We start from the raw sequence: 72089 nt of genomic DNA on the forward strand, positions 1-72089 counted from the left end.
ATAAAGTTCGATTTGGGACCCACACTTGACCTGAGCCCCAATTGAAGTTACTAATTGGGCAGTTTGTGTCTCTGCCCACATGCAGCCAGCCATAAACAGATCACTCCTGGGGGTGGGTGGGGTTTTTCCAATTTTTTATTTTGATGCACACTAATCTGATTATGCTTTTGTTTCCCTCAGTGCGAGATGTTCAAACACTGCAAGCAGCTCGCACTGAGATGAGCATCAAGCTCACCCAAGCACAGCAATGCTTGCGTGAGTGGTGTTTATGTAAAGCACCCGAATTCCGAATCTGAACTGGGTTTTTTTAGAATCTGTGTTGGGTACAAACACCAAAAACCGAACCTTGAGTTTGCTCATCTCTGGCCACTGTATGTGGGTTTAGGAGTGGGATACTGTTTATTCAGACTGATTGCAATTTTGCCTAACTTTTTTGTTTTAGAGATATTGGAATGCCAATAAACCATACTTGCAAAGGTGTACAAATCCTTTAGCTCCTTAAGAATGTGGCCAACTTTGTGCCTTAAAAAGGAACTTTCACCAAATTTTGCAAGGAAAACCTATTCTGTACCACTCAAAAGCTTGGACTCACCAGTTCATGCAGTAGTCCTCCTTGTTTTTATTGGAATGTGCACATTGTAGATTAAAGCAGGCTTTACACGCTGCGATGTAGCTAGCGAGATCGCAAGAGATCGTACCCGCCCCCGTCGGTTGTGCGACACGGGCAAATTGCTGCCCGTCGCGCACAACCTAGCTTACCCCCGTTACACGCACTTACCTGTCCTGCGACGTCGCTCTGGCCAGCGATCCGCCTCTTTTACAAGGGGGCGGGTCGTGTGGCGTCACAGCGACATCACACAGCAGTCGTCCAATAGAAGTGGAGGGGCAGAGATGAGCGGGACGTAAACATCCCGCCCACCTCCTTCCTTCTGCATTGCTGGTGGAGGCAGGTAAGGAGATGTTCCTTGCTCCTGCGGTGTGACACATAGCGATGTGTGCTGCCGCAGGAACGAGGAACAACATCACTAATTAGAAGAAAATGATTTTTTGTTTTAGGATGACCTCTCCACAGCAAACGATTTTTGCCACTTTTGCGATCGCTTAAGGTCGCACATAAATGTCACACACTGTGATATCGTTAATGACGCCGGATGTGCGTCACAAACAACGTGACCCCGACGATAATTCATTAACGATATCGTAGTGTATAAAGCCCGCTTAAGTGTGAAGGCAGCAAAACCAAAACATATGAAAACAAGGAGTAAAGAAATGCATGTAAAACAAATCAAAATATGTGTTAGATGTTAGATTCATGAAAGTACCACCCTTTTACACTAATGACAGCTTTACATCCATTTGGCATTCTCTCATGGTACTTCATCAGGTCTAAATGTGAATCACTTTCCAACAGTCTTGAAGACGTTCCCAGAGGTGCTGAGATCCTGTTGTCTTCTTTTCCTTCCTTCTGTGGTCCAGCTCATCCCAAACCAACTCAGTTGGGTTCAGGTCAGGTGATTGAGGTTTGTTGCAGATGTTTGTTCCCTTATGTAACATCTCCGATGGATTTGGCTGGAATTGAACCCTTTCCATCATGTCTAAATGAAGTTACTAATCCAAGATGAGAATGTTGATGGATTTTTCTATAGTGTATTTGAACGGAAGAGAAACTTTTGTATTACTTATATGGGGATATGAAAACTATGACTCAGCAATTCTGCTATATTTTTCTACAGCGCTTCCCATGTAAACCCCTTCACGATCATGGACGGATATATCCGTCATGGAGTGTGTCCCGTTAAGCCCTGCCCCCTGCCGCAGGCAGGCAGCGTTGATCGGCACACATATCAGCTGTTTTCAACAGCTGATATGTGTGCCTGCATGTTACGAGTGGAATCGCATTCCACCCGTAACATTAACCCCTTACATCTCGCTGCCAAAGTCTGGCAGTGTGATGTATATACGTGCGGTGAAGATTTTCATTTACCGCCGCCCCCACCGGAAGTCACGTGAGTGATCACGTGACATTCGGTGGTTGCCATGGTAGCACAGGGTCATGTGATGATGCCTGCAGCTATGAGGTTTCACTTTCGTTTTCACCCGGCCCGGAGGCCAGGGAAGCAGGAAGGGACTGTATCTGCTATTTACAGCTGTATAGCTGTGATCAGCAGATAGTGCAGAGCGATCAGATTGCTGATTGCTATAGCCCCCTAGGGGGACTAGTAAAATAAAAAAAGAAAGTAAAAAAAAGTTTTAAAAAATAAAAAAAACAACTAAAAGTTGAAATCACCCCCCTTTCCCCCCATTGAAAATTAAAGGGTTTAAAAATAAATAAATATACACATATTTGATATCGCCGCGTTTAGAAATGCCCAATCTATCAAAATATAAAATAAATTAACCTGATTGGTAATCGGCGTAGTGGCAAAAAAATTCCAAACGCCAAAATTATGTTTTTTGGTCGCCGCAAGTTTTACGCAAAATGCAAAAATAGGCGATCAAAACGTAGCATCTGCGCAAAAATGGTACCATTAGAAACATCAGCTCGAAACAAAAAATAAGCCATCACTGAGCCATAGATCCCAAAAAATGAGAACTCTACGGGTTTCGGAAAATGGCGCAAAACGTACGCCACTTTTATTGGACAAGCTTGTGAATTTTTTTTAACCCCTTAGATACAAGTAAACCTATACATGTTTGGTGTCTACAAACTCGCACCTCAGGCATCATACCCACACATCAGTTTTACCATATAGTGAACACCATGAATAAAACATCCCAAAAACTATTGTGCCATCACACTTTTTTTGCAGTTTTTCCACACTTGGAATTTCTTTGCTGTTTTCCAGTACACTATAAGGTAAAACTTATGGTTTCATTTAAAATTACAACTTGTCCCGCAAAAAACAAGCCCTCATATGGCAAGATTGACGAAAGATAAAAAAGTTATGGCTCTCGGAAGAAGGGGAGCAAAAAACAAAAACGCAAAAACGGAAAGTGCCCCAGGGCTGAAGGGGTTAAAGTGGAGTTCAAATATTCTCTTTTCAGTCTTTTTTATTGATATTTTTTACATGGTTTTCTATAGTCCCCATTCTCACGTTGTGACTGCAGATTTCTTGCCTGGTCATGGGAAGACTCCCGATTAGTGACGCAACACAGCGGGAACACTAGGGTAGTGTCATGTTTGGGGTTGGGGTGGGGAGGATCCCCAGCAAGCAATGGTACAACGTTGAGCCCTCACGCTACTGAGGGGGGAGTGGGTCACCTCCTAGCACTCACCTGCGGTTGAACCCTGCAATCCCTAATATTCCGAGATGGATCCTTCCCCCCATGCGCCAATTATGTGTTTAGGTCCTCACTGACCCTAAACTCACCCTGGCGAAGGCCAGTGATACGCTTGTCTCACCACTACAAGAAGACAACACAAGGTACCTTTCAAATGCTGGGAATGGATGAGAAAGACCCAACAACAAGCAAACTTAGGTTTCTACAGTAAGGAATTTCACAGCTGGAAAAGAAATGACATAACAGCTATACAGATACAATCTCCTTCAACAAAGCCAGCACAGGTATTTGATCTAAACCGGCATAGGAAGGAGTGAGGAGTGGATATTTATAGCCGAAGGGAGTGTCTGCAGCGGATACTACTATCTGTTAGAACAATGCAGGATAATAATGAACCTTAACTCCTTTAGTGCTGGATGGAATTAAGAATGCTCAAACTGAGGGTAAGGCCAGCTTCACATTTGCATCGTTTTGACGGAAACAGAATCCAGCACAGATGCAGTACAGTTACATTCATTTACAGTGGAAGCGCGACACTATGCGGTTGTGTGCTTCATACACAACCGCATGTGTCCACATGGTGTCACGCTTCCACTGTAAATAAATGAACTGTACTGCATCTGTGCTGGATTCCGTTTCCGTCAAAGCTACGCAAATGGGCAACCGGCCTAAATGGCAAGCGGGCACTAACCCGCGTCTGTGACCTTCTGATCCCAGAACACCGAGATCACATCAGGCCATGCCACACTCGTGACACCTGTTTAGATAAATAAGAAAGTCCCTTCTGATGTGCATATATCGTAAAAACACTAAAGTCTTGATCTGTGTTGTTAGACAGATACACATATAATCTAGAGAGAGTGGAAGGAGTGTAAAAGTGCAAGTATATTTAGAATGTTTCCATTTAGAGTTCTTATTTAAAATCCCTTCAGATATGTAACTTCTACTTCCATGCTGTATCAATGACATCTATGACTTTCTCACCTGGAATATCGCCTACCACAAATATCATCAAAGGTTTTGTTCACATTTCCGGTAGGTAGTTCTTTACTGTCAGATTTTCAGAGTTTATAGAAAGTAAAACAAAGTGTACTGTGCTAAACTATACAGGAAAAAACGGTCTGACCCATGGTAAGAAAATTACCAACAAAAAATATAAGAACCGTTCATGTATAATCAAAACTGATTTGTCAAATAAATATTTGATCAGGGCAACTTATGACACATTCTTATTAGACATGTGGACAAAAAGAAAAAAGTTATGCTTCCTTGGGTACGTGCACAGAATGTGATTCTGCCTGGAACCCCCCTAAGAAGACACAAAATAATTCCCTTAAGCTGCTTTCACACTTTAATTTGTTTATAGTTATTTTCAAGCCAAAGCAAGAAATGGATAATGAATGTGAGGCATGTATATTTTTATTTTTTAATCCATTGGATGTAAAAACTGCACCTAAAAACCTTACTATGTATCCATGGGCGTAACTATTGTAGTTGCATGGGATATGACCAAGACCGAGTATGGAGAGGAGGGAGGTGGGCCAGTATACAGCACTTAGGTAAAAAAAATTGCTGAAAATAACTGCAGATGCCTGCTCCACAATAAGGCTATGTCCGCATATTGCTTTTTACCTGCTTTTTACCTGCTTTTTTGCTGCTTTTTCAACTGCAGCGTTTAATGCCAAAATGGTTGTGTTCTGCTTTTCAAGCAAAGTCTATGGGAATTTGGGTTTCTTGTCCGCACTATGCTGATCAAACTGCAGCCTTTTTGTTGCAGAACTTTGGTCAAAAACTCAGCTTTGCAGTGCAAAACCCAAATGGCAAAAACAATTCACATGTCAATTGTTTTTGCCATTTGGGTTTTGCACTGCAAAGCACGCCGTTGTTTAATTACGTATTTATTTTTTTACTGTACGATATAGACCCGCCCACCAGCGGCTGTGATTAGTTGCAGTCAGACAGCTGTCACTCGGCTTGGGGGAGGGTCTGACTGCAACCAATCACAGGGAGAAGCAGTGAATATGTGATGAGACTAAAGGGTACTTTACACGCTGCGATATCGCTATCGATATCAGTAGCGAGCATACCCGCCCCCATCGGTTGTGCGTCACCGGCAAATCAGTGCCAGTGTCGCAAAACGCCGCTAACACCCGTCACACATACTTACCTGCCTAGCGACGTCGCTGTGACCGGCAAACCGCCTCCTTTCTAAGGGGGCGGTTTGTTCGGCGTTACAGGGACGTCACTATGCGGCCGTCCAATAGAAGCGGAGGGGCGGATATGAGCGGAACTAAATTTTCGCTTACCTCCTTCCTTCCTCACTACCGGTGGCCGCAGGTGCGATGTTGTTCCTCGTTCCTGCGGTGTCACACATAGCGATGTGTGCTGCCGCAGGAACGACAAACAACATCGCTACTGACCAGACAACAATTTTTGGTAAGTGAATGACCTCTCCAATACCAATGATTTTTGTCTCTTTTGCAATCATTTAAGGTCGCTCATAGGTCTCACATGATGCGATGTCGCTAACGACGCCGGATGTGCGTCACATACACCGTGAGCCCGACGATATATCGTTAGCGATGTCGCAGCGTGTAAATGGCCCTTAATGAGCGGGTAGGGAAGAAGAATGAGAGGCTATAGAAGCAGTGTGACAGCCCCGCTGCGCCTTGATCGGTGAGTATGAAGCGGACAGAGAGAGAGAGAGAATAAATGGAGTAATACTGTGATATCCTCATTCCCAGAAACCATATATAAGTCAGAAATGCATGCAGGCATGCATTCTCCACTCTCCTCAATCACTTGCATAACTTTCCCATCCATTTCAGCCTTTTCCTCAGGCCCCGAGACCTCTCTGTTGAGTCCAGCATAAAATTACTCACATTGCCCATTGACTTGGATTGTACTCGCTATTCAGAATGAATACACGAGTATTACAAAGTGCTTGTTACGAGTATAGCGATTACGAATATTATGGTACTCGTTCATCTCTACTTATGACTAGAGATGAGCGAACCGGTCGCGGTTCGGCTCGAGCTCGGTTCACCGAACCGAGGTCTGGTTCGAGTTCGGTTCTGCAAACCGGTTCGGCGAACCACTTTATGTGTTTGTGGCAATCACAAACACATAAAAACGCATTATAAATGTACACATACAGTTAATAAACATTGCCAGGACCTATCGTGACGTCAAAATAGTCATGTGACCAGTCACGTGTGTATTATCTCATTGGCTACAGACTGGTCACATGACTATGACGCCTCATGCTAGGACCTGTCATTGCATCTCTCTGTTACACGGTGTACGTTTGTGTATCGCCGTGTACCGGCGACATGCACACGGTCGACTCCCCGTTCCCTTAAGGTACCGCCCCACTAAGCGACGCTCCAGCGATCCCACCAGCAACCTGACCTGGCAGGGATCACTGGAGCGTCGCTACACAGGTTGCTGGTGAGCTGTCACACAGGCAGATCTCACCAGCAACCAGTGACCAGCCCTCAGCAGCACGCGTGGAAGCGATGCTGCGCCTGGTAACGAAGGTAAATATCGGGTAACCAACCCGATATTTACCTTGGTTACCAGCGCACACCGCTTAGCGCTGGCTCCCTGCACTCCTAGCCAGAGTACACATCGGGTTAATTTAACCCGATGTGTAGTCTGGCTATGTGTGCAGGGAGCCGGCACTGACAGCGTGAGAGAGGCGGACGCTGGTAACGAAGGTAAACATCGGGTAACCAAGGAAAGGGCTTCTTGGTTACCCGATGTTTACCATAGTTACCAGCATCCGCAGAAGCCGGCTCCTGACCGGCTGACACAGCCGGTCAATCACGGAGATCACCGTTGCCATAGCAACGCGCTTGGTAGCGGTGACGGGGACGTCCCGCTACCAGCACGCAGCTGCACCGGAATCAAGTAATCGGAGCAGCGTTGCTATGGCAACCCGTGCCACCGCTTACAGCCGGGAGCCTGTGGTCACTCTCACAGAGTGATTTCTGCACGGAGCACAGCATCTTCCCCCATGCAGCTCTGCTGTCTGATGGAGCAGACAGAGCTGCATGTGTTGAAGGGGAAAGAAGACAGAAGACCATGGATCGTGGAGGGCTGAGAGGGGTTAATAAAGATGGAGTCTCTAATGTGTCTGTGTATTTATTTCTATTAGAGTATTTTTTTTCTGTGTGGTGTTTTTTTAACCCTTTATTGGAGATTTTTAATGGTCGGGTCAAACGTGCCTGACATTTAGAATCTCTGACTTGATACTAGCTAGTAAAACAAAGCCAGTATTAACTCATGATTACCCAACAAGCCACCCGGCTTCAGGGCTGCTGGAAGAGTTGGATACAGCGCCAGATGATGGCGCTTCTATGAGAGCGCCATTTTCTGGGGCGGCTGCGGACTGTAATTCGCAGCAGAGGGGCCCAGAAACCTCGGACTAACTTGTGCTGTGGATTTCATTCCCCAGCTGCCTAGTTGTACCTGGCTGGACACAAAAATGGGGCGAAGCCTACATCGTTTTGTTTTTTTTAATTATTTCATAAAATTCATGAATTAAATAAATAAAGGGCTTCCCTATATTTGTAGTTCCCAGCCGAGTACAAATAGGCAGCTGGGGATTGGGGGGCAGCCGTAGCTGCCTGCTGTACCTGACTAGCATACAAAAATATGGTGAAGCGCACGTCATTTTTTTTGTAGGTTTTTGGCAAAAAAAATAAAAAATGCTTCCCTGGATTTTCCATTGCCAGTGAAGATAACACCAAGCAGGGGGGTTAGCAGCCAGTAGCTGCTTGGATTACCCTTAGCTAGCAATAAAAAAAATGCAGCGGGAGCCCATATATATTTTTTTTAATTATTTATTTAAATAACTAAAAACAAAAAGGGCTTCCCTGTATTTTGATTGCCTGACATGACAGTGCTGTAAAAATAAATCTTTAAAAAAAATGATGTAGCGCTCCGCGGTATTTTTGATTCTCAGTGAAGATAAAGCAGACAGCTATGGGTTGCCAACCCCATCTGCCTGGCATTACCTTGGCTGGCAATCAAAATACAGGGAAGTCCATTAATTTTCTCTATTTAAAAAATAGTTTAAAAAAATGACGTTGGGTCCCCCCATTTTTGATAGCCAGCTAGGGTAAAGCAGACGGCTGTAGCCTGAAAACCACAGCTGGCAGCTTTACCGTGGTTGGGGATCCAATGTGGAGGTCAACCCAGGCTCTTTTTTTTATAATAATTTTATAAATATTAATAATTACAAAAAAAAGTAGGGTCCCCCCCAAATTGGATCACCAGCCAAGGTAAAGCAAACAGCTGTGGTCTGGTATTCTCAGGGTGGGAAGGTCCATAGTTATTGGGCCTTCACAGCCTAAAAATAGCAGGCCGCAGGCACCCCAGACGTGGCGCATCCACTAGATGCGCCAATCCTGGCGCTTCACCCCAGCTCATCCCGTGCCCTGGTGCAGTGGCAAACGGGGTAATAAATGGGGTTGATACTAGCTGTAAAGTCACCTGACATCAAGCCCAGCAGTTTGTGATGTCATGGCGTCTATCAGATACCCGACATCATAAACTGTCAGTACTAACAAAAAAAAATCGACAAAAAAAATTTATTTGAAATAACACTCCCCAAAACATTCCCTCTTTCACCAATTTATTGTAAGAAAAAAAATAAGGGGGTCCCACGATGATTCTGGACCATCTAGAATATGGGGGGAGACACTCAGGGAACGTATCCCCTATTTTCTATCAGTGCAGACCCTCCATGTGAGGAGTGTGGGTGCAATGAATCCACCCACTCTCCCCAGGTCCACAGCAGCAGAGTCCATGTCATAACGGTTGCTACCAAAGCTGCAATGCCCTGCTCATGAGGTAAGGGAATGCCTAATCAGGAGAACTATTCTACATTTCCAAATATTGGTATTTGCTGATATTATTGCTATTCCACCTACTATTTATTGGGGATAGGATCTTGGAGATGGAATACCCCTTTAAGTCCAGTTATCCAGCTGAATGAATACTAAACAACAGAGCTCGCTATTTAGATGTGTTTTCTTGTGGCGTATAATGGACTCTCATATTTGGTAGTCGTTCAGCAGGGCAACTATAAAATCAAATACCTCCATTTGGAAATGCAGTATATAGCTCTCCTGATCAACTATGTTCCTTACCTCATGAGCAGTGCATTGCAGTAATAATAATAATTTATTCATTTATATAGCGCTATTAATTCCATAGCACTTTGCATACATTGGGAACACTGTCCCCATTGGGGCTCACAATCTAAATTCCCTATCTGTATGTTTTTGGAGTGTGGGAGGAAACCAGACTACACGGAGGAAACCCATGCAAACACGTGGAGAACATACAAACTCCTTGCAGATGGTGTCCTGGGTGAGAATTGAGCCCAGGACATCAGCGCTGCAAGACTGCAGTGCTAACCACTGAGCCACCGTGCCGCCCATTTAGCTTACAGATGCATACCCACCACTCACTGTGTCTGAACACAGGATGCTGAGCTGACAGCCGCTCTGTGCATGCGGCAGCGTCTATTGGGAAGGAGAGGGCCGCGGCCATCTTGGATTTCCGGGATGGGGTCGGGGGGGGCACTTTGGCGACACCGGGGGACCGGAGGGGACCGGGGAGGAGAATAATCATGTTTGTTCATGGCAGATGGGAGATAAGTAATTTCTTACCGACGCTGTCATTTACTGTAACGTGATCATCGGTGTACGGTGTATACCGGTGATCACGTGAGCGAGGACCGGAAAAAACGGCCTAAATCATGATCTCCAGGGTCTCAGCTACCCCCTGAAACCCAGGAGATTTTCTGACGCTGGGGGGCGCTATTCACTTATTTCTGCCTGTTGTTTATAAACGGCAGATCAGAATAAGGCTACATTCATACGACCGATCCGTTTTTGCGGTCCGCAAAAAAACGGTTCATTTTTTTTACGGGTGCATCCGTGTGGCATCCGTTTCTGTTCCATATACGGTCCGTATGTCATCCATTTGTCATCCGTGTGCCTTCCGTTTGTTTGCGTACTGCAAAAAAACTGAAGGAGGGAAAATACATAAATTTACCCAGGATCTGTGATGCCCTGGACCCCCAGGGGTCACAGGTTACAACACACAACACCACACACACCCCCACCCCAGTGAGGCACCAGCAGACAACAAGTCTTGACCGCCTCCCTCAGGTCTAGCAAGGCACACCAGGTGGGCGGAGCCAGGCGGACAGGCACGCCCTCCGAGGAGTCTGCTGGCCTGAGGCAGGGAAAGGACAAGTGAGTCGAGTGGGGAGAGGAGTAGTGAGAGGAGTAAAAGTGGCGAGCTGAGAGTCAGGGGCCTAGGACGGAGCCTAGGACCCCTTGGAACGGTTAGGCAGGCAGACGGTGGTGGCCATCTGCAGGAGTCCGGTCAGGGACTGAACTGCGGAACCCAAGGGATCGAGAAGAGGGTGGTGACCCTTCGGACCCGAACCGGGGAGCTAACAAGTCAACCGGAGCACCAGGCAGGGTACTCAGACCCTGTTCTAGCCCAGAAGCAACCGGGCTCAGACAAATCTACTGATTGCGGTCTGGACCTCAGGGGTTCATTCCCACCCAAAGTCCCGATAGACGGCAACAGCCCACCGATTCCAGATAAGAGCCACCGCCAAGGGCCAGAGATCCAAAGGGCCAGTGCCTGCAGGCAAAAGGCTCCTCCGGTTCCCAAAAGTCGGGGAGCGGACTACCATTGCTGAAGCATAGGAGTCACTAAAGCAAATTTAAAGGTGCAGGAGAAAGGCGACATCACCAACCTCACTGGGGACACACGCAGCCAGCTGCGGGCACCGATCTACACCGAACTTGGTTTACCATTGACTCTGTGTGGTTTAATCATGAGTACACCAGTGCCATCAAGCACTGCGCTGCAAGCGAGCCCCTGCGTCCTGCAACCCCCTGCTCCTGCCACCTGGCTACGGGACCAACAAACCCCCTACCCACGGAGGGGTCAACACCTAGCTGCAAACCACCACCGATCCCGGACGAGCCCCCGCACCCTCACCGCAGCGGTGGTGCCCATCACCTCACCACGACCCGTGGGTGGCGTCATGAACTGTTACCGGTCACCGCAGCTCCGGCCGTGAAACCGGTCCACCCCAAACCAAACAACCAACCCCCCCCCCTTTCCAGAGCGACGTGGCCCCCGGTCCGGAGGCGCTCGTGCCACCGACAACCCGAGCCCGGATCCGAGTGGCTCGGTGGAGAGCAGCCGAGCAACCAGGGCGGTACAGATCCATAGCTTCAACCTACATGAGGCGGTCACATGTTCACTCCAGTGCCATTTTCTACTGCTTTACACATAGTAGAGCGCTCTGGTGATTTTCTAGTGCTTGTACACTTCATATCAGTCTTTTCTGTCATTATAATGGCAGAAAGACACATAATGTCCCACTCTCCTGCATTTTATAATTTTGCACCCTTTGGTGCCTTTCATGTGGCACTAAGGGGTGCTTAGCCTTGTATTTAGCCAAAAAAATGAAAAAAATGACGTGGGGTTCCCCCTATTTTTGTAGCCAGCTAGGGTAAAGCAGACGGCTGCAGCCTGCAGACCACAGCTGGCAGTTTCACCTTGGCTGGTAATCCAAACTGAGGGCACCCCACGCTGTTATTTTAAATTAAATAAAGAATTAAAAAAAAAAAAACACGTAGGGGTCCCCCCAAAATTGGATAACCAGCCAAGGTAAAGCAGACAGCTGGGGTCTGATATTCTCAGACTAGGGAGGTCCATGGTTATTGGACTCTCCCCAGCCTAAAAATAGCAGGTCGCAGCCGCCCCAGAAGTAGCGCATCCATTAGATGCGCTAATCCTGGTGCTTCGCCCCAGCTCATCCCGTGCCCTGGTGCGGTGGCAAACGGGGTAATATGTGGGGTTAATACCAGATGTGTCACCTGGCATCAAGTCCTGGGGTTAGTGATGTCACGCGTCTATCAGATACCCGACATCACCAACCCAGTCAGTAATAAAAAAAATAGATGACAAACACATTTTTATTTGAAAAAACACTCCCCAACACATTCTCTCTTTCACCAATTTATTAGAAAGAAAAACAAATCCAGGTCTGCTGTAATCCAAGGGGTTCCCATGACGATCCACACTGTCCCAGTCAATGAAGAGCAGGATGTTCCCCATTGGCTGGGAGAGCAATGCAGTGAGCTGAGCTAACATCAATAGGTCAGCCCAGGTCACTGCAGGGCATGACAAGTGCTGCTGTCAGCGAAGTACAATACCTGCGCTGATCTCCGGCACTGCTGACAGCACCTGTCACTGACTTCAATGACCTTCACAGCCAAGTATCATGAGCGGCCCGTGACATCACCGCTAGTCACAGTCTCGGGTCAGAAGCGAGAGAAGATGATGTGACAAGCGGCGGCCATGGAGGACAGTGACAGCACTGAGGTCGGGAGGGCGGGACTTCATCACCGCAGGTAAGCCGAGCTGGGCCATGTGTGCCGAGTGCGAGGTGGGCAGAGCCTAGCGGGGTAATGTGTGCAGAGTGCCTGGTGGGCGGAGCCTAGCGGGGTAATGGATGCAGAGTACCAGATGGGCGGAGCCTAGCGGGGTAATGTGTACAGAGTGCCAGGTGGGCGGAGCCTAGCAGGGCCATGTGTGCAGAGTGCCAGGTGGGCGGAGCCTAGCGGGACCATGTGTCTAGAGTGTCAGGTGGGCGGAGCCTAGCGGGGTAATGTGTGCAGAGTGCCAGGTGGGCGGAGCCTACCGGGGTAATGTGTGCAGAGTGCCAGGTGGGCAGAGTCTAGCGGGGCCATGTGTGCAGAGTGCCAGGTGGGTGGGGCCATGTGTGCGGGCGGCGGAGTGCGAAGTGGGTGGAGCCTAGCGGGGCCATGTGTGCTGGCGGCGGAGTTTGAAGTGGGTGGAGCCTAGTGGGGCCATATGGCGCTGAGGATGTCAGTGTCGTGGACTGCATGGCTGGGGACAGGTGAGTGTGAGTGTGTGTGTGTGTGAGTGTGTGTGTACATGCCGCGTGCAGGAGGGGGCGGAGCAAGCTGAGCGGGGAAGTGTCGGCTCCCTGCACACGTAACTAGGATAAATATCGGGTTACTAATTAAAGCGCTTTGCTTTGATACCCGATGTTTATCTTGGTTACCAGCTTACCGCAGGCTGCCAGCGATGGCTCTCTGCACACTGTAGCTGTAAAAAGCCCTGCTTTTTGCTTATAGAACCGTTCTCGAACGTAACTCGAACTGTCGAGCTTTTAGCAAAAAGCTCGAGTTCTAGTTCGATCTAGAACACCCCCCAAAATCACTCGAACCGTGAACTGGAGAACCGCAAACCGCACTCAACTCTACTTATGACACATGGGGCTCTAGCAATGCCATTGTCCTTACAGTAACACAACACGTATTAGAGTCATACCTCTGATAATTAACTGTCTCTGAATCACTTTGTCTGTGAGACTATAAATAAAAAGTTAGTCTTTAGAAAAGTAACATCAGCCTTTATTTTTTTTGCATTTAATTCTGGTTTATACAACATCCCAAAAAATGAATGATAAATCGGACAAAGATAGCGTAATACCACTATGAAGAATGCCCATTCTTAGGGGTTGTTTAGCGTGTACGGATTAAATGGATGCGTACAGGTCATGCTAAGATCAGATAGCACATTGACAAATTTAATTTAATAGGGCTGTTCATGTGACAGTTTTTTCACATAGAAAAAAAATCACAGCATGCACAATTGTCTTCTGTATTTCAGATTAAAGACGCCCATTCAAGTCTATGGATGTGCAAAAAAACAACGGGCTACATACGGGTCATCAACAATGCATATGAATTTTACAGATACACTATTACTAATCTTGGAAGCTATATTTGATTGTGCACATTGTAAATTGTTGATATCACAACGTTGTAAAAAATGGACACACGAATGGAATGTGGATGGATAGGGATGAAAACTATGGATTCTTCATACAATTGTCAGAACATGGCCTAAAGGAGACAACATATTACTGTTATTCATTGATAGTATATTGCTTGAGCATATGGTTTGATAAATTTGACCTCTCCTACCAGATTTATTTTTACTATGAGATGTCACTCATGGCATCTGCATGACGTTAGAGCTACATTCATAAAAAATGAGGGTCGCAAGCCATATCTAAACCTTTCGCCTTTCTCCCGCCCCCCTCCGCCCATAGTTGTGACATCCTGCTCCTGACCCATTAAAATAAAGACCACTAAAACCCCATTAATCGGTATAATGGCAACCAAAACTTTCCTATAGAAAGCACATTAAGGCCTCCTTCACACATCCATGCAAAACACTAACGTTTTGTACGGACCGTGTTCAAGGTGTGTATGTCCATCTGTGTGTGTCGAGTTGGCACACATGTGTTCTCTGTTTGCTATCCGTGATAGCACATGGAGAGCAGGAACTTTTTACTCCTGATTCTGATGTCTCTGGCGCTGCTGCTTCCGGGTCCATGATTTAGTGAATATTCATGAGCATAATGAGCGGGCCCGGAAGCAAGTGACAGCGGATCCAAAGACAGCAGCGCTGAAGATAGGTGAGTATAGAAAATCATTTTATTTCAAAGACACGTGTTTTCTCCAGTACATGTCACACTGATGTCACATGGATAAAATCAGTGTGAGGGCTGTGTGACATCAGTGCTGATGTGGAAAAAAGGACACTTGTGTGCTCCACACGGTCATGTGTGCAGACTCAATGATATTAATGGGTCTGCGTATGTCAGTGTCTCTGGTACGTGTAAAAATAGACGTCCATCGTACCGGAAACATGGATGTGTGAAGTCGGCCTTAGAAAGTATAAATAGATCCAGGGGTTCCCAGGTTTTCCCCAAATCATTAGTCACACATCAAGCACTCCTACCTCATTCCCATCCACGTTCAAGCTCCTCCTCTGACTGCAGTATCATCCTATCTCCAGATTTTCTTTGCTTCATTTACCTCTCCACTCCAAGGCCCATGTATATGCATTCAGATTTGTTCTTCCAAGCAGGGCTACTCACGAGGGCTCTTCATAGTTGTTTGTTAGAAATGGAACTAATGCACCAACCTGGCAGACATTCATGACACACATCAATGGCCCGCAAGCCACATGTGGCTCCCAAATCACAATTTGGGGAAGTCCTGCATTACGCTATCAAGTGGCTTTAAATTATTCCCATATTAATAGATTTCAATACAATAGTGTGGCAGTATATAGTAGAAGTATCATGCCATCATAGGTTTGGATTGATACAAAAATAATTTAAAAAATGCATTAAAATAATGGTACATTAAAAACCGTGCCATATCTGTGACCGGGCCATGTCTTTCTAGAAGATTGCTTGATTCCCTGCTATGTTGAATTAGCTCTCTACAACAAATCGCATGTAACCTCTGGATTGCACTCCGTGGGTTATACAGGTGTATTACACATTTATTATACAAAAAAACATCCAGTTAAGGTGCTTGTACAATAATACTAAAATTGAACGAAAGGCCAAAAATTAAATTCTTAAGAAGGGATCATTGTACTTTTAAGAACAAAGAAAATGCAATTCCAATCTCTCGTTGAGTGAGTGCAGAGATGTACATCAGTTTGTCATTTCATGCATTTGCTCCTTATAGCTCAGGGTGAACTGAGAGAGATAAGGGAAGGAATGTAAAACACTATGGAAACCAACCTCTGGAGATTTAATATTCTGATCAGCTCACCTCCGAACATCTGGCTCTTAAATGTTCAAGCACAAAAACAAGAGAGCTAATGAAAGCCTTGCATATTATCTCTCCCATCAATGTACCTCACAAACACCTGCTGAAATTAAAACAAATTGAATCTTGATTGCTGATTAAGTGCCCCATCCTTAGATAGATATTCTGTCATTATTTGCCCTGGCACACAATGCACAAACTGATGAAATCTAGTGGTGTTCCATGAAAGTAAAGGTTAGCATAGGGTGATTGAAAGCTGCGAAAACCGAGTGTGTGTGCTGAATTAAAAATGCATATCTGGTAACCCTGAGAAATTAGCTTTAGTCTTATGTCACTTTGTGCATATTACTATTTCAATTATATTTCTTTCTGCAGGTGCAGTTTAGCATTCTGCTCGGCATATATTAGGTTCGACAAGCAATGTTAATGTCATTTACGTCACTGGGAAAACAAGCAACTTTATATTTATTTATTTTTGGGCAGTGGAGAAATTTCTATAATGTAATTTCTTGAAATCATAAAACGTATTGGACTGTTATAAAGGGACATTTCAACTTGTATTGACTTTTCAGATCAGTGTTCGTGTCAATGTCAAATAAATGGAATTTGTTTCTGTGTGGAATCTGAATAATTAATAGGGATGATCGAATACCTCAAATATTCAGCTTCACCAATATCCGACGAATAGATCGCCGCTATGCGAATATTCGATGCTCAATGTAATTCTATGGGAAGCCTGAAAAGTTTCGAATAGTTGTTATTCTGGTTTCCCATAGACTTACATTGCGCATCAAATATTCGCGAATAGTCGAATAGCGGCGACCTATTAGGCAAATATTCGCGAAGCCGAATATTTGAGGTATTAGATCATCCCTAATAATTAACTGACATACCTTTATAAACTCAAGAAAGGATGGTGTTCTCTACAATATGGATGATAAATCTATACAAAGTGAAGTGTGAATTTTGTGTGGACATTGATATTAGAGGTTAGTTTAGTCTAGACATATAGGCCTTTTTTACACGCACTGCGTGGGGCAGGTCAGTATGTTTGTCTGTGTGTATGTTCTCCATGTGCTGTCCATGTGCTATCTACAATATGTGACATCCGGATAGCACATGGACAGCATGAACTTGTATGTGGAAGAAAGGAAGCCGTACTTCTCCAATGCCATTCCGTCATGAACTCATAGAAGCATAAGCTAGCGCGAAATGGCCGTAGTCCTCACAGAGCCCACACCCGGCCTCATCTCCACTATTCATCACTTTCCCATCCATTTCAGCCTTTCCTTTTAATGAGCTGGCCCGGAAGCAAGTGAGAGCGGCTCTGAAGACAGTAGCACTGGAGAGTATAGAGAATCATTTTATTTCAAAGACATGTGTTTTCTCCAGTACTTGTCACACTGATGTCACACGGATCACATCAATGTGAGGGCCAGGTGTCATCAGTGCTGACAGAGAAAAAAGGACACTCGTGTGCTCCACACGGAAACAAGTCCGTGTGAAAACACGGACATCTGTGCAGACTCAATGATTTTAATGGGTCTGCGTATGTCAGTGTCTCTGGTGCGTGTACGCTTTATGCACACGGTTTGAATAAACCGGATTTTTATGGATTGGCTTTGGAGAAGTGCCGCTTCCTTTCTTCCATATGCAACATTTATTGGACGTTTGTCTTTGTCTGAGCATGCACCCCTGGCCCTCTATGGATGTTTCAAGGATCTGAGCTTTCCTCCTCCTTCAACAGTGATTTTTAAGGTAATTCCTAGTAGAGCAGGACCATACCTCGACTCTTACTCTATATTACTGAACTTGTATGCTTACCTGTCTTCAGTGCTGCTGTTACTTCTGGGTCTGCAGTCAGTGTAGTGAATATTCATGAGCATAATGATCGGGACCTGGACAGAACAGCAGAGACAGCAGCATTGGAGATAGGTAAGGATAAAACATTGTTAAAGGGACAGGTGATTTCTCTGATACATGTCACACTGATGTCACACGGATCACATCAGTGTGCGGTCCTTGTGACACCCATGCTGCCGGCATAAAACGGACATGTCGCCGTGTAGAGTACAAGGACACACGTGAGCTCCTCACAGACAAATGTATTTTTGTGAAAACATGGACCTGTGCGCAAACCCATTGAATTTAAAGGGTCTATGTGTGTCCATGCCTCCTGTACGTGTAGAAACAGACATCACATGTACCGGAAACACGAATGTGTAAAGGAAGCCTTAGGCTAAGTTCCCGCCTTGTCTTGACGTTGCAGAATAACTGTAGTATTTTTTCACCTATTAGCTAAATCAGGTTTCTTGCATTGTGTATTATGTTTTTAGTGTGTTTTAAATATATGTACTTTATTTTTATCACTTTTTTGATACAACAGTTTTGTCTGTTGCTGATGTGTCATGTTTTAAATAAAGTTGCTTTGTTTTTTATGTTTCCTAGTATTTGACTTTAACAAAACTTTGTAGATACAGTCATGTGTGGATTACATGTGTTTTAGTGTGTTTCCACAGTAAACATGCATGTGCATTGTTTACCTATGAATTTTCTGCATTTAGTGCAATTCTATGGGAAAAGTCAGCACATAAAACTTAGCATACCTGCAAGAGAAATTATGTTTTTTTTTTATTTTTGATACACACGTCAGCTTAAATCATGCAGCATAAAAAAAGCACAGTAGTCATGAGATTTCTATAAATCCCATCCACTTTGCTGGATTTGTAGGACGCTGCGTTTTTGGCTCAGGTTGAAAACTAATCATGGGAACTTAACCAAAAAGGTTAACAATTTTCTAAAATAGCCTTAAAAAAAACCCCAAAAAATAAAAACAGGTTAGCAAGTTTAAAGCAGTGATAAAAATGGTCCAACTTTAAATGGTTATGGTCGGGGGTCACACGTGCATATAGCATCCAATAGGAGAGCATCCAATATGAGATGCTAATGACACTCAGCTTAACCCCTTCAGCCCCAGAGTGTTTTCTGTTTTTGCGTTTTTGTTTTTGGCTCTCCTTCTTCTGAGAGCCGTAACTTTTTTATTTTTCTGTCAATCTTGCCATATGAGGGCTTGTTTTTTGCGGGATGAGTTGTAGTTTTAAATAAAACCATAGGTTTTACCATATAGTGTACTGGAAAACAGCAAAAAAATTCCAAGTGTGGAAAAACTGCAAAAAAAGTGTGATTGCAACAATAGTTTTTGGGATATTTTATTCACCGTGTTCACTATATGCTAAAACTGATGTATCATTGTGATGCCTGAGGTCCGTGCGAGTTTGTGGACACCAAACATTTATAGGTTTACTTGTATCTAAGGGGGTTAAAAAAATTTCACAAGCTTGTCCAATAAAAGTGGCATCTGTTTTGCGCCATTTTCCGAAACCCGTAGCGTTCTCATTTTTTGGGATCTATGGCTCAGTGATGGCTTATTTTTTGCGTCTCAAGCTGAAATATTTAATGGTATCATTTTTGGCAGATGCTACATTTTGATCGCCTGTTATTGCATTTTACGTAAAACTTGCAGCGACCAAAAAACGTAATTTTGGCATTTGGAATTTTTTTGCCGCTATGCCATTTACCAATTCATTTTATATTTTGATAAATTGGGCATTTCTGAACGCGGCGATACCAAATATGTGTATATTTTTTATTTTTTTTTTAACCCTTTAATTTTCAATGGGGTAAAAGGGGGGTGATTTTAACTTTTAGGTTTTTTTTTTTATTTTTTAAAACTTTTTTTTACTTTTTATTTTATTTTACTAGTCCCCATAGGGGGCTATATGGATCAACAATGCAATCACTTTGCACTATCTGCTGATCACAGCTACAGAGCTGTAAACAGCAGATATGATCACTTTCTGGTTCATTCGGCTCCGGGCCGAGTGAAACCGAAAGTGACTCATGATAGCTAGAGGCATCATCGCATGACCCTGTGCTACCATGGCAACCACTAAAAGTCACGTGATCATGCATGTAACTTCCAGTGGGGGCGGCGGTAAGTGAAAATAATGGCCACGCGCATATACATCTCACTGCCAGACTTTGGCAGCGAGATGTAAGGGGTTAAATGTTCTGGGTGGAATACGATTCCACTCGGAACATGCAGGCACACATGTCAGCTGTTGAAAACAGCTGATATGTGCACGGATCGCTGCGACCTGCCCACGGCAGGGGGCGGGGATTAACCTCACACGATCCAAGATGGATAGATCCGTCCTTGTTTGTGAAGAGGTTAAACTCTACTGCGAGCGTGATCCAAGTGTTATTGACTGTGATCTGATTCTCTCACATTCGAAAATTGGATCACAGGTGCAGAGAAGAAAGAGAGAATAATTTCTCAATCTTTTCCATTGTCTGTCTCCCAATATATCAGACTGCACTTGGATGTCTTCCGAATGCAGTCTGATGGTTTTCATGCATCTATAGCCTTCTATGGGTGCCTGATCAAAGACACACTGCCAAAATCAGCATGCTGCTATTTTTGTCTCATTCCAATTTAGCATGAGAAGAAAATGGTAGATCTGCTCTGCCTCATTGAATAACATTGGTTAGAGTGCAATGCAAGATTTTGTTTCTTTATTGCAGAGGCAAGACTAGTGTTCTTGCTGGCCTGCTCACTAGGCAGGGTGAGTTTATGTCAGGCAAGGGGTTAGGAATGTGATTGGCGACAGGGTAAAGACCCTATATGAGAATGTCATGGACTGCAGAACTTAGCCTCAGGTAAGTGCAGGGGGTGACCTCGCTCTCCCTAGCAGCAGGACTCTCCATTTTATCATGGGCCCTGTGTATCCTGTGTGTTGGGCACCTAGGCAGGATTTTCCTTTTACTTGGAAAAATCCTGTTAGTCCCTGCATGACAAGTAACAATGCAATGATATGACAAGAATTTGCATAACTAGTCATATGCTAAATAGTTGCAAGTCAAATTTAATTATCAGAGAGACAAGATGATGGTCTATAAAATGAAGGAGCGGGAATATGCTGTATGAATTTCAGCACCAAATCTGCATATCTTGGCAAAAAGATGCACAAAAACAGTTTTCACGCTTTTTCGGTGTGGTTTTCTGCCAGGATGTGCAAATTTGGTGCTGAAATCTGGTGCAGCAGCAAACCACATGCGGTTTTGATGTGTTTTTTTTTTTTTGCCAGGAGGTGTTGATTGGGTACAGGTTTATGCTGTAGAAATTTCAGCAGTAAATCTGATCTGTCTATTATACAAGCCTGGAAAATTGTGTAACCAGGTAATTTTTACTGCATATTGAACACCGTAAAAAGTATGAAATTACTACAGCATAATAATATTGTCAAGATTGATTTTTTTTTTCATTTATTTTAATGCACTTGAATTTTTTTTCCTAATTTTTCAGTACATTATTTGGTAAAATAAATGGTGTAAGTCAAAATTGCGACTTTTCACAAATAAAAAGCCTTCATCTGGCTATCTTGAGTGTAATATGAAAAAACATATAGTCCTTGGAAGAAGGGGAAAGAAACAAAAGCAGAAAAAATGGACAGTGTGAGAAGGGGATAAATTATATTAATGACACAATTTTCATAAATTATCTCAATGTAGAAATAGGTAGAAATAGTTCACTAGGAAAGCATGCAGCAAAGTAGGTTAGCAGTTGCATTTTCTTATCTGCTTGTGGATGAGTTTGTTAAAGACCAAATCAAAAGTGACCCGTTTTTGCTCATATCTTATTTGTGTGCTCCCCTGACCATGCCCGTTTTAGTTTGTTAAGCTCCGCTATATGTCTCTACAGATATTTTATTTAGTGCTAGGTTTTTGGCAAGCAGATGTTTTGCACACGATTTTCTGGCTGTTTTTTAGACTGCTTCACATTGTTAGGCCAGAGTTATACTTGCGAGTGCCTCGCATGTAACTGAGTCTCTGATTGCATCACCTGTCATGGCCGCACACTCACTGGACAGGAGCGTCTTAGCTGCATAGAGATGCATGCAACCGACCCGCTCCTGTCAAGAGAGTGTGCAGCCGTGCCGGATGATGCAATGAGAGACTCGCGTGAGTTACACGCGAGGCCTTACTCTGTGAACCTCAACCCCTTAATAAGTGCTCATTTTTATGGTCTTATGTAAAAAGATCCATATCTCTGGAATCATATGGTTTATTAAAAAAAAAGAGATTGGAATAAAATAAGAACAAAAAAATAACTACTTTTGACCTGACCTCAGGGTTCTATGAGAATTGGTGTTATAAAATAAGTTTAATAAATTATACATATTTAAATATTGACGTTTTCTAAATACCTTTATTTATCAAAAAGTTATTCTTTATTTTGTGCACTCTGTCAGGCATTTAAAAATGGCAGCTGCCATAAATCAGTATGCACCCAATCTAGAGTTCAGAGGACACACCTTAGGACAGATATCAGGTCAGAGCAGCATCCTGTCACGCATGGTGAACTTGCATCCCTTTGATCAGTTATCCTGACAGGACACTAAGCAGAGAGGACTAAAACAGAAGATGAACACCTTTCTTTGGCTGACTGAGAATGAACATCCATCTCAGTGAGCCTGACAGGTTTAGTGCAGTGCAGGAAGAAAGTCATGACCTGTTAAAGTGCTTTCTAGGGTGAAATAGCAGTTGTCCAGACGTTGCCCACATCCTCCTGTCCACCTGCAAAGTTTTATGTAATAAAGAGGATTTTATTGATTGGTGAGTGCCACCGTTATTTTTTCATTCTTCTTATGGACAATTGTACATTCTAAACAGAAGGTTGAGCACTTTCGCATTGGGAGGTACAGCTACCAGACCAACCCATTCACTCAGGATTAATGGCAGTCTTTCTAATCTTTGGTGTGGACCTATTTTTATTTTTTTTGAGCACCCATCCTTGAGGTCAGATGACATGCTGTAGGACAGGCTGCAGAAAAAAACAGATATCAGGTTAGAACAACATCCTGTCAGGCATAGTGAACTCAGATTGCTCTGTTCACTCACCCTGACAGGATGTTGAGTGAAGTGGACTGAAAGAGAAGATAAACAGCTTTCTTTAGCTAACTGAGAATGGAAATCCATCTCACTGAGCCTCACAGTTTTGGTGTAGTGCAGGAAATACGGCTGTCTCGCTCTGTACGCAGCCCATCCTAGGACGGGCACATACTGCTAGATGGAAGTTGCCATCTTTAATATCCTGACAGAGTGCACTAGATGAAGCATACTTCTGTCCTAAATAAAGGTAAAATATTATTTGTTTTATAAGTCATACCATATTATAAGACGCACCCCAAATTTGACGAAGGAAAAAAGGGAAAAAAAATAATTTTTAGTGTTAAAATGAGGGTCGTCTTATAATCCTAGTGCCTCTTATATTAGCTCACCAGAGGGAGAACGATGGTGACGCGGCTCAGGAATGTCACAGGAGGCAGGGTTGGTGATGCTGCGGGCTCAGAGGAGGGGGTGTTATTTAGGAGGGTCAGTGATGGTGCAGGCTTGGAGGAGGGGATATCATTGCTCAAGAGGGTCAGATCAGTCTAAAGTGCCTATGTGCTAAATACAAAAATATATAGAGCATATTACATGTAATAGGAGCACACAAATGGGTAAAGGTATCACAAAGGCCAGAAAACATAAATATATTAATGGACATAGTATACAAGCAATAAGGTCAGAAAGAAGTGCAAATATGCATAAGGTGCAGTCCAATAGGGCGACTAGTACCAGTACTTGCATATAAGAAGTTTGGTGCTGTGCATATAAGAAGGTTGGTGCTGTGCATGACCTTACCAGCGCCATCCTCGTACCCGCCCATAATCTCACGCCTGCGCATTTAGCTCACCTGTGCGAACGAGGGCAGTTATGTTTTCTGCTCTGCCCGCGATATGGCAGAGTGAACTGCGCCTGTGCGAGCCAACTTAACTGCACAGGCGCGAGATTTGAAAATGCAATGAGGATGAGGACAGAGGCGTCATCACGTCAATCAAGAAAGGAGGACGGCGATCAGCGGCAGGAAGGGGGAAAGGAGCAGAAAATGAGCCCGCCCCTCTGGTCAACACAAGTAATTAGCATACCTAACGGCCAAGTTTTATAAGTCTAGTTTTCGGGTCTGGAAGGGGAGTCAGGGCCAAGGTGCACCTTCATAGAATGCAGCCCAGGAGCTGCAGAAGGGGATTCTTTAGTTTAATAGGTAAACATCTGGTGACAGGTTCCCTTTAAGACGAGACCATGTGTTTTTTTTTGTTGGGTATTTAGAAAAATGTACAATATATAAAAGTATTTGTTTTATTTAATTTATTTAGTTCCATTTCTCAGAGAAACCCTCTAACAACTCAGTAGGTATTTTTATGATACACACTTTCTGTCCCCCATGTCAATCCTCTAGCTTCTGTGCTATTTTGTACTTCCCCATCCTTCCATTACACAGATATGGCTGGGTATACTTATAGTGTTTTATGAGAAGTTTTAATATGGACCAGAACTTAGTTGTTTAACTATGTAGAGGGAAAACAGAAAAAGAATTTCCCCTGCTATGAAATGATGGGATTTTGGACTTACGGTATTTGCTAAAAAAAAAAAATAAGTAGGTAATACGTCAGAAATAAGGACATGTCTTCTGTATAATTTCTGCTGAAACTTCAAAGGTATTTTCTATATGATATTCCATTATTTTTCCTGGTATATGCATACATAAGCATTTTTTTAAATGTTTCTATATAAATAAATATTTTGCATTGAAATAAAGCTGATTTATACCTTTTTGGAGAGAAATTATGGATGAGGATAATACTACTTTCAGAGTCAAAATTCCAGCACAATGGACACTTGATTTTTCTGCATATTATTAACATTTATTTAAATATGTAATACAGCTGTAAGTGAAAGAGAAGTGTTTACATTAGCAGTTACTTAAAAAGCGGTACATTTCATGTGAAATAATATTTTTTTTTATAATTCAGGGAATTCATTCACCTTTTCATTATAAATAGATGATTTTCCAAACCGGAATTAATGGCCAATAAACATTTTTTAGCATAAAAAGTATGATTTTGTAAAGCATTGCTAATAGACAGCAATTTTTCCTTCACAGACGCTAGAGTTTATACATGAGAAATACTTATTTTCATATTTTTGGCTCCCTTTGAATATGTTTGCTTGTTTAGTTAAGCGACCAAAAGCACTAAACACTAAAATCCAAACACGTTTTTTGACTGCCTCTAAAATGATGATTTTTCTTATGCAGAGAAAGCGATTTGAGGGTCTGCACACCATTAATATTGAACATTGTACAAATATGACATTTCGCCAGTTAGAGATAAATGAATAAGTAAAACTTCGCCTCATTGCTGTTTTGGCAATGTACAGATATTGAAATATGGAGACCTCTTTGCTTATTAGACATTGCTGACTGAAATTTTAGATTTTAGTATGTCTGTCTTCTTTCCATTATATGGAGCTAATTCTTCCCAGATCTCAATCCACAACAATAATAATAATATTTATTCACTTACCATATTTTTCGTGTTATAAGACGCACCGGATTATAAGACGCACTCCTAATTTAAAGGAGGAAAATGAGAAAAAATAATTTTTAATGTTAAAATGAAGGTCTGTCTTATAATCCTACTGCGTCTTAATCCTAATACTCACCAGGGGAGCGACTCAGGAAGGTCACAGGAGGCAGGGTCAGTGATGCTGCGGACTCAGAGGAGGGGTGCTGTGGCTCAGGAGGGTCGGCAATACTGCAGGCTCGGGGGTCTTGCAGCCCTGGGTGCCATTGATCTGCTGGCGGGCTGCAATGGAGTGAATCAGGAGGGTCACAGGATGGGGTATCTCGGCGGTGGGTGCCGTTGATCTGACTGCAGGCTCCATTGAATCGTCCACGGTTGATGAGATGGACTTCAAGAAAATGGCTGCGTAGGCTGTGCATAAAGCAGATAGGACTTAGTGGCCATTTTTTTGATGTCCATCTTATCAATCTGCTCATGCGCCGCTTCTGTGACCTTTTCCTTGAAGTCCATCCTGTCAACTGCGGGCGATTCAATGGAGCCCGCAGTCAGATCAATGCACCCGCTGCCGAGACACCCCATCTTGTGACCCTCCTAAGCCACTCCACTGCTCCTCCAAGCCCTCAGTATCGCCGACCCTGCCTCCTATGACCCCACTCCACCACCAATGCCCTGGTAAGCCATATGCGGATTGTAAGACTCACCCCCAGTTTTGGGGGGAAAAAAGTGTGTCTTATAATCCAGAAAATACAGTACATAGCACCATTAATTACATAGCACTTTACAAACATCAGCAACACTGTCCCCATTGGGGCTCACAATCTAAATTCAGTAAGTTTTTGGAGTGTGGGAGGAAACCAGAGAACCCGAAAGAATCCCATGCAAACACAGGGAGAACATACAAACTTCTTGCAGATGTTGTCACTGGTGGGATTTGAACCCAGGACCCCAGTGCTGCAAAGTAACAGTGCTAACCACTTAGCCCCCTTGCCGCCCATTGAAAACTTGTGATCAATCCTCAAAAAGCAGAGGAACAAAAAATCATAAATTGTTATAAACTCCAATATCTGATTAGACAAGAATGGGTTATCATTAATTTAGGATTTGTCCCAGAAGCTGATTTCCAGTTTTCAGGGTGAAGGACAGAAGTCTCGAAATATAAGGGTCAACAATGTAAATATCGAGCTTTTACATAAACTTGATGTATTCATCCAGAAAAGTTTAAACACTTATGAAATGACGACAACTACTGTATACATTGAAATATCTGACTAAAAGATTTAAAAACACTGTGGCAGGAAACGTTCTGTCAGTCTCAAAATGTTTGGCCGCAAGTGAAAAGCCCTATGACTCCTAGTGAAACACTAACAAGGAAAATGTTCTCTCCTCCTATTATACTTGTCAGGGCCAGGTGGACGGGCAGACCCAGGAGGTGGATCCACTGGGCCGAACTCCTAGATGGTGGTAAGGGGTCCGGTAGCTGAAGCACTATAGGCAGCAGAACAGTCCGTGCATACGAGTATAACGGAGAAGTCCCTGGGACCACGGAGTCACTGATGGTAGTCCGGGTGACGCAGCTCAGGTTCGGAAGCCGAGAAGATGTCAGGCGGGGTCCGGAACCTTTGGAGCGAGATGACGGGTCACTGCAGGGATCCGAGATGGTACGGACTGTCAGGATGGCAGATGGACAGCGTTCGGGGTTCGGGATTCGGCAGGACCGGATGGCGAGGCAGGCACGGCTCTACAAGAGAGATAGGTGAGTATATCATAGAGACACCAGGAGACCTGACTCCTAGCTTAAGAAACACGAAGATCAGGCCCCGCCCCCTTGGACATTAAACCCCTTTATACCCTGTACCTGTTTGCATCATTTCCTGTTAATGGACGCTGGCCCTTTAAGAAAGGGTCAATGACCGCGCGCCCTAATGCGCATGCGCGCGGCCCGAGTGCCAGAAGCCAGAGCAGGAAGCTGCGAGGAGGAAGCAGCAGGGACGGGCTGGGGCTGAGAAGCCGACGGGCGCCGGGAGCGGGGGCCAGGACGCCGGGGACGCGCCGGCAATGGATGCTGGAGAGCGGGGAGCGGCGGTGACCGGACCAAGGAACCGGGAAGCGAGGCAGGGGAGCCGGGGAGCGTGACAGGTGAGCCGGAGGGCAGCGCAGGGGACCCGGGGAGCGTGACAGTACCCCCCCCCCCCACGCCCCCCTCCCCGCAACCGGGACAGGAAGGCACGGAGAGCGGAGTACCCACATTCTCCCGGGGCTCCCAGGACCTATCCTCAGGACCATACCCTGCCCAGTCCACCAGGAAGAAGTGTCGACCCCGTACGGTCTTCATGGCCACGATATCCCTTACCGCATAGATGTCGTCATCGGCAATAGGAGGAGGAGCCGAACTGGCAGCAGCGGAGAAGGGACCAAGGACAACCGGCTTGAGCAGGGAGACGTGGAAGGAGTTGGGTATCCTCATCGTGGCCGGGAGCTGTAGCTTGTAGGAGACCTCATTGATCTTGTTGAGGACTTTAAACGGCCCGATGTAGCGAGGACCCAGCTTGTAGGATGGTATCTTCAATCGGACGTACTTGGAAGCAAGCCAGACTAGATCTCCAGGAGAGAAACACGGAGGGTCCAGACGTCTCTTGTCTGCGTGTCTTTTCATCCGCAGGGAAGCACGCCCAAGGGACGCCTTGACAGAGTCCCAAATGGTAGCGAAGTCACGGGCTACAGTATCAGCAGCAGGGACATCCGAAGAAGGGGATACAGGCAATGGGACGGAGGGCTGAAGTCCGTAAACGACATGGAAGGGAGAGCTGGAGGACGACTCACTGATGTGGTGGTTATGGGAGAATTCAGCCCAAGGAAGAAGCGTGGACCAGTCGTCGTGATGGGCGTTGACATAGTGACGTAAGAAGGAGGTCAAGATTTGATTGACCCTATCCACTTGGCCATTAGACTGAGGATGGTAGGCAGAAGAAAAGTCCAGAGTCACTCCCAGATGTTTGCAGAGCGCCCTCCAGAAGCGGGAGGTGAACTGAGTTCCTCTGTCGGATACGATGTGTGATGGAAAGCCATGCAAGCGGAAGATGTGATGTATATAGGCGTCCGCGAGTTCCTGAGCAGAGGGCAGTCCAGCCATAGGGACGAAATGAGCCATTTTAGAGAACCGACCCACCACGACCCATATGACTGTGTGTCCGGAGGACAATGGCAAGTCCGTAATAAAGTCCATCGCTATGTGTTGCCACGGAACTGAGGGTATCGGCAGAGGCAGAAGACGGCCATATGGCAGGTGTTTGGGCGTCTTGTTCCTGGCACAAGAGGAGCAGGCAGAGACAAAAGCAGCGACGTCCGTGCGAAGGGATGGCCACCAGTAATGACGTACAATCGCACCCCATGTTCTCTTCTGGCCAGCATGACCGGCTGTTTTCGAGGCATGACCCCAGTGTAACACTTTTTGCCTGTCAGTATCAGACATAGGTCTTCCCGGGCGGTATCTGGGCCAGGGTGACAGGAGCCACCGGAATGATTTTGCTAGGACAGATGATGGGTTGGGTAGTCTCCTCCTCCTGCTCCATGGGCATGAAAGACCTGGACAAGGCATCAGCGCGTACATTCTTGTCTGCGGGTCGGAAATGGAGCTGGAAATCAAACCTGGCAAAGAATAAGGACCACCTGGCTTGCCGTGGGTTCAGTCGCTGAGCGGACCGCAGGTATTCCAGGTTCTTGTGGTCCGTGTAAATAATCACGGGGTACACTGCTCCTTCCAGAAGGTAGCCCCATTCCTCCAGAGCCAGTTTGACTGCCAATAGCTCTCGGTCACCGATGGTGTAGTTGCGTTCAGGAGCTGAGAAGCTCTTGGAGAAGAAACCGCAAGTCACCATCTTCCCGGAGGAGGACTTCTGCATGAGCACTGCTCCGGCTCCCGAGGAGGAGGCATCCACCTCCAAGGTGAACTGGCGGTTTAACTCCGGACGGTGGAGTACAGGAGAGGAGGCAAATGCCCGCTTCAGAGAGCCAAACGCGGCGTCGGCCGCAGGTGACCAGTCCTTTGGATTAGCCTCCTTCTTGGTCAAAGCGGAGAGAGGAGCAGTCAGAGCAGAGAAGTGAGGGATAAACTGGCGGTAGTAGTTGGCGAATCCCAGGAAACGTTGGATTGCCTTCAGTCCAGAAGGAGGAGGCCAGTTGAGAATGGAGGAGACCTTCTTTGGATCCATCTGCAGTCCGGTATCAGAGATGATGTACCCCAGGAAGGGGAGAGAAGACTGCTCAAAGACACACTTCTCGTACTTGGCGTACAGACGATTCTCTCTCAGTCTTTGTAGAATCAGCTGCACGTTCTCTCTGTGGGTCTGGAGGTCCGGAGAGAAGACAAGGATGTCATCCAGATACACTACCACACAGACGTAGAGAAGGTCCCGGAAAACGTCGTTTACCAGTTCTTGAAAGACGGCTGGGGCGTTACACAGGCCGAAGGGCATCACGCAGTATTCATAGTGCCCATCGCGAGTATTGAACGCGGTCTTCCATTCGTCCCCAGAGCGGATGCGTACCAGATTGTAAGCACCCCGAAGATCCAGCTTGGTGAACACACGAGCTCCTCTAAGCCGGTCAAACAATTCGGGGATGAGCGGCAGAGGGTACTTGTTTTTTACGGTGATTTGATTCAATCCCCGGTAATCTATGCATGGGCGTAAGTCGCCCTCTTTCTTCTTGACGAAGAAGAAGCCTGCTCCAGCAGGAGAGGAGGATCTCCGAATGAATCCCCTTGCCAGGCTCTCTGTGATGTAAGTAGACATGGCCCTTGTTTCGGCTGGAGACAATGGATATATCCGTCCTCGAGGTGGTGTTGTTCCTGGGAGCAGGTCGATGGCACAATCGTAAGGACGATGTGGCGGAAGTACCTCAGATTCCTTTTTATCAAAGACGTCTGCGAAGGACCAATAGGCCGAGGGCAGTCCCGGTAGGTTCTCTGGAACCGGAGGTCGTCGGATGGGTTGTATGGTCTTCAGACACTTCTCATGGCACGAAGAGCCCCATCGGGTGATTTCGCCAGTACCCCAGCTGACTGATGGTTCGTGTGTCCGCAACCAGGGAAGTCCCAGCAGGATTTGATGGGACATGTGTGGAAGGACGTAGAAAGCGATGTTCTCGGTGTGCAGGGCACCGATACGCAGTTCGACCGGCCTGGTGATCCAGGAGATGGTGTCAGAGAGGGGTCTTCCATCCACAGAGGCAATCACTAGGGGCTTGTCGAGTGGAGTAACAGGCACCTGGTACTTGTCCACCGTGGCCTGCTGGATGAAATTGCCTGCTGCCCCGGAATCGAGGTATGCCTCAGCCGTGAACCGCGTCTCTCCCGTTGTCACTTGCACAGTCCACGTAACCGGGTCTGAGAGAGTCCCAGCACCTAGGGTGGCCTCTCCTACCAACCCTAGGCTTTGGAGTTTCCCGGCCTCTCTGGACAGGAGCGTAGCAGGTGTGTGCCCTCTCCGCAGTAAAAGCAGAGACCCTTGGCGAGCTGCTCTGCTCGACGTTGTTCAGACTGCCGCACTCGGTCGATCTGCATGGGCTCGTGGACGGGGGCCCCAGCTGTCGATGACTGAAGTACGGAGGGCTTCTGCGGAGGAGAGGAATGCCGTACCGGACGTCTCTCACGGGACACTTCCTTGGATCGCTCCTGAAAGCGAATGTCTACTCGAGTCGCTAGGGCAATCAGGGCATCCAGGGTGGTCGGTACGTCACGACCCGCCAGCTCATCTTTAATTCGCCCCAAGAGTCCTTCCCAGAAGGCGGCGGTTAGGGCCTCGTTGTTCCAGCCGAGTTCCGAAGCCAGAGTGCGAAACCGGATTGCGTATTGACCCACCGTCAGAGTCCCCTGACGTAACCGGAGAAGAGACGAAGCAGACGCGGAGGCGCGTCCGGGCTCATCAAAGGTGCCACGGAATGCCTGCAGGAACTCTTGGATGTTCGTGGTCACAGGATCCCCCTTCTCCCACGAGGGGTTCATCCACGCCAGTGCCTCACCCTCTAGATGGGACATGATGAAGGCGACCTTGGCTTGGTCGGAGGCAAACAAATGCGGCAGCTGCGTGAAATGGAGGGAGCATTGGTTTAAGAATCCCCTGCAGGTCTTGGGGTCTCCGGCGTACCGGGGTGGTGAGGCCAAACGAAGTCTGGAAGTATCTGAAGAAGTCGCCACAGGAGCTGGAGCCGTGGCTTGACTAGTGGAAGCCCGGGATGTTGAAGACGTAACTGCTGCTTGTAGCGTGTTCAGGCGGGCATCCACAGAAGACATGAATTGCAGCATGCGGGTCTGAGTCTCACGCTGGCGTTGGAGTTCCTCCTGTACGGCTGCTAGTGCTGCAGCGGGATCCATGGCTTGATCTTACTGTCAGGGCCAGGTGGACGGGCAGACCCAGGAGGTGGATCCACTGGGCCGAACTCCTAGATGGTGGTAAGGGGTCCGGTAGCTGAAGCACTATAGGCAGCAGAACAGTCCGTGCATACGAGTATAACGGAGAAGTCCCTGGGACCACGGAGTCACTGATGGTAGTCCGGGTGACGCAGCTCAGGTTCGGAAGCCGAGAAGATGTCAGGCGGGGTCCAGAACCTTTGGAGCGAGATGACGGGTCACCGCAGGGATCCGAGATGGTACGGACTGTCAGGATGGCAGATGGACAGCGTTCGGGGTTCGGGATTCGGCAGGACCGGATGGCGAGGCAGGCACGGCTCTACAAGAGAGATAGGTGAGTATATCATAGAGACACCAGGAGACCTGACTCCTAGCTTAAGAAACACGAAGATCAGGCCCCGCCCCCTTGGACATTAAACCCCTTTATACCCTGTACCTGTTTGCATCATTTCCTGTTAATGGACGCTGGCCCTTTAAGAAAGGGTCAATGACCGCGCGCGCGCCCTAATGCGCATGCGCGCGGCCCGAGTGCCAGAAGCCAGAGCAGGAAGCTGCGAGGAGGAAGCAGCAGGGACAGGCTGGGGCTGAGAAGCCGACGGGCGCCGGGAGCGGGGGCCAGGACGCCGGGGACGCGCCGGCAATGGATGATGGAGAGCGGGGAGCGGCGGTGACCGGACCAAGGAACCGGGAAGCGAGGCAGGGGAGCCGGGGAGCGTGACAGGTGAGCCGGAGGGCAGCGCAGGGGACCCGGGGAGCGTGACAATACTCCTCACCTCCAGGACTACTCCTCCTATTATCCTCCTCTCCCCCCAGGACTACTCCTTCTATTATACTCCTCTCCCCCCAGGACTACTCCTTCTATTATACTCCTCTCCCTCCAGGACTACTCATCTAATATACTCCTCACCTCCAGGACTACTCCTCCTATTATACTCCTCTCCTCCAGGACTACTCCTCCTATTATACTCCTCTCTCCCAGGACTACTCCTCCTATTATACTCCTCTCTCCCCAGGACTACTTTTATTATACTCCTCTCCCCCCAGGACTACTCCTCCTATTATCCTCCTCTCTCCCCAGGACAACTCCTCCTATTATACTCCTCTCCTCCAGGACTACTCCTCCTATTATACTCCTCTCCCCCCAGGACTACTCCTCGTATTATACTCCTCTCCCCCCAGGACTACTCTTATTATACTCCTCACCTCCAGGACTACTCCTCCTATTATACTCCTCAACCCCCAGGACTACTCCCTGTATTATACTCCTTTCCCCCAGGACTACTCCTCCTATTATCCTCCTCTCCCCCCAGGACTACTCCTCCTATTATCCTCCTCTCCCCCCAGGACTACTTCTCCTATTATACTCCTCTCTCCCCAGGACTACTTTTATTATACTCCTCTCCCCCCAGGACTACTCCTCCTATTATCCTCCTCTCCCCCCAGGACTACTCCTCCTATTATTCTCCTCTCTCCCCAGGACTACTCCTCCTATTATCCTCCTCTCTCCCCAGGACTACTCCTCCTATTATCCTCCTCTCTCCCCAGGACAACTCCTCCTATTATACTCCTCTCCTCCAGGACTACTCCTCCTATTATACTCCTCTCCCCCCAGGACTACTCCTCGTATTATACTCCTCTCCCCCCAGGACTACTCTTATTATACTCCTCACCTCCAGGACTACTCCTCCTATTATACTCCTCAACCCCCAGGACTACTCCCTGTATTATACTCCTTTCCCCCAGGACTACTCCTCCTATTATCCTCCTCTCCCCCCAGGACTACTCCTCCTATTATCCTCCTCTCCCCCCAGGACTACTTCTCCTATTATACTCCTCTCTCCCCAGGACTACTTTTATTATACTCCTCTCCCCCCAGGACTACTCCTCCTATTATCCTCCTCTCCCCCCAGGACTACTCCTCCTATTATTCTCCTCTCTCCCCAGGACTACTCCTCCTATTATCCTCCTCTCTCCCCAGGACTACTCCTCCTATTATCCTCCTCTCCCCCCAGGACTACTCCTCCTATTATCCTCCTCTCCCCCCAGGACTACTCCTCCTATTATACTCCTCTCTCCCCAGGACTACTTTTATTATACTCCTCTCCCCCCAGGACTACTCCTCCTATTATCCTCCTCTCCCCCCAGGACTACTCCTCCTATTATCCTCCTCTCTCCCCAGGACTACTCCTCCTATTATCCTCCTCTCCCCCCAGGACTACTCCTCCTATTATCCTGCTCTCCCCCCAGGACTACTCCTCCTATTATCCTCCTCTCCCCCCAGGACTACTCCTCCTATTATCCTCCTCTCCCCCCAGGACTACTCCTCCTATTATCCTCCTCTCCCCCCAGGACTACTCCTCCTATTATACTCCTCACCTCCAGGACTACTCCTCCTATTATCCTCCTCAACCCCCAGGACTACTCCTCCTATTATCCTGCTCTCCCCCCAGGACTACTCCTCCTATTATCCTCCTCTCCCCCCAAGACTACTCCTCCTATTATCCTGCTCTCCCCCCAGGACTACTCCTCCTATTATCCTCCTCTCCCCCCAGGACTACTCCTCCTATTATACTCCTCACCTCCAGGACTACTCCTCCTATTATCCTCCTCTCCCCCCAGGACTACTCCTCCTATTATCCTGCTCTCCCACCAGGACTACTCCTCCTATTATCCTCCTCTCCCCCCAGGACTACTCCTCCTATTATCCTGCTCTCCCCCCAGGACTACTCCTCCTATTATCCTCCTCTCCCCCCAGGACTACTCCTCCTATTATCCTCCTCTCCCTCCAGGACTACTCCTCCTATTATACTTCTCTCTCCCCAGGACTACTCCTCCAACACACACACTGCACAAAACATACCTCCCCCAAAACACACACACACACCCACACAAACCGCGCAACACACACAGCAACACACACACACAACGCTGCAGACACACAGCGCTCCACAAACAACGCAACACACACAACGCAACACACAAACAACACCGCTCGCACTCACTGCCACCCAGACAACACCCAGAACATTTACAGCGCCCTGCACAAACACTGGCAACTACACACAACAACATCTATATATATATATAACAAAAATCATACATTAACTACACAATAAATTCTAGAATACCCGATGCGTTAGAATCGGGTCACCTTCTAGTAAAATTAATATTCTCCCGGCAGTGGGTCTCTCAGTGCAGAAGCCACACTGCAGCAGAATTCTATAAATCTGCAATTTAACCCCAATATCTGAAGGTTAAAAGTTTTTTTTATATGACAGGTTCCCTTTAACGTTTATTAACTTAATAAGGTAACAGTAAATAAATAGTATCTACCATTTTGCAGATCAGATATTTGTGTAAAGATTTGGTTCTGATATAGGAATAATTAACACAGTGATTGATGTCACAGCTTAGAAACACTACAGATACTGATGTCACGATACAGGATTCATCCAGAGGTGTTGCTCTGCAATGTAGTGAAAAATGCAAAAGAAAAAAGTTTTGACGCTATTTCGGTTTTCTGCCAGGAGGTGCAAATTTGCAAATTTGGTGCTGAAATATCTGTACCAGATTTCAGCAGCAAATTTGCACCTCCAGGCGTAAAAAACATGGGGTTTTGCATTTTTGTTCTAAGAGATGAAAATGTAGTGATGAAATTTTTACACCATAATAATGCACCCAAGCTACACCGCCTGGCAAAGAAACGCATAAAAAATGCATGAGGTAGTGATGCGATTTTTTTTTTTTTTTTTGCAATGAGGTGTAGTAGTGGTTCAGGAATATGGTTTCAAAATTTCAGCATCAAATCTGCATCTCTTGGAAAAAAAAGTGGTTTTCTGCCAGCAGATGAAGGTGAGTTCAATGACGTCACCTGAGGTCTTCTGAGGTCAGGTCATCTGCGATCACAAGTGGAGGACTTCAGCTGTGACCGCAACTAACCTGAGTGACATCACCGCTGATCACATGGCTCAGTCTCTGCTTGGAGCTGACAGCGGGCAGTCTTGTTTCATGATTGTACGCTGTCAATTCAGATGTAGCAAAGCTGAATTGTCGTGGCACCTTGTGTGGATTATGACAAACCTGCAGTGGTGTTTTGGGCATTAATGAAGTGGTGAAAGAGGGCTTTTTTGTATTTTATTAAAAAAAAAACATTTTTTTGGTGTTTGTTTATTTCTTTTTACTTACTGATTAATAATGGGGTTCTCAGGCACCTGCCATTACTAATCTAGGGCTTAGTGGTAGCTATGGGTTGCCATTAACCTCTTAATTACCCCATTTGCCACCATGCCAGGGCAATCAGGGAGAGCTGGGTAAAACACTGTGCTTGTTGCATATAATGGATGCGACATTCCCAGTCGGCTGTGGCTGCCAATAAGCATGGGCCTTCCCAGTCTGAGAATACCAGGCCCCCGCTGTCAAGCTTTATCTTGGCTGGGTATCAAATTTGGGAGGACCGCACATTGTTTTTATTTATTTAAATAATTTTTAAAAACTCATTTGGTTCCTCTTAGTTTGATACACAGCCACAATAAGCATACGACTAAGGGCTGCAGCCTGCAGCCACTGGTTTTATCTGTGCTGGGTATCATAATATGGAGGGACCCTATGCCAAATTATTGAATTATTTATTTTTACTGTACGATAGTTGCACACAGCATCTGTGATTGATGCAGTCAGCTGACACGCTGCCACTCAGTGTGGGGGTGCGTCTGACTGCAACCAATCACAGGCGTCGGTGGGTGGGGAAAAAGCAGTGCATATGCATTGAATGTAATGTGTGACCGAGAAAGTGAATGCGGGGCCTGAAAGCAGCATACAGCCATTTGGTAAGTACAGCGTACCTGCTCCTATCCCCCTATCCCTTTTATCACCATGTTTAATCGCTAGATTCTGGTCCTCATAGACTTATATGGGGAACATAATCCGGTATGGAGCCATATTTTAAAAACCAGACCCGCCAGTCCCGGATACCTGCGATTCCACTCTTCACTACCGCTGGTACTTCTGTGCTTACATGGTAAGGGAAAGAAAAAGTGATTACTCCTATGTTTTGCTTTGGTACCCCTTCTTGTCACCTCTTCCCAGCACCCCTCTAAGTGATTGACAGGTTTCTCTCATGTGTGTACATAGGGAGAGTCCTGTCAATCACCTGCAGTATCGCTGAGAAAAACCAGACAGGGACTGCACCAAACTAGTCTCATCTCTACCTCAGGAATATGGCTGGGTCTTTAAAAAATATTTTCTCTGAAACTAGAGTAGATATGCAGCCTGCAGTTTGGGCAACATGAATTAGTTGACATGTTCCTTTGAAGCCCACAATGAAAATATTCGATTAGATATTAGAGACTATTCTGAGTACTTGTATATACTAATTATACTATGATAACTTATATTAAAGGGAAAATGTCAGTCGGTGTTTGCTATGCAATCTTGCAGCAGCTTGTAGCAGGGACAGAGGCCCTGATTCTAGCTATTTAGTTTGTGGGGTGCAGCAGTTATGACAAAATCACATTTTTCTCTATTGCAGATATAGGTGGGCTTACAATGTTGAGCAATGTATAATCCGCCCTCATCACTGTTTGGTAGTTTTTAGGGATGATCGAATACCTCAAATATTCGGGTTCGCGAATATTTGCCGAATAGGTCGCCGCTATTTGCGAATATTCGATGCGCAATGTAAGTCTATGTGAAACCCGAATAACAACTATTCGGAACTATTCGGGCTTCCCATAGACTTACATTGCGCATTGAATATTCGCAAAGCGGCGACCTATTCATCGGATATTCGCGAAGTCGAATATTTGAGGTATTCTATCATCCCTAGTAGTTTTTCATGTACAATATAAAGACAGAAAACTGCCAGTCAGCGCTTGAAGCTGGGTTGGACTGGAAGGCACGAGGCAGCTTGTCCCGTAGTTATAATCTCCTACTGATTAGACACTGATTATATTGAAACAGCAAAACACCGTAAAGTAAAGGGTACTTTACACGCTGCGATATCGGTAACGATATATTGTCAGGGTCACGTCGGTAGTGCCGCACATCTGGCGTCGTTACCGACATCGCAGCGTATAACACCAATGAGCGACAATCTATGAGCACAAAAACGTGAAAAATCGTTGCTCGTTGACATGTCGCTTATTTCCTTAATATCGCTGCTGTGACAGGTACGATGTTGTTTGTCATTCCTGTGGCACCACACATCGCTATGTATGACACCGCAGGAGCAACGAACATCTCCTCACCTGCCTCCACCGGCAATGCGGAAGGAAGGAGGTGGGCGGGATGTTACGTCCCGCTCATCTCCGCCCCTCCGCTTCCATTGGCCGGCCGCTCAGTGACGCTGCAATGACGTCGCTATGACACCAAACGCATCTCCCCCTTTAAGGAGGGATTGTTCGGCGGTCACAGCGACGTCGCTGACAAGGTATGTGCGCGTGAAACTGCCGTAGCGATAATGTTCGCTACGGCAACGATCACCACATATCGTGCCACTGACGGGGGCGGGTGCTATCGGTCGCAACATCGCTAGTAATTGCTAGCGATGTCGCAACGTGTAAAGCACCCTTTAGTGTCACACCGGTGGAATCAGGTTCTCTTCCCCTTCATCATGGTGCCCTCATATAGTATAGCAAAATCATTGTGACAGGTTATTTTTAATTTTACACAATAAAAAAATTTCTATAAAATAAAGGACATGCACAAATTTCGCCAAGGGTTATTGTAAAATTAGACAGTCAAACAAATGTAACTCATCGTCTACCTAAGTTTTCTGGGATTACTAATGAAGAAACAGAAAAACTTTATAATCAGGTGATACACGTGATAAAAACATGTCTATCATGGCTAATATAGTTCATTAATATTATAATGGTTAATATTAGGTTATTATAACTCACCTGCATGTAAGTAAAATGTTCCAGTTAATAATGACATTGTGGAGATTTTTTTTAACTGCATTTAGAATAATGTCATATGGCCATGGGGAGATTCTGCAGCATTAAAATTACAGTGGGTGTAGAACTAGTTAGTTTTCAATATATTCTGCTCATGAATAATTATCACCCAGGCATGTCCTACAGCAAGTACAAGCTGTCACTTCACCACAATATTTAATAATTTAAAAATGCATAAATTCAAATAATTGCATTTAATGTTCCATTCAGCAAGAAATTATATACACATGCATGCAAATCAATAGGATTTTTTAGCTATACTTTTGTCATATTGAAAATAAGTTCCAAATAGTAGGATTCACTGTATTCCACCAGGAATGCTCCAGACTAAATACTGAACTTTTCTGTAGTAATGGAATCAGAAATAATAAGGTCACTAATAGATAATTAGTATTATTACACAGTAAGTGGATCACTTAAATCTGATTGCTTAAAAATATGAAACAAATTTCTCCGAAAATAAGACAGGGTGTTTTATTATTTTTTGCTCTGAAAGACACTCTAGGGCTTATTTTCGGGGTAGGTCTTACTTTTTGGGAAACACAACTTAAATGTTGCTTCCTATGCCCCTGAGAGAAAGCAAAGACCCCCAAAATTAATCATACATACGAGACCCCGAACAATTAGAGTTGGCAAGTGAATGGGCTCTCTCATACAGATCTGTGTCGCTGTCAAGTCTACCTGTATTCCACAGTGGTTCACCCTTCCTGTTGCCTGGAAGTAGCATGACTCATGCAGAATTTGTAAAAGTGGAGTGATACTACAACCCAATGTGTGTGTATGAGAGAGTGGAGTGATACTGGGACCCGATGTGTGTGTGACAGCATAACAATGAGAGAGCTGTCAGTGAAACAGATCTCTGTGTGAGAGCCCATCCACCATTGGCACTTGCCAGCTGTGATTCTTTAAGGTCTCATGAGTGGGATTTTTTGGGGGGCTGTCTGCTTTATTTTGAGGATGTCTTCTTTCTTTTGGGGTGTCTGTCCTATATCTTTGGAGGGTGTCTGTTCTCTTTAATGAAGTGTCCTGCTTTAACTTTTTTTAGCTGTCTGTACACTTCATTTTTGAACCCGCAACTAGGGCTTATTTTTGGAGTAGGACTTCAGAAGGCATTCTCCAAAAAAGTGAAGATTCCTCCTATGGCTTATTTTGGAGTGAGAGTTGGAGGAGTAGTTACAGTACAGACCAAAGGTTTGGACACACCTTCTGATTCAATGAGTTTTCTTTATTTTCATGACTCTGAAAATTGTAGATTCACATTTTAACACTTTTTTGTTAAGTATTTCATTCCACATGTGTTAATTCATAGTTTTGATGCCTTCAATGTGAATCTAAAATTTTCAGAGTCATGAAAATAAAGAAAACTCTTTGAATGAGAAGGTATGTCCAAACGTTTGGTCTGTACTGTATTTTTCTATTTTTTGTAAAGGATCTTAATTGTAAAATACTGTAAAATAATCTGTAAAAAGTTTTCTTTTGGAAAATCTGAAGACCAGACCACATCCTAGAGTAGCTTTGTTGAGTGCTAATAGAGTATATGTTTATCATATGATTGGGCAGTATGTGTTGACATATCTTTCCTCTTCTTGTACATAGGCATAGTTGCCTTTATTTTATAGTGCAGGAAATTCTGCAAAAGAAAAACTTTAACCTTGTGTTATTGTTTTTACAAAGGAAAGCTTATGGCATTGCACACAACTGTATGGCTGGGTTCTATGCTCAGCGTAATTGTTCAGATGAAATGTCTGCTTTAGAATCATTATATTGTGTCTGTTGTATATGAAAGGGAAAATTATTTCATCTTCTGGATACAAATATTGAATTCTTTGAATTCCCTGACAGCAGCAATCTTGAATACTGTACTTATTTTTTCTAATTCTGTCGACACATGAATTACTGTAAATGATGTAATAAATGAATTATACAAGCGCCACATTCTCATTGTTTATGGAGCTACGGTGCCACATGTGCTATAGTGGCTGTGTCTGGTACTGCAGCTCGCTGGCATTCAGTTCGATAAATGTGAAGGAGGCTGCCCTGTAGTACACAGCTACAAATGTGTGCATGACTAGCCTATAAAGAGGAGGCAAAGATCTCCAGAGCACTGTGGAACCTTCATTCATCTAATTAGCAAGAGTCCTAGGTTTTCAATCCCATTTGATTACCAGTTAATATTAATTGCCACTGAACGAGGCTCTCATAGACTTGTATTGAGCTGTGACATCCTGTGCACTCCATGAAACACTAGAGAAGACGGTAGGTCTCAAATCACTGGAGAACAACTGGAACAATGCTGGAAACAGATGAAGACACCGGAAGGTGAGTATAGTGAGTGTAAGACCGGGTCTAATCATGCGATTGGACCACAGCTGCGGGGGGTGGGCCGGCACTAGGAGGGGCGGGCCAGTGCTGAGAAGGGGAGGGCCGGCACTGTGGAGGGGAGGGATTTATCTCCCTCTCTCCTCCGTTGCTGGCTATTGCCATTCTCGCCCTGCAGTCGTGGTACACCGGTGTACTGCGAGTGCAGTGCGGTTTTTCTCTAGCCCCATAGACTTTAATGGGTGCGAGAGAAATCAGGAACGCATTGCACCCACAGCATGCTCCGACTATTTTCTCGGTCCAATTAGGGCTTCGAAAATAATCGCTCATGGGTGCTGATACATAGGTTGATATTGGTCCGAGTGGAATAAGATATTTTATCATATTCCACTAGCTCCGATTTTCATGGTGTGTGGCTTAGGCCTAAAAAAGGAGGTAGAGGACTTAAATTTGAAGCACCACTCCAGCACAGAAATAAAAATTTGCTGAAGTGGTAATTAAAGTATATTGTGGTTTTTTTAGCTTCTACAGTCTGTTTTGGGTTTTTTTTCAGAGTGCATAGCACATGGGACCATCAAGGAATCTGTAAACTTAGGTTCCCACAATTAGTTTCCAATTATTTTTTGACATGAAAATTTTTGCTGTATCAAATCGGAGCATTCCAGCAAAATGGTTGGGATTTATAAAAACTGCCCACTTTACTTTTTTAAGCAGCACAACTGATTTGTGGTGTGTGAATAAATTCACAAAGTTAATTTCTCTTGCGGATTCGCTGAGTTTTATTTACAGATGTTGCTCATAGAGTTGCATAAACTCCGCAGATAAAAAATACATATGTGGAAATTTACAAGGAATGCAAGGAATCCACACATGAATGTATTAATAATGGCAATGCTATGGCAGAAGACCCAGGAGGACCCCACTGCTGACACAGAGACATAAAACAATGTAGACTACAGTTTGCCAAAATGTACATGACTAAGCCAAAATCCTACTGGGAAAGCATCTTGTGGTCACATGAGACCCAGATAGAGTTTTTTGGATGGATATTCCCAGCCTGATAATATTAGTCATTAGCTGTCTATTTTACCTTTGCTGGTCTCATAAAATAGGGAGGACCCTACATCATTTTTTTTTACATTTTTTTGTTTTTTAAGTTATGCAAGTCTAAATAGCTGTAGAATAAACTGCACATGAAAGGCACTAAATGTTACAATATGCATACACAAAATAATCTGCTGTACATCCAAAAATAGATAACACGTTTTCATCTGTGCTGTCATCCACATGCAATCTGTATTCCATCAATGTGACCATTTTATATGCAATACGTATATCCATTTTGTCCGTTTGTACGGCATCTGTTTTTTACATGAGCAATTTAATAAATAGTAAATGACAAATACAGTTTCCAATTTTAATAGCTATAACAAATTCAAGAAAAAAAAACATAACATACAGATGCTAAGCCGTGTGTGGTCTGTTTTATACATACTCATTGACTTATAATAGATCAGTCTGATCCACAATACACATCAAAGTAGTGGATGCTGTGATTTTTTTTTTTACCTAAAGAAACATTGGTGTAAAAACAGTCATATAAACTACTATATTTACTTGCATTGGGCAGTGTGCTGTTCGTATGCCAGCAGGTTTGTATATGGGGATCAGAGACAATTAATAAATTGGTCTGAACAAGGCCTAAAGGTGCATTTACACTGGCAGATTATTGTGAATGAGGATTCCTAGATGTCATAGTTCGCCTCCCTGTCCACATGGCTAGGTTGATTGTGGCTTTCCACCAGAAGTTTCCTGGGAAACCTGGGGTTCTGGTGGCCCCCCCTTCAGGAGGGGGTACTGTCATGGTTCGCCTCCCCGTTCTCATGGCTAGGGGCGGAACCTTCTCCCGGGCCTCACTTCCGGAGCCTGGACGCCTTAAAAGCTGACATTTCCAGTGAACCAGCCCCTGCTATAAGCTTAGTGCTGCTTTGCCTTTGACTGCTGGTCCTGTGAGTGATATACTGATCCATCTGTTCCTGTGCCCCCGTGCCCTTGTCTGTGTTCTGTCCCCTGATCGTCCCTCCAGACCGCTGTCCCCTCTCCTACCTCCCCACTCAGTTGCTTCCTCTTGTACTGACCTTGGCCTAACCTTGACTTTGCTTCTTCTCTTTTCTCCGGTCCTCCTTCTGCCCGTACTGTGTTTGACCCGGCTCTCCTGACTATTCCTCGCATGCCCGAGAACACTGTGTATTTACTTCCTGGTTCTCATGTCTCCGTTTAGTGACTTCTGCTGCTGAGCTCCAGCTCCCCCTGGTGGCAGCTTGACAGTATAGCCGGCCCCAAATAGGCATTGGTCTACCCATAGGAATTTAATGCCAGTTACCTTGGTAGTGGGATCCTTCTATGCATTTTGAGAGATACTATAATGGACCCACTTGGTACTTTGTTTGAGCAAGTGGCCAACCTCACTCAGTTGGTTCAGGATTTGGCTTCAGAGCATCACACTCTAGTAGCTTCACATAATATGCTGCAGAGTGAGGTCTCCACCTCCTCAAGGGCCACCTTAGGGGCATCTACGTTACAAAATGTGGGTCGTCATAGTCCCACTGATGTCCAACTTAACACTCTCGGACCCCTGGTGATGCTCCCCGATAAATTCTCTGGGGAGAAAAACCTATTCTGGATGTTTAGAGAGACCTGCCGACTTCTTTTCACTCTCCAAACTCGGTCCTCAGTGGACCAAACTCAGCGGGTGGGGATCGTTATGTCGTTACTTAGAGGGGGTCCCCAGGCCTAGGCGTTTACCCTACCCCCTTCGGCCCCAGATGCGTGCTGCCCTGCGGGAGTCCGACGATCAAAATATGAACCAGAACAGTGTGTAACGATCAGTGATTTCACAGCAGGGGCCTGGTCACTGCTTAGTGTCACACACGGCGAGATCACTGAGGTCACTGGTACGTCACAAAACCTGTGACTCAGCAGCGATGTCGCTATGTGAGAAGTAACCCTTACTCCTTTGTTATTGACATATTATGTTCCTTTGCTCTGTGATTTTTTTTAAGCCAAAACACATTTGAAAGAAAATAAAACTCATTAATTTAGGATTATTGTTTCATCCTGAAAAAATCCATACATATCTTCCATCCCCGACTGCATGTAAAGTGTAGATTTAGCTGCAGATTTACCTTATCAGTGGTCATTGTATGCATATGATCAAGTCTGAGCATCTGGCTTTTCAGAGTTCCTGACATTAGCACAGACAACAGAATCAGTGGACTATTGAATGCAATTACAGTAAGCAAGGCAGACAATAAAGATTGATCATTCCTCCTCCTTTTATCACACACAGAAACTAGTGGGGGTTAAAGCTTGCCTTGAGCGGCCTTTGTTTAACAATGATTGAAAATATGCATTTGTGTTGGTAAAACACTTGAGCTTGTACCACTTCATTTACTGGACACATTATCAAATTAAATGAAAAGTGAACTGCCAAAAGCAACAGTTATTATGCATTAACCATGAATATTTATCTAGCATTGTTCACGTATCAAGGAGAGAACAGATTTTGTCTAGTTATCCACGTTTTATGCTACACTAGAGTAACTCGAATTTTTACACTTTTTTTTCATGTTTGTTAACAAATCTCCAAGCTCTGGATGCACCATTGCTTTTCTGACTATATTTCAGCAGGAAACAATGATTAATTACATGTTCTTGCTTCCTGCTAATTAGAAATTATGTCAGTTTTTCTTTTAATGTAAACCTCATTTTATTGGGATATAAGCTGTTACTCGGATTGGTCAGTAGAATTGTGATGTCTTCTCCAGATGGGGCAGAAATTGTGCATCGCTTATTGGGGCTTGTAACTACAGCAAATTGTATACACAAAAGTCATCTATCAAATGTAAAGTATGATGCTGATTTGGAAAAGACACATTTGACAAGTGTTGGCCAAAACTGCTGTCAGGCTAGGTATGGGGAAGTACCAAGCACACAGCAAAAGGTAAAGGAAGGGAAACCCTGTGTCTAGGGAGAGGGAATTTGGTGACGCCTGACCTACAGCTGGTCCCTGGGGTTCCTCACCACCCTAGATAGGTTCCGAAGTTATGCTCCGAGCTGGATACCTGACCCTAGGTATCACTAGTGCTAGACCCTAAATAGGGAACGGATGGGATGAGCTCTTCATCAACCCCACTAAACAACTATAGAAGACACGAGGGGGACACACAGGGGGAAAAGCATGAACTACTCTTCATTAGATGAATCAGGTAGGAGTTCAGCAGCTTCCAGCAACGATACTACAGAGGAGAAAAAAACACCTACTTGCCACCCCAGCTTGAATGAACTGAAAACATCACCAACACAGTCCATAGCAAGGAACGTGTATTTAAACATCAAGGCAATACTAACACTTGGGTGGAAGACGAACTCCTGCTGTATACAAAAGGGGGCGAGATGAATCCAGCAGGAAAGCTACCTATACCAATGAATACTGACAGCAGGAATAATAGAAAGTCAAGGAGCAATTGATTTTAGATATTTATTCCAAAGGCTTTTGAACCAAAGATTAACCCCTTCACGACCGCGGGCAGTAAAATTACGTCCAATTTTAACGTGACTTAACGACCAGGGACGTAATTTTACGGCCTAAACTTCATTTGATTGCCGTGGCCATAGCAACGGCTTTCAAATGATGTCCCCTGCTGTTTCTTACAGCAGGGGACCTTTGCTTGACCCCAGGGGGTGGCATCGCCAACCCCCATCGACCATCGATGTGATTGGCTGTTCAAATCTGAACCGCCAACCACATCATTCGCACTGATTTCGGCAAAAATAATGCCCGAATTAGTGCAATACTATAAGATCCTGCTATGAGATGCCGTAGCAGCTACAGCAGATCATAGGTGGATCTCAAACATGCCGCCCCCAGCCCCTGCAGCACTGATTGGAGCGATCGTGCTATGACGTGCAATCTCTCCAATCTGTGTGCAGTGGGGCCGTCTGATCTGCAGGTGGCCGCCCTCCCCAGGCCTGTGCTGGTCTGGGGAGCCTCCCCCAACATGTCTGCAGTGTAGAGTGGCTGGTACTTGTGGTACCACGCCAACGCTGCCGCCGCTAATGTCACCGCTTCTGCGCCTGCTCCACGTGAGTATTCCACTCTCCTTGCAGCCTGTGCGCACTCCCGTTATGGCCCCTGCGCACTCCCGTTATGGCCCCTGCGTGCTCCTGTGATGGCCCCTGCCCGTGCCGCCCGCGGATTGCCCCCACACGCCCCGATCTGCCCCCCGATATCCCGTTCTGCTCCCCCTGCGATCTGCCTGCCTCCTCTGTCATCTCTATTCTGCTTCCTTCCTTCCTTCCTTCTTTGCTTCTCCGGTATCCCCCTCTGCTCTCCCCCTCCCCTCTCCCCTTGACGTCTTCTTACCTGCCTTCACCGGGTCATCCGATTTCTTCACTGGCCCGATCACATCTGCCTCCATCTCTGGGTCCTTCCTGGGTCTTCTGCTGATCTGTCCAACGTCCTGCCTGCGGCTCCTGTACAGCTATCTATCTCGCTTGCCTTCTGTTCCTCCTGCTACTCCTCTGGGTACTGTGAGTATTTTTTTTTTTTCCCTGTATCCTGTCCATTTTTACACCTCATCTGTCCGTGCGTCCCGCCGAGCACTGATCAGGGATGCAGATAACGGATCTGCATCCCTGCTCAATTTTTGGTGTGACTTTTTTCCATATCCCCGACGCTTTTTGTATCGCATCTGTCCGTGCGTCCCGCCGAGCGCTGATCAGGGATGCAGATAACGGATCTGCATCCCTGCTCAATTTTTGGCGTGACTTTTTTCCATATCCGCGACGCTTTTTGTATCGCATCCATCCGTGCGTCTCGCCGAGCGCTGATCAGGGATGCAGATAACGGATCTGCATCCCTGCTCAATTTTTGGCGTGACTTTTTTCCGTATCCCCGACGCTTTTTGTATCGCATCCATCCGTGCGTCCCGCCGAGCGCTGATCAGGGATGCACATAACGGATCGGCATCCCTGCTCAATTTTTGGCGTGACTTTTTTCCATATCCCCGACGCTTGTGAGGGAGCTCCACTGTTTAGGCACCATAGGGGGTCTTCAAACATGACATGGCGACCGCTAATGATTCCAACCAATTTTGCTGTCAAATGGTGCGCTTTCTCTTCTGAGCCCTGCCATGCGCTCAAACAATTACTTTCCACCACATATGAGGTATCGTCGTACTCAGGAGAAATTGCACAATACGTTTTATGGTACATTTTTTCCTGATATCCTTGTGAAAAAAAAGCTACATGATTCAAGTAACAGTTTTGGGCTATGTGTCCACGTTGCTTTTTACCTGCTTTTTACCTGCTTTTTTGCTGCTTTTTCAACTGCAGCGTTTAATGGCAAAATAGATGTGTTCTGCTTTTCAAGCAAAGTCTATGGGAATTTGGGTTTCTTGTGCCCACTATGCAGTTCAAACTGCAGCCTTTTTCTGGCAGAAATTTGGACAAAAACTCAGCTTTGCAGTGCAAAACCCAAATGGCAAAAACAATTGACATGCAATTGTTTTTGCCATTTGCGTTTTGAACTGCAAAGCAGAGTTTTTGACCAAATTTCTGCCAGAAAAAGGCTGCAGTTTGAACTGCATAGTGGGCACAAGAAACCCAAATTCCCATACACTTTGCTTGAAAAGCAGAACACATCTATTTTGCCATTAAACGCTGCAGTTGAAAAAGCAGCAAAAAAGCAGGTAAAAAGCAGGTAAAAAGCAACGTGGACACATAGCCTCATGGTGAAAAAAAAAATTGTATTCATGGCTCAACATTATCAACTTGTGTGGAGCCCCTTGGGGCTCGCTAAACATCTAGATAAATTCCTTGAGGCATCTAGTTTCCAAAATGGGGTCACTTGTGGGGGAGCTCCATTGTTTAGGCACCTCAGGGGGTCTCCAAATGCAACATTACGTCAGCTAATGATTCCAACCAATTTTGCTGTCAAATGGTGCTCTTTCTCTTCTGAGCCCCGCCATGCGCACAAACACTTAGTTTCCACCACATATGAGGTATCTGCATACTCAGGAGAAAATGCACAATATATTTTATGGTGCATTTTTTACTGATACCCTTGTGGAAAAAAAATATACCTAGTTGAAGCAACAGTTTTGTGGTAAAAAAAATTTTTTTTCTTTTCATGGCTCAACGTTATAAACTTCTGTGAAGCCCCCAGAGGTTCAAAGTGCTCACCAAACATCTAGAAAAATTATTTGAGGGCTCTAGTTTCCAAAATGGGGTCACTTGTGGGGTAGCTCCATTGTTTAGGCACCTCAGGGGGTCTTCAAACCCGACATGGCGTCCGCTAATGAGTGCAGCTAATTTTTCAGTCAAAAATTCAAATGGCGCTCATTGCCTTCCGAGCCCTGCCGTGTGCCCAAACATTTGATTTCCACCACATATGGGGTATCTGCGTACTCAGGAGAAAATGCACAGTACATTTTATGGTACATTTTTTCCTGATACCCTTGTGAAAAATAAGCTACCTAGTTGAAGCAACAGTTTTGTGGTAAAAAATTTTTTTTCTCTTTTCACGGCTCAACGTTATAAACTTCTGTGAAGCCCCCAGGTGTTCAAAGTGCTCACCAAACATCTAGAAAAATTATTTGAGGTCTCTAGTTTCCAAAATGGGGTCACTTGTGGGGTAGCTCAATTGTTTAGGCACCTCAGAGGGTCTTCAAACCCGTGGCGTCTGTTAATGAGTGCAGCTAATTTTGTGTTCAAAAATTCAAATGGCGCTCCTTCCCTTTCGAACTCTGCCGTGCGCCCAAACAATTGATTTTTACCACATATGGGGTATCAGCATACTCAGGAGAAAATGCACAATAAATTGTAGAGTGCACTTTCTCTTTTCTCCCTTGTGAAAATTAAAATTTTATGGCTAAAGTAACATTTTTGTGTTAAAAAGTAAAATTTTAATTTTTTCCTTCCACATTGCTTTGGTTTCTGTGAAGCACCTAAAGGGTTAATAAACTTCTTGGATGTGGTTTTGAGCAGAGTGAGGGGTGCAGATTTTAGAATGGGGTCACTTTTGGGTATTTTCTGTCATCTCGGTCTCTCAAAGTCACCTCAAATGTGATGTGGTCCCTAAAAAAAATTCTTTTGTAAATTTTGTTGGAAAAATGAGAAATTGCTGATTAACTTTGACCCCTTCTAACTTTCTAACAAAAAAAAATGTTGTTTCGAAAATTGTGCTGATGTAAAGTAGACATGTGGGAAATTTTATTTAGTAACTATTTTGTGTGACATATTTCTCAGATTTATAGGCATAAATTTTCAAAGTTTGAAAATTGCAAAATTTTCAAAGTTTTTGCAAAATTTCCTAAATTTTCATAAATAAACGCAAAAAATATCGGCCTAAATTTACCACTGTCATGAAGTACAATATGTCATGAAAAAACAATCTCAGAATCGCCAGGATCCGTTGAAGCGTTCCAGAGTTATAAACTGTCAAAGTGACACTGGTCAGAATTGCAAAAAATGGCTCGGTTATTAGGTTATTAGTGTTTTAGTGGCCGGGGGTGAAGGGGTTAAATTGAAGGTACCAACAATTTTTTCCTGCCCATTTTTTGAGTTTTGTGTGAAATTATGTTCAATTTGCCATTTTTCCCTCTGTTTTTTGTGTTGTTTCAATACACCCAAAATAAATAAACATGTGTATAATAAAATATTTGTAATTGCTATCATTTTTGGGGAAAAAAATATTTTCTGGAAAATTTTAAGGGTGTCAATAGTTTTTGGCCGTAGCTGTATATATACTATATCAGCATCCACCAAACTCTCACCGCCTTCGAACAAATAGCTTACTTCTGCAAAAATTGAGAGCAGCAGCACTCACTTGCTCCATAGCTCTCTTTGCTGGGACACGAGAAAAACTGACTAGCACATCCACTAGAATTAGGATAGGGTCCTATATTCAATGTTCACATATTTTAGCTTTTCAGAGTGCTGCTGTACATATTTTTGTAACTTTGTTGAATTTTTAGAGGCACCTGTTCACACCTAGTGCATGTGCTGGTCAGTCTTTTTATATTTGAAACATTTGTGTACTCATTCTTTTGTTCAATGCTATGGGTCAGCAAACATATAGTGATGTGAAAACGTGTTTGCCCCCTTCATGATTTCTTTTTCTTTTACATGTTTGTCACACTTAAATATTTCAGTTCACCAAACAAATTTAAATATTAGATAAAATAACACAAGTAAACATAAAATGCAGTTTCTAAATTAAGATCTTTATTAGTGATGAGTGAGTACTAAAAAGCTCGGGTGCTCGAGGCTCGGGCCGAGCCTCCCAAGATACTCGTGTACTCGGCCCGAGCACCGAGCCCAATGTTATCCTATGGGAGACCCGAGTATTATTCTGAAATGACCCCCGGCAGCATGTAGAAACCCTAAAAATGTCACAAAAGTCTCAGAAGAGTGCTCAAATGACATGGCAACAGCATGGGGAAGACCCCTTGAAGCATTTATCACTCAAAAGTCACAGCTGTGAACAATTTTGTCCGAGTTTTACGCCATTTTTACGGACTCACTAGAAAACCTTCCAAAATGACACCAAAATGAATTTTCATGGCGGAAATGTTAAGGGCACATACCCAATAGTGAGATAGAGCTGGTGTATGTTACTTTTTGAGATTAATACATGAAAGATTTTACGTAAAACATTGTGTGGCACTCCGATGTCCAAAACGCACATTTTGTGCTTTTTACTAGCGATGTCGGTCATTTTTTTTTTCATTCTATCTCCCGTCGGTCGGTCTCGCTCTGTCGGTCTCTCTCTGTCTTGTCTGTCCCCCTCTCACAGTCTGTCGGTCATTCTCCCCCCTGTCTCTTACTTACCGTTCCCCGATCACTGCCGCGGCGCTGCACAGCTGTTCACTAAACTCCGGCGGCTTTTCCGCTTTTGAAAAAGCCGGCCGCTCATTAAACAATCTCGTATTCCCTGCTTTCCTGCTTTTCGGCGCCTATGATTGGTTGCAGTGAGACACGCCCCCACGCTGAGTGACAGGTGTCTCACTGCACCCAAACACAGCAGCCGGTGTGTGTGTGTATACTGTGCAGTGAAATAAATAATTAAATAATTAAAAAAAACGGCGTGCGGTCCCCCCATTTTTAATACCAGCCAGATAAAGCCATACGGCTGAAAGCTGGTATACCTCAGGATGGGGAGCTCCACGTTATGGGGAGCCCCCCAGCCTAACAATATCAGTCAGCAGCCGCCCAGAATTGCCGCATACTTTATATGCGACAGTTCTGGGACTGTACCCGGCTCTTCCCGATTTACCCTAGTGCGTTGGCAAATCGGGGTAATAAGGAGTTAATGGCAGCCCATAGCTGCCACTAAATCCTAGATTAATCATGTCAGGCGTCTCCCCGAGATTCCTTCCATGATTAATCTGTAAATTACAGTTTAAAAACACACACACCCGAAAAATCCTTTATTAGAAATAAAAAACACTAACAAAGTCCCTCATCACCAATTTATTAACCCCGACAAACCCTCCATGTCCGGCGTAATCCACGGACCTCCAGCGTCGCGTCCAGCTGTGCTGCATGAAGGTGACAGGAGCTGCAGAATACACCGCCGCTCCGGTCAGCTTCACACAGCAACTGAGGTGAGTATAGCGATCAGCTGAGCTGTCACTGAGGTTACCTGGATGCAGAGGTGGCCGCAGGTAACCTCAGTGACAGCTCAGCTGATCGCGCTACTCACCGCCGCTCCAGTCAGCTCCATGCAGCAACTGAGGTGAGTATAGCGATCAGTTGAGCTGTTACTGAGGTTACCTGGATGCAGCGGTGGATGCAGCGGTGGCCGCGGGTAACCTCAGTGACACCTCAGCTGATCGCGCTACTCACCGCCGCTTCGGTCAGCTCCATGCAGCAACTGAGGTGAGTATAGCGATCAGCTGAGCTGTCACTGAGGTTACCTGGATGCAGCGGTGGCCGCGGGTAACCTCAGTGACAGCTCAGCTGATCGCGCTACTCACCGCCGCTCCGGTCAGCTCCATGCAGCAACTGAGGTGAGTATAGCGATCAGCTGCTGTCACTGAGGTTAATCGCGGCACCACTGGATCCAGCGGTGGCCGTGAGTTACCTGACTGACAGCAGCTGATCGCGCTACTCACCTCAGTTGCTGTGTGAAGCTGACAGAAGCGGCGGTGTATTCTGCAGCTCCTGTCACCTGAATGTAGCAGAGCTGGACGCGACGCTGGAGGACTGTGGAGTACGCCGGACATGGAGGGTTTGTCGGGATTAATAAATTGGTGATGAGGGACTTTGTTATTGTTTTTTATTTCTAATAAAGGATTTTTTCGGGTGTGTGTGTTTTTTAACTGTAATTTACAGATTAATCATGGAAGGAATCTCGGGGAGATGCCTGACATGATTAATCTAGGATTTAGTGGCAGCTATGGGCTGCCATTAACTCCTTATTACCCCAATTTGCCAACGCACTAGGGTAAATCGGGAAGAGCCGGGTACAGTCCCAGAACTGTCGCATCTAATGAATGCGGCAATTCTGGGCGGCTGCTGACTGATATTGTTAGGGTGGGGGGCTCCCCATAACGTGGAGCTCCCCATCCTGAGAATACCAGCCTTCAGCTGTATGGCTTTATTTGGCTGGTATTAAAATTGAGGGGACCGCACGCCGTTTTTTTTTAATTATTTATTTATTTATTTTACTGCACAGTATAGACATGCCCACTGGCTGCTGTGATTGGGTGCAGTGAGACACCTGTCACTCAGCGTGGGGGCGTGTCTCACTGCAACCAATCATAGGCGCTTGTGGGCGTGGAAAGCAGGGAATATGAGATGGCTGTGTGCAGAGCACAGCGCGCCCGCCGGTATAAAGGCTCGGTCACGCTGTGCAGGCCGGCCAATCACTGCAATTCCACAACTAACAGGGCTGTGGCATTGCAGTGGTCTGCCAGCCAATCCCTGCATGAGGGCTGGCTCTCAAAAGAGCGCCAACATGCAAAGATGAAGACCACGAGTACAGCACGAGTATCGCGAAATTACTCGGTACCCGCCGAGTAGCCCGAGTACAGTGATACTCGTGCGAGTACCGAGTAGTAACAAGCATACTCGCTCATCACTAATCTTTATTATTAAAGGAAAAATAAATCCAAACTACAAGGCCCTGTGTGAAAAAGTGATTGCTTACTAAACCTAATAACTGGGTGGGCCACCATTAGCAGCAACAACTGCAATAAAGTGTTTACAATAACTGGCAATGAGTATTTTATTTTTATTTCTTGTGGAATTTTTGCCCACTCATAATTGCAGAATTGTTGTAATTCAGCCACATTGGAGAGTTTATGAGGCTGAACCACCTTTTTAAGGTCCTGACACAGCAACTTGCATTAGGGTCACGACTTATACTAGTGTCGCGGGCGGGGAGGAGGGTGTCAGCACACCGCGCTCACCCCCTCTGCTCGGGTCCGGCAGCTGCTCAGTGGTGGCTCGAGCTGTGGGCCGTATCCCGGGGTTTCTCGAGCGACACTCCTCGCCCGTGAGTGAAAGGGGAGGATTTGTGGTTGGGATTGTTATAGTTCGTGACGCCACCCACGGTTGTGGTGATTGCACCACCGCTGCTCTGGATGGGAATCCCGGGGATGGTGATGGGGAGCAGCCAGGTGTTGTGTTGCCCCTCCGTGGGTAGGGGTTGGTGATCCCGGGGCCCGGTGATGGTTTGTGAGGTGCGGGGCCTGGTGGGTGCAGGGACGCGGGGGCAGCGCTGTGCCTTGCGGCACTGTGGTACTCACTCTGCCTGAGACACGGACACAGTTTGTACGGTAAACCAAACGGCTGGTAGGACGGTCCCACAGACGGCTGCACCTGCACTCCCGGTAGGTGACGGTGATGTCCCTCTTCCTTGCACCTATGTTTGACTGATGGTAGCGGTAAATTCCCTCCGGTTACCCGCTCCCCGACTGCAATCTGGGCCAGAGGAGCTCTACACTTTGCCCGCAGGCACTGGCCCTGAGAAACTGGTGCCTTGGCGGTGGCGGTGTCTCTCTGCTTCAGGTTGGGCTGTTGCCTTCAATCGGGACTTGGTTGTTGGGGGATCTACGTCCCCTTCACTGACGGATTCGGCAAATTTGGCGACTCCTAGCCTTGCCGGGGTCCGAGAGGCCCCTGCCCTGGTGCTGACTGTCCTTCGGAACACTGCTCCAGACCACCGGGCACACAGTTAACGGGGTCCTTCCAGGAACTTCCAAACGGTCCCCCTCCAGACAGTCACCGCCGTCGCTGACCTTGCTGATCTGGCCCTACACAAAGCTGGACCCTTCAGGCTTTCCTTCCTTCTTGTCACCTCACTTGCTTTCCTCCTTTTCCACTTTACTTCCTTCACTTTCACTTAGCTGTTGTTTACTCTCTCACTTAGCTCCTCACTCTTGCCCTGCCTGGGCTTAACTGCCTGGTTTCTCCCGCTTCCAGAGCTGTGACCTCCTAGGTGGGCGGAGCCAACCGCCTGGCCCACCCCCTGGTGTGAATCATCAGCCTCTGGAGGAAGGCAACAAGGATTTCTGGTTAGCATAGATGTGCCTACCTGGAGTGTGGGGTGCGGTGGTGTTGTGACCTGTGACCCCTGGCTTGCCCAGGGCGACACATTCCCCCTTAGCAAAATGCAGACCGTCCACGGGCTGCCGTCCTACACCGGTTTTATTTTTCTGAAAAAGGGGGTAACAAGGTTAAGCAAACATGAATAACATTTTTAATAACTCTTCCCAAAACGGGAGGCACATTTACTTTTAACGTTGCAACGGTTTATGGCTACGGTTTCCGCTCTCTCCCACCCAAGCAACCTGGCCCTGATGCTGCCCCTAAAGCCCAGGCAGCACCCCTTGACCCACAGTCCAGCACAAGTTACCCGAGCGGGATCTGTCCTTCCCCTCCAGAGGGTAGCCACCGGTTCCTTTGGTGGCTGGGCCCTAGCCTGCTCTGCTCAGGGCCCTCCCTCCAACCTGCCTCTCCGGAGGTGGCATTGCGGAAACGGTAACGGTAACCAACATATTTACAAGCCACTTAACGTTTGTGGTGCCCTGCAAGTTCACGGGCTTGTCCATGGATAGTTCCCATGCAAAACTTTAAACGGTCCCCACAGGGACAACGGTGCCGGCTCCAGCCAGTTCAAATCACAAGCAAATCAGGTGAATAACTCGGTATAATCATTTCTTCATTGGCAGAACTTTCAAACTTTCAACTTTTTCCAACAACAAACAGGTGGTCCCCACAGGGACGGTGCTACGGGCATCCGTTGCCCTACTCCGGACTTCCAGGCTCCAGTGCTCCTTCCAAGGGAGGGGGCGCGGCGCTTGCTGGGGCCTCTGGGCTGCCCTTCAATCTAGCGTCCAGCGCAAACCACCCTCGCTCCCCAAAGAACCGAGTGTACTGGACGATATCACCCGGCATCAGATTACGGCCAGGATGCTCCTCGGGCAGGTGGGCATTCACATCCCGCCGGGCTACAAAAACTTCGGCCTCCAGGCCCGGCTCGTAGATGAACCCGTAGCCCCGGCGGACATCAAACCGCCTCACCTGCCCCACGTACAACGGTCCTCGGGCACGGGAGGTTGCCCGCCGGAGGTGCTCCTTCTCCCGGATCGCTCTGGCCACCAGTTCGGCCTTCTTCCGCTCCCTCTCGGCGATCTCCAGGCCCAGCGGTACCGGCTCCCTATCCCAGTACGGTGCTGCTGCCAGCGCCGGCGCACGGGTCGGGCCCCGCGGGACATCCTGGACGTTACCCACTGTCAGGACTACGGGTGGCATGTCCCGCGGTGTCATGGCCTTGGGCGCTGCCTTGCAGCAACAACCCGGCGCCACCTCAGCCGAGGTGTGGGGGATGGGCATAGGGGCTTTCCGCTGCCGGGCCTTCGGCTCGAAACGGGTCATCGGCTCCGGCTCGGGGACTTTTTCAAGGGATGCCTCCGGTTCTACTTTCGGCGTCTTCCACGGTAACACCTCCGGTGTGCCGCGGGCTCCGGTTACAGGTCGGCCCGCCTGGGCGGGGACGCTGGGTACTGCTACCGATTGCGGTGGTAGCAGGCCTAGTGGCGGGGTCACGGCCTCCGGGACGGGTGGCGAGGGAGGCAACGGGAGGAGAGGGCTTGGACCGGGCCCCACAGCCGCGATGACCGGCCCTTCAAGGGCATCGGGACGTGGGTCACTCACCCTCCCTTTCTCCGCCTCCTCCTCGCGTCTCCGCACGGTGGCTACAACGTCTGCCATGTTGGCCTCCCACTCCTCCATGAGGAGCTGCATCCTGACCTGCAGCCTTTGATAGAGCTGCGCGGTTCGGATCTCCACCCACGCCGCGGTTCCAGGCGCGGGGGCTACGGTGTCGCGGGACGGCATCCACATGATGGCTTCTCTGTTTGCTTCCAGGAACGGTATGCTTGCAAGGTCCTGGCGTCCCTGCTTTTATATTCGCGACTACATGCCGCCAGCCGCCATCGCGTCCCCCCTTAGCTCTTTTCGGCCCCTCCTCTCTCGGGGCGGGGTCTTGGCCTTCGCGCCTCTACTGCTCGAGAAGACGCTCGAGCGGGAACTTTTCGCGCCAAAGATGGCGGCTTCTGCAATTTTTCTGCCGGATACCTCCGGCGGTAACAAGGCGCACCTCTACCAGACGGCAGAGCGGTAAGATCCTGTTCGTGATGCCAAGTTGTCGCGGGCGGGGATGAGGGTGTCAGCACACCGCGCTCACCCCCTCTGCTCGGGTCCGGCAGCTGCTCAGTGGTGGCTCGAGCTGTGGGCCGGATCCCGGGGTTTCTCAAGCGACACTCCTCGCCCGTGAGTGAAAGGGGAGGATTTGTGGTTGGGATTGTTATAGTTCGTGACGCCACCCACGGTTGTGGTGATTGCACCACCGCTGCTCTGGATGGGGATCCCGGGGATGGTGATGGGGAGCAGCCAGGTGTTGTGTTGCCCCTCCGTGGGTAGGGGTTGGTGATCCCGGGGCCCGGTGATGGTTTGTGAGGTGCGGGGCCTGGTGGGCGCAGGGACGCGGGGGCAGCGCTGTGCCTTGCGGCACTGTGGTACTCACTCAGCCTGAGACACGGACACAGTTTGTACGGTAAACCAAACGGCTGGTAGGACGGTCCCACAGACGGCTGCACCTGCACTCCCGGTAGGTGACGGTGATGTCCCTCTTCCTTGCACCTATGTTTGACTGATGGTAGCGGTGGATTCCCTCCGGTTACCCGCTCCCCGACTGCAATCTGGGCCGGAGGAGCTCTACACTTTGCCCGCAGGCGCTGGCCCTGAGAAACTGGTGCCTTGGCGGTGGCGGTGTCTCTCTGCTTCAGGTTGGGCTGTTGCCTTCAATCGGGACTTGGTTGTTGGGGGATCTACGTCCCCTTTACTGACGGATTCGGCAAATTTGGCGACTCCTAGCCTTGCCGGGGTCCGAGAGGCCCCTGCCCTGGTGCTGACTGTCCTTCGGAACACTGCTCCAGACCACCGGGCACACAGGCAACGGGGTCCTTCCAGGAACTTCCAAACGGTCCCCCTCCAGACAGTCACCGCCGTCACTGACCTTGCTGATCTGGCCCTACACAAAGCTGGACCCTTCAGGCTTTCCTTCCTTCTTGTCACCTCACTTGCTTTCCTCCTTTTCCACTTTACTTCCTTCACTTTCACTTAGCTGTTGTTTACTCTCTCACTTAGCTCCTCACTCTTGCCCTGCCTGGGCTTAACTGCCTGGTTTCTCCCGCCTCCAGAGCTGTGACCTCCTAGGTGGGCAGAGCCAACCACCTGGCCCACCTTCTGGTGTGAATCATCAGCCTCTGGAGGAAGGCAACAAGGATTTCTGGTTAGCATAGATGTGCCTACCTGGAGTGTGGGGTGCGGTGGTGTTGTGACCTGTGACCCCTGGCTTGCCCAGGGCGACACACTAGGCCACTCCAAAGTCTTAATTTTGTTTTTCTTAAGCCATTCAGACGTGAACTTGCTGGTGTGTTTGGATCATTGTGCAAACCCAACTGTGGTTCATCTTAAGGTCATGGACAGATGGCCAGACATTCTCCTTTAGGAATTTTTGGTAGACAGCTGAATTCATGATTCCATTTAGGACAGAATGTATTCCAGGTTATGAAGCATCAAAGCAGCACCCGACCAACACAGTACTACCACCTTATTTTACTGTTGGTATGATGTTCCTTTTCTGAAATGCTGTGTTACTTCTGCACCTGATGTAATTGGACATACAACTTCCAAAAACGTAAACTTTTGTCTCTTCAATTCAAAGAGTATGCTCCCAAAAGTCTTTGGGACTATTAAGACATTTTCTGGCAAAACTGAAAGGAGCCTTTATGTTCTTTTTGCTCAGCATTGTTTTTTGTCTTGGAACTCTGCCATGCAGGCCATTTGTGCCCAGTCTCTTTCTTATGGTGAACACTAACGTTAACTAATGCAAGTGAGGCTGGTAGTTCATTGGATGTTCTTGTGGCATCTTTTATGACAACTTGGATGAGTCATTACTGCGCTCTTGGGGTAAGTTTGATCATCCAGCCACTCCAGGGAATGTTTAACATTGTGTAATATTTTCACCATTTATGGATAATGGCTCTCACTGTGGTTCTCTGGCATCCCAAAGCTTTAGATATGGCTTTATAACCTTATCCAGACTGCTAGATCTCAATTACTTTAATTCTCATTTGTTCCTGAGCGTCCGTGTATCGCAGCATGATCTCTAACTTTTGAGGATCTTTTGGTCTACTTCACTTTGTCAGGTAGGTCCTATTTAAGTGATTTCTTGATTGAGAACAGGTGTGTCAGTAATCAGGCCTGGATGTAACTAGGGAAATTTAAATCAGTTTCCCAAAAGAAGTGATAAACCACAGTTAATTAATGTTTTAGTGGTGTGGGGGTGGATAATCCCTTTTTACACAGGGCCCTGTAGGTTTGGATTTCTCTTTCTCTTAAAAATAAAGACCTTCATTTATAAACTGCACTTTGGGTTTACTTGTATTATCTTTGTCTAATATTTAAATTTTTTGTGATCTGAAATATTTACGCATGACAAACATGCAAAAGAATAAGAAACCAGCAAGGGGGCAAACACTTTTTCACATCAATGTATACGGGTCAATAACAGATTATTAAGAAAAAGAAATAGAGAAGAAAATCTCTAAGAATAATCGACTATAAAACAACATCTGAGCCTGAACTGAAAAGTCTAATTGTGACTTGTTAGTACTTACAAATAAAGGGCACTTTACACGCTGTGATATCGCTATCGATATCGCTAGCGACCGTACCCGCCCCCGTCGGTTGTGCGTCATGGGCAAATCGCTGCCCGTGGCGCACAACATCACTTACACCCATCACACGGACTTATGTTCCCTGCGACGTCGCTGTGTCCGGCGAACCGCCTCCTTTCTAAGGTGGCAGTTCCTGCAGCGTCACAGCGACATCAAACGGCAGCCATCCAATAGAAGCGGAGGGGCGGAGATAAGCGGCCGGAACATGCCGCCCACCTCCTTCCTTCCTCATTGCCGGTGGACGCAGGTAAGGAGATGTTCGTCATTCCTGCGGTATCACACATAGCGATATGTGATGCCACAGGAACGACGAACAACCAGCGGCATGCACCACCAACGATATTATGAAAAGGAGCGACGTGTCAACGATCAACGATTTTTGACGTTTTTGTGATCGTTGATCATCGCTCCTAGGTGTCACACGCTGCGATGTCGCTAATGATGCCGGATGTGCGTCACTAACGACGTGCCCCCGACGATATACGTTAGCGATGTCGCAGCGTGTAAAGCACCCTTAAGGCAGTATGCATGCCTGAAAGATGATTCAACCTATATCTGCAGTCTTCAGTCAAGTATTGCAAAAGTTCAGTACAAGTTAAGCCTGCTTTACACACTACAATATATCTTATGATGTGTCGGCGGGGTCACATCGTAAGTGACGCACATCCGGCATCGTAAGGTACATTGTAGTGTGTAACAGCTACGTGTGATTGCGAATGAATGGTAAAACGTTCATCACATGCACGTCATTCATTCCTCATAAATTGAACCTCAGGTTGTTCATCGTACCCGGAGTAGCACAAATCGCAGTGTGTGACACCCCGGGAATGATGAACAGATCTTACCTGCGTCCTGCGGCTCCCGGCCAGCAATGCGGAAGGAAGGAGGTGGGCGGGATGTTACGTCCCGCTCATCTCCGCCCCTCCGCTTCTATTGGCCGGCTGCCGCGTGACGTCGCTATGACGCCGAACGTCCCTCCCACTCCAGGAAGTGCACATTCGCCGCCCACATCGAGGTCGTATGGACGGGTAAGTACGTGTGACAGGGGTTAATCTTTTGTGCGGCACATTCAACAAAATTGAACGTGCCACACATACGATGGGGGCGGTTACGATTGCATACGATATCGTGTGAAGAATCGTAACATGTAAAGCAGGCTTTAAGGGATTTATAACTTCTGAGACTAGTGATTTCTTTTTGCTTGAACATATCATGTTGGCAAGTACAAATGTACCTTAACCTAGCATTACCTCCAGGAATATATGAGACTGACAAAAGCACCATACTACAGCAAGATAAAGCTGACCCAAAGAAAAGTTAAAGATAAAGATGGACTAGATAGTTGAAATGCACCTGAAGTACTGACTTAAACATTATTGAATGAGTTTAAGACATAAAAAATGGAAATCTTTTATTATTTTCTTTTGTATTTTTTTTTTTTTTTTTCATTTCATAATCCACTATAGTGTATAGTAGTTGCAGCATTAAAAGAACATTTCCCTGGATCAAGCTCTGGAAAACTTGAGAAAGTAGAGTGCATGCAGAATAATGCAGCCCAATTCAGGAGAATAATCATATTGCAATCAGCTAAAGAACTGTAAAGCTGAAGATTTATAAGCCGAAAATAACACAACTATATAGATTTAATGTGACAGCTACAGACCAATTGCTTGAGTCAAAAATATGAAGGTCCTGAAGTGGCCAAAGTTCAATACCATTGAGAATTTATAATTAACATGGTAATAACTGGTTACACTTACTGCTCTATTGCAACTACAAAAAGTTTAGTTTTGCCAAAAATACCTAAAGTATTCTTACCACTAGAGGTATTTCTACTAAAAGAGATGAGGGGATCTGGCAAGATTCAAAATCGCCACGTTGAGTAGATTGTACAGAGAATTCAATTCTCAGCAAGGTTATTTTCCATGAAAGAGGTCTGACATGCCCACCAGGGCCGTGGGGCACTCGGAACCGGGACGGTTTTGTTGGGAGGTCACGGCGGCAGGGCCCGATTCTGTGACCCTGGTGGTGTCATTTAAATGAGGGGGATATTTACAGGAGAAATGAGTCATAACGCCACCTGTCGTGTTCGGCAACATGTGGCTGATGCTGCTGAATGGGGCCGCCGGGGCAGATGGTATTGCAGCAATGTACAGGTCTCCACATGTGGAGCTGGGTCCAAGGGCCGAATGCGTTGTCCTTAGCAAGTGAAGTGTTTGTGTAGCACGGGGCTGGCGACAAAGACAATGAATCCAGGACACAGCGGGGTGCAGTCATGAAGTGTTTACTCACAGTTTGACAGTTCCAGGTTATCACTGCTCTTGGAGTACTGAGTTCTGTGGTAACAGTATCCAGACAATCCCCAGGTAACTTGGAGGCATTTATCCATTGTAACTTTTTGAAGTCCCTTTCCTGGTCGTCTTCTTGCACTGGCTTCACCCTCCTGCCCCACGCATCACACACAGTGCCCTGAGCCGGTGTCTGCGGGCCTTGCCTGGGAGGCTCCTCTGCCCTATCTCCAAGCCCTATGCAGTCACTTTTTCAGTGGATTCGCAAGTGGCTCTGGCTTCGGCACTTAAATATACCTCAGCATCCGGGTTGCTAGTTGAGCCTGGTTGTTCTCCACTAGTCTAGGGGCCAGTTCCCCCTTGTGGCCTAGTCCCTCCACACCGATGTATGGGATGTGGATGCGAACCCCACAGGTGGACCTCTCCCTGCCCATGACTCTAGGACCCCTTCTTCCGCTTCTGTTTCCTTCTTGTCCTGAGATGAGCTCCACTGGCTCCAGTCCTCACGACCTCTCCATTCGCCTTCACTCTCTCTCTTCTCTCTCTTCTCTACACTGTTCTTCTACACTGTTCTCTACACTGTTTCTCTACAACCACCCTCCACCCAAACTTCACCCTCTGGAAGACTCAGGGCCTGTGCTCTTCCTTAGGAGCAATCTTGCCCTAACCCTAGCCTGAAGTGGTTTAGCTATGGCTATGGATGTGTGTGGACAACGGTCTGTGCCCCCTCCTTACCAGTGAATGGGGCACCACACCTCTGGCTGAGGTGCAGCACCTCTGTGGTGACTGGACCCTCAGGGTCACCCCATTGCAACTCATTCCCATGCAGACAACCCTGACAATGGCTTACCTGATGCCTGGAGCTGTTCTAGAGAAGGATCCCAGCATCTAAAGTGGATTACAATTGTAAATAGTTATTTAAAATGTTTTTATTTGATATAATATTTTTGTTTTAGGTGATTAAGTTCAAGGACAACTGGGTCACTGGACTATGGGTGACCAGAACTTTCCTTGTATATAATTAGCACCTGTTGTGCTCCACACCATAATTAAAACACCACAGAACAAAAACCTGTCCGGTAGGCAGAAGTTGTGGTCAACGAATGCTCTGTCACCAGCCCAGAGCCTACGTGGAGGTTTATTGGCGGCGGTTCCCCCAAGGACTTATCTACAACTGGAACAGTGAGATGGACACCCGTTTCAGGGATCACTCTGGACTCTCAAGAATGATATGATTATTTATTCAGTATTTATTATTTATTTATTATTTTCAAGTTAAGTAATGTTCAAGTGATGTTGCCTCCCAAAAGGGAAGAGTTTAAAAAAGCATTCACAATTTTTGCATGTTTTTCTCTTAATGTTATTTGTGTTCCAGCCTGGGGAGTATGGCACCTCTGAGGATATCGTCACCACAGAGGTACTGCACCTCAGCCGGAGGTGCGGTACCCCATTTTGGGTAAGAAAGAGGCCATCTACCGGTTCACGCACCAAAAGCCTGCAGATACCCAATTGTTAGCTCACACATTAGATTAGGGCCGGTGCAGGTCCCATTAATCCTTTGCGACCAGTAATCTGGTTATGGCACTTAAGCCCGTGCACTGTCTCTAGAACCAGCCAGGGGGTGGAGCTTGGTGGGTGAGCTGTCTGAGATAAAATGGGCAGAGCTAAGTTTTGAAAATTGGTGGTTAGGAGAGTCAGTAAGGAGCAGGGAGGAGACCAACTAGGGATCAAGACTCTGGGGGATCTTCCTCAACCCTGGTGATATTGAGGAGAGAATCCTAGAGAATTAAGGGAGGGGTGTCAGACTCCTCTAAAGTCTTCTTCCACAGGAAACAGCTCCTGGTGAAGGGATTTGGTCACAAATGGGGTCCCAGTCCCTAGGCTAGGAAGAGACTTCAAGACTTTCTAGTAACACCGGAGGCCAGGGTGGCTCTATGCACCTTTGGGCCACAAGCAGCACACAAATCCACTGGAAGGGGGTCACAGAGGATCAGGGAGCCAAGCAGGCAGAATTCCCTTTGAGAGTCCACGACCCCTGGCTCGGGGCACTGTGTGTGGAGGCTCAGGACTGGCGGGAGAGAGTCAGCGCAGATGAGACGACCAGGAAAGGTAAACAAAGGAGAACTGGTTCTGGCCTCAGACTTACTCGGGATTGGCGGATGCCCATCACTGGGGATCCCAACATACCGTTGTGGACTAAGCTGGCTGTCAACTTGAAACCGGTGTAGTGAGTAAAAGACTGTTATTGCAAAGCCAGGATCTTCGTCTCCATTCCTTCTGTGTCACAGCCTGCCCCCATAGACTTTCATACTTCCAACGGTCGCCCCGGGGTCCCACTCCTGTGGGGAGCAAGATAACCTCAGCTGCGCCATCATCACCTTCCCCCGGATTCCGCAGCGCAGCGGCAGCCCACATAGCCGCAAACCCACAGAGGCAGTCATGAACTTTAAAAATCTCTAAAAATACAACTCTCATCACCCCCTTTATTATTTTAAAGCCACCGCCAGGGTCATGGAGCCGGACCCCGCCACTGCTGACGTCCCCGGATTAGTCCGGCACAGTTCCGAGTACCCCAGCCCTGTGACAGGGCTATCAGTTGTACCATTTCCCACACTTCTGAATCATTGTTCAGTGGGATACATTAATTTTTTTGTAGCTTTTTCCATAATGCCCTGCAGCAGTGACATCTATCAGATTTTAATACCTTACACATTGGTGGTCAGTATCACGATCGTCTCACTTTGACAGGCTCTGGCTCTGAGTCTCTTATTACTTGACTCTACACATTACATGTGTTTTTTCCTTTTAGAATGCATGGGATTAATGTCAGTATTCTTTCTAGCAGCAAGCTCGTTACCCCTGCTCAAGTGTTTCCGCTGTTAACCACTCCCAGCCTGGATAAATACTCTCTGCTCCCAGCAGAGGGTGCCATTTATTCAAAATTCTTTCTGGAGCTTGGTCTTGAGCGAGAAAGAGGTATTTGTTGCTGCTTATGCTGTTGTCTTCAAATGTTTAGTGTGACTGTACTCTATTTAGTTACCTTCCCCTTACCTTATTTACCACCCATACACCTTCTTGTAGTCCCCTAGTGTTTGTTTTTGAGGTGCATGAGTTTTGTTGTCCCCCCCAGTCTGTGTTGTTTGTTAGTTTAGTTGGGTTTATTGACTCCTGTCCTGGCCCAACCCTTCGGTGGTGGGTGTTGATGTGTTATATCAGGGTCTTGGACAGGAGATAGGAACATGCTGGGGACTCACACCTCACAACCATCGAGTGTACCTCTGGGGTGAGGGTCACCTCAGGATCCTACCTAGTCTGAGGGACAGCTTAGGGGTCCCTATCCAGTCACATCATAGTCACCAGCGTGACAGTCAGTCAGCGATCAGCATTCCCAGTGGAACACAGTTGGGCACAATCGGGAAACTATAATGACAGCTTTCTGTCTCTCCCTCTTTCCATTTCTCTCACTCCAGCAAATCGAATTTTTGGGCAAAATTCAGCGAATGCTAATTCAAACATTTCTCTCTTCTCTAACATATATTTTGAGATATCGCAGGTTCCATTATTTTCATGCATCATTTTCTTCTTTCCATTAAAATTAAAAACAGAAAAATGGAAAACTAGTTTGAACCTAGCCTAAAGTCACTGAGCAGTTTTAACAGTATAGTTCATTACATGGCCACCCATGGAGCTTTTGTTTTTATTTTTTCCTTCTTAGTTTTGTCACACAGTTTGTGTGATGGCTCATTCTTTACAAAAATGATGTTATATAGGAATATTAATGATAAATTCTGTACATTTTCATCATGCCTCATAAGAGCACTTACACTTGCTGCATAGTGGTATGGCATAAACTTGCACCACAAACCCACAGCATGAAAAAATTGTGGAAAAAAAACCACACCATGATTCTGTCATCAGTTTTGCTCTAGTAAAAACTGCATAAATTCAACATTTTTAAAGTTGAAAGTAAATATAAATATATTGAGTTCAACCTATAACCTAACACATTGATCCAGAGGAAATCAAATTCCCATGAGTCAGATACTAATTGCCCCTTATTAGAAAAAAGAAACCTCCACATACGACAACCAGACTTGTTCCCTGTATCAGTGTCTCATCAGAGACGTTCCCATAACCTGTAATATTATATTTTTCCAGAACGGTATCAAGAACATTCTTGTAATTTTTTAATGAATTAGCCATTAAAACATCATGTGGCATAGAGTTCCATGTTCTTTAAAGGGAAGCTGTCAGGTCACCCAGGCCCTCCAATCCAGCAGGGTATGACTAAATTCCTGAGCTAACCATCTCTCTATCATGTTGTTCACTTAACTCAATGTTTAAAAAAAGTATTTATCAGCTCTGCTTTTCCTATGCTTATTAGGATTGGATTAGTCAATGGGGCTTTAGTAAATTGATTGTATAATTTTGGTGTAGAAATTCTAGCCCCAAATCTGCATCTCCTGGCAGAAAATCACACATAAAATGTGGTTTTGATGCCAGGAGAGGCAAATTTAATGCAGATTTCTTGTGCAGACCTAAACTGCATTTTTTTTGCTAAACGATGTTATTGAAATTTATACTGGCAAAAAAACACATCAAAACGCAATGCAGTTTTGATGGTTTTTTTGCCAAGAGATGCAGCTTTGGTGCAGGAATTTCTGCAACCCAATACTCAATGTGCTTACATTGCCTACTCCAGCAATCTGGCATTGAGTTCAATGAGTTCACCTGAGGTGAGGTCATTGAGTTCAATGAGTTTACTAGAGGTCAGTTCACAGCTGGAGTACCGTGAGAACTTCCAGCTGTGATATCAGGTGAACTCAGTGACATCACCGCTCACCGCTGTGGTTCAGTCAGTGTGTCCCTGTAGCCGTAGTGAGCAGTTACGTTTCATAATGTGACTGTGCACTGTAACCTCAAATGTAGCAGAGCAAGGATCACGGTGGGACCTCATGTGGATTACATTGGACCTGCAGGGTTGTTTTAGGGCTTAATAAATTTATAAAAGAGGGTTTTTTGTTTTTGTTTTTAAATAAAGGATTTTCTCTATTTAGTGTTTAATTCTTTTGACTTAGAAGATTAGTAATGAGGGGTGTCTCATAGACCCCTCCTTATTTCTAATTCAGGACTTGATGACAGCTGACAAATCAACTGTTTTTGACTCTGAGCCAGTTTGGTTGTAGATCAGTATAACCTGTGTTATTTCTCTAGCTAACCCATCCCCAAATTAAATTTGGTTCCTCTTCTCTGCATCCACTCTGGTTCAGCTATGTCTATCTTATAGACTGGTGCCTGAAACTGTACACAGAATTCTAAGTATTTGTTGCTGCTGTTTTTACAGGACTAAAAAAAATATTCTTAAACTCTCTTTTCGAAATCTGCATTGCAGAACAACACAAAGAAAACCCACAAAAGCTTTTACAATCAGTTTTAAGACCAAAATTTTCAGAATTAATGGGCTTGTCCAGGTAATAAGGATAAGTCTGCCATCACTCTATGTGACTGTAGACTTATGAATCCTCCCAGCGCACACATTGTGCGCTGCAAGGATTTGCCAGTTTCTGGGCTGGGAATGGTGGTCCCATCACCTCACTGTGGGATATGCATGTTCTTGATTAGACCACAAATAGTGGGTACCACCTCATTCAATACACGTGTATGGAATGGGCATGTCAAAAGCGTAAGCTCTGCCGTCTAGTGGGAGCGACTTTGTTTAATACATTTGTATTCAGTGAAGCCATGCCCATTAGTCAGGTTCTGGCCGGTGTTTTGCCAAGTATTTAAAGGGATCGGATATGGCTTTAAAGAAGGCGATTCATTTTATTATAATGATTAAATGATTACAGAAAGCAGGAAATAGTGTGATATTGCATACACTTTTGCATAATTTAGATCACAAAGGTAAAGTACTTATATTCACACTACATAGAAGAAAGAAACTTCACCAGGAGCCTTTCATCATCTGCCCGGAAAACAGCAGTTGTGAGAAGCAAAACAATGAAGACAGAGAAACTCCTGGAATCCCCCCATTGGTGTCACGGGCATCCCCTCCACAGGTAAACAGGCTTCTGACTTCGCTGAAATCTTCACCAGTCTATATCTTACTTGAAAACAAATTGCCTACGTAACCAATTGTTACGCAGACTCTAACAGGTTCTATTTGTCTAATATAGTATCCCTCTTCTGAGTTGCCAACTCTTCAGATGCCAACATACACTGGTCAAATGCATCATCGGATGAGACATGCCAAAAAGCTCCTGGTTTCACATGTTTTACCGAACTATAAACACGCACATTCTCAGTAAATATTGAAAAGAAAACTATATGGGACTGAGTGATTCTCACTAGAACTAGAACTTCAGGTGTCTGGGAAAACTACAGAAAAGACATGTTTTTCTCAGTAGAATATAACTCCAGGTGTCTGGGAATTTTACAGAGAAACAAGCTAATATGGACCATTCTAACATCTTAAAGGGTTTCTTAAAGACAGACTTCCAATATGGATTCCTGATGGCCACTAATTTGTTAGCACTACAGCCGGGAACATGATTATCGCTCAATTGTGGTCACATTACAACCATTCCAGAAACCGGCGAATCCTCTGAGCGCCCAATGTGAGTGCTGATAGGATTCATATATCTGCACAAAGAGTGATGGCAGACTTATCATTTTAGACAGGACAACCCCCTTTATAGACAATGAAGAAGGGTAAGGAGGCAAAACCAAGAAAACTGGGTATAACTGTGTCCAATGGGGCAGGCTAAACAAAAATGGAAATGCAAGGTGTGAATAGGATTCTAAAAAACTGTTACTAAGGTGTAAAGGCCCCATCACATGCTATGATTTATGTGACGATATGTCGTCGGGGTCACGGATTTCGTGACGCACTTCCGTCATTGTTAGCGACGTCATTGCGTTTGACACCTACGTGCAACTCCGAACGATCGCAAATAGGGTGAAAATCATTGATCGTTGACACGTCGTTCAGTTTCAAAATATTGTTCATCGTTTAGAATGCAGCAGACATATTGCTACGTTTGACACCCTGCCAATGATAAACAACATCTACACGACCGCCTTGGTCAAACAATATATCGCTGAATGATGTCGCGTCGTTTGTGAGATGTGTACATGTGACCGCTACAAAACGACCTATGAGCGATCTCGGCAAATCGTAACAACGATCTGGGCGTGTCACATCGCTAACGAGATAACTAGCGATGTCGCAGATTGTGATGGGGCCTTAAGATTTACCTTGCGTAAACTTCATGCTCTTGACCGCAATGTATAAAAGCACCCTAACTGGTATCTATGATTACCATGGCTCCTTGTATACCAAGCAATACACTTCATGTTGCTGTATCTTTATTTTTAATGATGCTCATTTAATATATATTACAATTTTGTTTAGTATAATAATGTGTACTGGCTACTGCTTGATTATCAATACCATAAAATTTAATAGCAGTGCGTGTAATATGCTCTTGATCATTTTCTACTATGCCCTAGTCTGTAGACCGCTTGCCATGTCTTGGGGCGTTTGCGGTTACAAGTCAGTCATGATTTTTTTCTTCTTGCCTCTCCACCTTTCCTTACCATTTCATTTCCGTTTACAGCACATCATGTTCTCACTAAAGAGTCAGTTATTTCTTTTAACAGTTGAAATTGCTGGAAGTGATTTAACTGTCATTTAATTTGATTCCTCTCTTCTGACTGCGGAGAAATATGTTTAATGTACTGGAAATTATGTTAATAAGAAAAAGCATTATCTCATTTAATGAAATAAATACACAAATATTTCAAAATAAAATAAAGAGGCAATCTTCACGGTGGAAATGTCTCTTATGGTTTGCATAAAATAACAAATGGGAAAATTCATGAATATATTGAAATACTAACAAAAAAAGGGACCTGCTCTTTGGATAACGGAGAGAAAGAACACTATCTGTAATGCATATCACCTAGGAATTTAATACATAGCGCAGCAGCATATTTGTCAGAAAGAGCTGAAAGACTTAGTTATATCAAGGGAAAAAGTGGATGGTATAACATTTATATACAAGAGCATCATTCCTATATTGCATCACTAATCTTTACTCATAATCAAAATTAATTATATTGCTTAATAAAAAAAAAGTTTTTTTCCACTGTAAATCCATTATGTACAGTTGATGTATTCAGTTATAAATATAAATGACATACGGAGTCCAGATGGTTCTATAATAGTACTGTATTACAGAGAAATTCTCCTCTAGAAGCAATGGAACATGGTATATAGCAATTAAATGAATTGGAAGTATACTCTATGAAAGTGCAGTTTGACTCTATAGGCGTTGATGGTTGGTAAAATATGATTTATTTTAGACTTTATATGGCATCAAATATGGGCATTTCCATGAGTTTTATAATGATAAACAACTCGTGGTAGAAATTGTAATGGTATTCCAAGTATCATTTCTTAGTGGGTTTTCTCTATTATTTAAATTTCTTTTTCATTTTGAATACAGGAAATTTAACATAGAAAATAAGGTGCTATCATTGGTACAGAAAATCAGTAATCTATGCTTGACAGAGTGCTGGTTTAGATTAGAATAAAATATTACAGTAACATTATTTTTTTTTTCTTAGCATAAGGGCAGTTTTACGCAAGAAGAGGTACAGTACTGTGTGAAGACAGTCTAACCCAATGTAATGCAAGTCAATACTTACGGATAGTACAGACAGAAGTAGTCAGGCAAGATGGGTTCTAGTAACAGGAGGGCAAGTATAGATACAGAGAGTACACAGAAGCGTAATCAGGTCACAATACAAGGGTCAGAATTTCAGGAGGGCCGTAATAGATTCAGAGTGAAAACTGAAACATGGTCAGGTAACAATCCGAGGTCAAAAGCCCGGAAGTCATGACAGGAACAGGGAGCGAGGAGTACAAAAAGCACGGACTTAGGAGCGCTAAGGAGTAGAGTTGAGCGCGGTTCGTGGTTCGTGGTTCTCCAGTTCGCGGCTCGAGTGATTTTGGGGCATGTTCTAGATCGAACTAGAACTCGAGCTTTTTGCAAAAGCTCGATAGTTCTAGAAACGTTCGAGAACGGTTCTAGCAGCCAAAAAACAGCTAAATCCTAGCTTGGTTTCTGCTGTAATAGTGTAAGTCACTCTGTGAATCAAACTATTATCACATTTCAGTGTATAGTGTGCGTGAACAGCGCCTTCAGATCACTGCTGTTTCTATAATGGCGATCGCCATTTTTTTTTTTTTTTTCTTGTCTTCCTTCCCTAAGCGCGCGCGTCTTGTGGGGCGGGCCAGCATGTCAGCCAATCACAGACACACACACACCTAAGTGGACTTTGAGCCAGAGAAGCAACGGCATGTGTGATAGGATCTGCATGTCACATGTCCCTGCATTATAAAACCGGACATTTTCTTCACGAACGCCATTATCTGCCTTCTGCGTCTTTGGTGTCAGACATCAGTGTCGCAGCTCCGTCCTCCTGAGTCCTATAGCCGATACAGCTGTATGCGCTGCATACACAGCGTTAGACAGCTTAGGGAGAGCACATTCTAGCAGTCCTTTTAAGGGCTCAAAGCGGCAGGGTCAGAGAGCCATAAGTGACAGGTCCTGCAAACAGCAACAGCGTCTGTGTAGCCCAGGTCAGGGATTTCCTCCCTGCATTTCACCATTAGGAGGGAATAGAAAGGCAGGCTTCCATTCCTCTACCCAGAGCACCACAATCCTGCCACTGTACCCTCTTGTCCTCTGCACACTCCAACTCATTCTAAGTAAGCCATTATACTAGCAAACATTCAGTGTACCTAGTGGCATCCTATACGTGGCTATTGGACTTTGCTATAGTCCCACTAGTGCAAAGACATTTGCAGAGCACGTCTGCCTGCATTGCACACTACAACTTTTTTAAACTAAGCAATTTTACTAGCAAACACTCAGTGTACCTAGTGGCATCCTATACGTGGCTATTGGACTTTGCTATAGTCCCACTAGTGCCAAGACATTTGCAGAGCGCATCTGCCTGCGTTGCACACTCCAACGAATTATAACTAAGCCATTATACTAGCACACACTCAGTGTACCTAGTGGCATCCTATACGTGGCTATTGGACTTTGCTATAGTCCCACTAGTGCAAAGACATTAGCAGAGCACATCTGCCTGCATTGCACACTCCAAGTTTTTTAAACTAAGCAATTTTACTAGCAAACACTCAGTGTACCTAGTGGCATCCTATACGTGGCTATTGGACTTTGCTATAGTCCCACTAGTGCAAAGACATTTGCAGAGCACGTCTGCCTGCATTGCACACTACAACTTTTTTAAACTAAGCAA

The sequence above is a fragment of the Anomaloglossus baeobatrachus genome, chromosome 3 (genome assembly GCF_048569485.1).
Source record: "Anomaloglossus baeobatrachus isolate aAnoBae1 chromosome 3, aAnoBae1.hap1, whole genome shotgun sequence".
In the NCBI taxonomy this organism is placed as follows: Eukaryota; Metazoa; Chordata; class Amphibia; order Anura; family Aromobatidae; genus Anomaloglossus; species Anomaloglossus baeobatrachus.